This window comes from Salmo trutta, chromosome 27 (genome assembly GCF_901001165.1).
Source record: "Salmo trutta chromosome 27, fSalTru1.1, whole genome shotgun sequence".
NCBI lineage: Eukaryota > Metazoa > Chordata > Actinopteri > Salmoniformes > Salmonidae > Salmo > Salmo trutta.
Genome location: NC_042983.1, coordinates 17,407,655 through 17,478,293, shown reverse-complemented (window position 1 = coordinate 17,478,293; position 70,639 = coordinate 17,407,655). Strand labels below are relative to the sequence as shown.

Below are 70,639 nucleotides of genomic sequence, written 5' to 3'. Positions count from 1 at the left end.
AATTGAGATGAAATGAGTTGGACCAAAGAGTGAAGGAAAAGCAGCCAACAAGTGCTCAGCATATGTAGGAACTCCTTGAAGACTGTTGGAAAAGCATTCCAGGTGAAGCTGGTTGAGAGAATGCCAAGAGTGTGCAAAGCTGTCATCAAGGCAAAGGGTGGCTGCTTTTGAAAAATATAAAATATATTTGTTTAACACTTTTAGTTACTACATGATTCCATATGGGTTTTGATGTCTTCACTATTATATTGTTCTACAATGTAGAAAATAGTAAAAATAAAGAACCTTGAATGAGTAGGTGTCAACCTTTGACTGGTACTTTAAGTATTCCTTTGCTATGAGACTCAATTGAGCTCCGGTGCCTCCTGTTTCGATTGATTGTCCTTGATGTTTCTACAACTTGATTGGAATCCACATGTGGTAAATTCAAATGATTGGACATGATTTGGAAAGGCACACCTGTCTATATAACATCCCCCAATTTACAGTGCATGTCAGAGCTCTGAGACAGGATTGTGTCGAGGCACAGATCTGGGGAAGGTTACCAAAAAATGTCTGCAGCTTTGAAGGTCCCCAAGAACACAGTGGCCTCCATTCTTAAATGGAGAAGTCTGGAACCACCATGAGTCTTCCTAGAGCTGGCCGCCCCACCAAACTGAGCAATCGGGGGAGAAGGGCCTTGGTCAGAGATGTGACAGAGCTCCAGAGTTCCTCTGTGGAGATGGTTGTCCTTCTGGAAGGTTCTCCCATCTCTGCAGCTCTCCACCAATCAGGCCTTTTTGGTAGAGTGGCCAGATGGAAGCCACTCAGTAAAAGACACATGATTGCTCGCTTGGAGTTTGCCAAAAGGCCCCTAAAGGACTCGGACCATGAGAAGCAAGATTCTCCGGTCTAATGAAACCAAGATTGAACTCTAGCCTGAATGCCAAGCGTCACGTCTGGAGGAATGCCACCATCCCTACGGTAAAGCATAGTGGTGGCAACATGCTGTGGGGATGTTTTTCAGCGGCAAGGGCTGGGAGACTAGTCAGGATCGAGGGAAAGATGAATGGAGAAAGTACAGTGATCCTTGTTGAAAACCTGCTCAGGACCTCAGACTGGGGAGAACGTACACCTTGGCCTTCCCTGTAGCTCAGTTGGTAGAGCATGGTGTTTGCAACACCAGGGTTGTGGGTTCGATTCCCACGGGGGGCCAGCACAGAAAAAAAAATGTATGAAATGTATGCATTCACTACTGTAAGTCGCTCTGGATAAGAGCGTCTGCTAAATGACTAAAAATGTAAATGTAAAACAACACTAAGAACACAGCCAAGACAACGCAGGAGTGGCTTCGGGACAAGTATCTGAATGTCCTTGTGGCCCAGATCGAACATCTCTGGCAAGACCTGAAAATAGTTGTGCGGCAACACTCCCCATCCAACCTGACAGAGCTTGAGAGGATCTGCAGAGATGAATGGGAGAAACTCCCCAAATACAGGTGTGCCAAGCTTGTAGTGTCATACCCAAGAAGACTCGAGGCTGTAATCGCTGCCAAAGGTGCTTCAACAAAGTACTGAGTAAAGGGTTTGAATACTTATGTAAATGTGATATTTCAGCTTTTTATTTTTAATACATTTGCAGACATTTCTAAAAACCTGTTTTTGCTTTGTCATTATGGGGTATTGTGTGTAGATAAGGGGGGTGGCACGATATAATATATTTAAAAATAAGGTTGTAACATAATAAAATGTGGAAAAAGTCAAGGGGTCTGAATACTTTCTGAATGCACTGTATATATGTGTAGGATGTCGTGCTTAGGAGAAGAAGCAGCAGGGGTGAGGACAGAATTGTTTCATCAAAGGCTAGTCTAGTTGGGGCTCAGGTTTCTGTCTGTATCATCGCTGTAAGAGACTGAGCCAGCAATTGTTGTGCTGTCTGGGAGACAAAATACAAGGAAGGAGAAATGTAACACAACAGGGAAATGTACATAATGGCCATGAAAGGCTGTTCTATGAAAACAGCTAGTACTGATATGTTGAAATTAAATGATTTTTTTATTTAGCCTTTTGTTTAACTAGGAAAGTCAGTTAAGAACAAATTCTTATTTACAATGACGCTGGGCCAATTGTGCACCGCCCTATGGGATTCCGAATCACGGCCGGTTGTAATACAGCCTGGATTCGAACCAGGGTGTCTGTAGTGACGCCTCTAGCACTGAGATGCAGTGCATTAGACCGCTGCTCCACTCTTCTCAACATTCCCAGTGAATTAGTGCTAGACTAGTTAATGCTCACATAACCAGACAGTCTGTTCGGCCTCATTAGCAGTGTGTTTACACTAGTTTATTAACAGCATTAATAGTGGCAGTCATGCAGTGCTTGGGTCTGTGTCTGACCTTGACAGCCAGAGCCGCAGCAGCAGTCTGTTGAATTAAGCTGATAAGAAATGCAATACCTAGAGTCAATGCAGGGCACCTGACTGCCCAGTGTGGAGTAGACTAGAGGTGTTGCTGCTGTCTCCACTAGCTATAGTCCTCCTGGCAGGGATGTCTAAGCACATAGACACACTGCTGCTTAAAGGCAAGAAGGGAGAAGATGAAAAGGTAAGAAGGGAGTGATCGGGGATGGGAGGGATGAAGCGGAGTGTGTGTGTGGTGAGTTTCTGGTGGTGAATCTTCCGACTGGCCTCAGGGATTAGGCTGGGGTCATCCCTCCCTCTCCCTCATTCCCTCTCACTACTTCTCCCTCTATTGTGGTATTTAGACATGTTTGGGACCAGGTTCAATGTTATGGTGTCAGACTGTCTCTGGTCTACTTAGATCACAGTTGACCAGCTTCTCCTGTTCCCAGCCAGATTAATGTAAACTTTTCTGACCTTATGGCATTGCTGTTGAACGTTTTAATGATGTTTGTTTCTTTGTATGAATGAGTGAGGGAGTGTGCCAGTGGAATGGGGTAGGTCTTTTGTTGGTTTGTGACATTGTCAACCCCCAATTCTAGATTTCAAGCAGTTCTGTATATTGCATTGCTCATTATGCACTGTATGCAGTTTCTGATAAGGTTAGTGTAACAAGGATCTCCCTTCCTCCCCCTTCCCTCTCGTGTCCTTTCTCCCTCACACTCCCTATCTTTTTCACTCGCTCTGTCCCCCTCTACTTCCCTCCCTCCCCCTCTACTTCTCCCTCTCCTCTCTGAGTGACAGTCAGTCTGAATGTATTAGGGAGCCTCCCTGCTGCCGTGCTGCTCCATGGCCATCTGTCAAGGCCTCTGTGCCAGGCACTGTGCCAGAGCGTGGCCCCCATCAACCCAATCTTCTACCCCAGCTGACGGGCCTTCCTCCTCCCACAAACCCCTCATTGTCATGCACCCCTCCAGACCACCACTTGCTCTGGACCCCTATAAGCCAGGGGGCTAGCTAGCACTAGCAGTAGCCTTACAAGCAGGGGTCCACATTAACCAAGACCCCTCTCTCTCTCTTTCCAACTTTCCCCTCACTCGTGAGCAGTTGCCTTAGGCGCACAGTAGCCCCTCTGTGCTTTTGTTTAGTGACTGTATGTTTTGGAGGTTGGTGGGTTGTGGTCTGTGGCCTTTCACTAATTAAATTAGGTCTTTATGCATTTCTGGGATTGCTGGCAAATTTCGCCAGGCCTGCCTTGAATTTCGGGTGCGGAGATTGTGTTCCTCCTTCCCTATGTGTATGATAAGATGTGTGCATTCTAGAGTGAGGGAATGAACTGTGTGACTGTGTATACAGAAAGTGGGTAAAGGAAAAATGTGTCAGTCTGTGCCTGTTTGTGGGATTCTTTTGCGATTGAGTGACTCAGTGGGGCAGAATGTGTGTGTGAGTAGACTTACATTTTCCGCTGCTCGGTGTAACTGACCATTGTCTCTTTTCTGTGGTGGTTTTGGACTGGTGGGTTATTGAGCGCCATGACACCACCAGAGAATCCGCATAAATGAACCTTAACAGCTCATGCATGTCACTCCAAGCTGGATTAGTCAGTTGGTTATGTAATGAATTGAAATTAAATAGAACAGCAGGCTGTGAGTGAACAGGGGATCCAGAGCTCTGAACGTCTTGTCCTTTTCACCTGATGTGTATTCATTCAGGGCCACAGGGAGAGTCGGTGGTGACCTCAGAATGAGTTTCTATTGGCCAATGCTTCTGTATTCTTGTGTGAGGAATGCTTTGTTAGTCCATTGTTTGGTGCTGTTGCTCCTCCCTTCACTCAAGTCTGGAGTCAGAATTTGGACATTGGAATTATGTTTTACCCATATTTCCCTCATTTATTAATTGAAATCGGTAGAGCTTGTCTTCAGTGGGTCCATATGGGTCAGTCAGAAAATAGCTTGTTCTCTGCATGTTCATAACTGTTGAAAATGCATTACAGATCTTATGTTGAGACAAGCTAGACTAAGGGAGACTGGCTGAAAAGACACTGGTATTTGTATCAGAGGTCACAATATGCTTGTCATGTTTGGGATTCAGAGTATTCCCCTTATTTTCTGGTGTTACTAACTAAGCCTTTATCAATGACTGGGCAACCCCATGTACAGTACAAACACGCCAGTGGAGGCTCCTCAGAGGAGGAAGGGGAGGACTTCTTAAAAATTAAGTTGTCCTTTCTAGATAACTATACAAAATATATTTGTCGCCAAATAATTGATTTAAAACAGTTTTGCAATGAAGGTCTACAGTAGCCTCAACAGCACTCTGTAGGGTAGCACCATGGTGGAGCCAGAGGACAGCTAGCTTGACTTCAATACAAAACCTAGGAGGCTCATGGTTTTCACCCCCTTCCATAGACTTACACAGTAATTATGACAACTTCTGGAGGACATCCTCCAACCTATCAGAGCTCATGCAGCCTGAACTGACATGTTGTCCACCCAATCAAAGGATCAGAGAATGAATCTAGTACTGAAAGCATGAGCTACAGCTAGCTAGCATTGTGGTGCATAAAATGTACTGAGTAGTTGAAAACAGTAGTTGACAAAAAAAGACAACAGTTTGAGAGGGGGAGAGGGATTTTTCTTCATTTTTGGTTCACTTACTTAGCTAGCTCCTTTCGCCTACTCGAACAGAGGATGCTATGTTAGCTAGCTGGCTATGACTATCCAACACTGGAACTCTTCCAAGTCAAGGTAAGCTTTTGGTTTTACTAATTTATTGTCACTGGGCCTGCTTGTGAAAAGGGAGATGGGAGGAGAGCACGTAGATGCGAGAAGGAATACAACAAGGTGGTTTGTATGTGGCTATGAAAGTGAACTGTTTGCGTGTGATCAGGGGTGTATTCATTCTGCCAATTCTGTTGAAAAACATTTCTTAAACAGAAGGAAACTGGGATAAACATACCTAAATTTGTCCAATAAAAACTGTTTGCAACTGTTGGACTAATGATTACACCCTAGGTCAGCTAGATGCAGGCAAGAGTGTGCAAGGTTTAATTGAATGTGTCACTGTCTCTCACCTCATCTTTCTCTCAACCTGTGTGCACCTATGTTGAATTCATAGGCTAGGTTGTAGCAACTTCATGATGGGTATATGAAAAATGTTAGTATCATGTAGTAGCCTAAACCTATTGATATTGAACTGGGTGAATGGAATTTGAATGACAGTCATCCAATATGCTGTAATAGAAATAAGGCCATGCTCATTAAAAACAAACTCCTCCCTCAGCTTAAACGGCACCGACCGCCACTGAAACGCATTTAAGGAAAGTGTTGAGACCTAGCTCTGACTATCTGCTTCTCTCACTTCCTCTCTCTATTCACTCAGACTAGTTCTACCTGTTGGCCAAGATGCCTGAGGGGCCAGGATGGAAAATAAAATTACAAAACGAAATAAAAAGTTGGTCACAACATTTTTTGGGTGGACACACCCAAGTATATAGAACAGATATACTAGTGGCTTTTTCAGTCCCCATTACTTACGGTAGCCTAAAAGAACCAGATGATTGAGAGGTTATTAACTTTTATTACAAAATCCTCTGTAATAAGCGTTACCCATGGACTTCGTCGTCATTGCACTATCTACTAGCATGCTAGCAGATAGCTATAAACTTCCAGTCATTGCGCTAAAGCTAGTTAACAGTGGACTTGCGAAACTACCTCTAACTTCCTTCCTTCATACTGGACACAGAAGCATATAAATGGTATCCACGAGTTCACCTGACTCTGGGGAAGTAGATAAATGGCCTCATTGCCAAAATCCTGAAGTATCCCTTTTAAAATATGCTTTGTCACTGAGTGGTAGTTCAGTAGCCATAGTAACTGATGGCCTCAACCTGTCCTTTCTCTCCTCTCTCTTCCAGCTCAACAGCATCAGCAAAGCCATCAGCTCCAACGAGGCGCCTGTGAAAGAGAAACATGCACGCCGTATCCTTCAATATAACCCCAAACTGGGAACAGTAAACCTTTTTTTGCTATTATGTGCTCCAAACTTTGTATGCCTGATAACCCACTGTGCTGAATAACTGGGCTGTTTTTAACCACTGGGGAGTTACACTGTTGAACCCCAACCCTGTTTGATATACTGTACAATGTAATCATGTGTTCTGTAAAGGTAACTGGTTTTTAGAGCTGACATTTGCCATCATGTAGGCTATATATTAATCCAAGGATAAAAATAATGAAGGTTAAAACCAAAATAATTCCATGTGGCGCATTTGAAAATAAACACATTCATTGGACCAGCGCTGTTGCTGATTCTGCATGATTAGCATTGAAAATGTAACCAGCAGCCGGAAAATAAAGTAGCTGTAGATCATTTGAAAAAAGTTTAAATTTATAGAATGACAAACGGTTATCTGAAATTCACTACAATTGCAAACTTTCTGTACTGCTACCACTCACTGTCATTTTTGCTCTGGCGCTGGTTCAGTGAATTTGTTTATTTTCTAACTCTTCTGCATGGAATTATTACGTAAGAAATAATTGAGGGGCTATGCTTTCTATGGAAAATAATAAACAATGTTGAAGGTGTGTGGAGTGGAACTAACCTCCCAAGGAGTTGAATTGTTTTCCAGAGAACGCATAGAGTCCCGAGTATATAGCCATTGAATTCTACCGTGCTGATATACCATGCGTTATAGGGAAGTAATGCATGCTCTAGAATGCCCTTCAAGCCAATCCAAAATGAGTATTCATCAACGCTATGGTATGTTATCTTCACCTTTGTTATCTTCAACCTAGCATTCACCCAGGATATTTTACTGCTTATTATCAAATTAAATCAGTTTATTGGTCATGTGCACACGGTACAGTGGAATAATTACTTGCTAACTCAACTTACAATGTATTTTATGCTTCTGGGATGATTTAGTGTTCAGTATACATTAATCTCTTAAACTGTGTTATGTTATAGGTAATGTAGTTAGAGGGGCTGAAATTGTGTGATTTTATTACTGTCTCCATCGCACATGAGGGAGAGAAAGTAAAAGAATATGTGAGGGACCAAGTGAAGGTATTATTTTGGCTTTGTATTTTGCTGGTTGGCTCTTCCTTGATGGGCCCTACAGGGATAATTCTGGGGACCTACAGGGAGAAGGGGGCCTTTACTTTCTGGTCGTACGCCTTGGGCATCCCCTTGTCCAGCAACTCCATCCTCAGCTGGAAGTTCTGCCACGTGCTTCACAAAGTGCTGCGGGATGGCCACCATAATGTAAAAACCTGCTCTCCGCTCTATACACTCTACTCTGTATTAGGGTTTTTATTTCCACATAATCAAATGCATATGAAAACATGTAGAGAGAAAATGAACCTATGTGCCGGTGTAACAATTCCTGCTTAAAAGTCCTGCCTAATTGGTAGCCTACATTAAAAAAACAATGCCGTATTGCTTTGAGCAGAGCACTCAAACTCATACAGACGGTGTATTAATTAAGCATTCTGTTTTTTTTTATGCTGACCTCCATGGCCTTAATTAGTCCAGTAATATTGGCTTAATGCTGAAATTGTATAATTGCTCAATTGAAAATGAAGTTACAGTACTATTATTGAATTGACATTATCACTCCCCCTTTTGCCCTCCAGAGCCTTCAGGACTGCATGAGACATCACGGTAACATAGTTGAGATGGGGCAACTATGGGTGAGTGGGGATTGTGCTGTGTTTTTGTAAAGGGGTGCTTGAATAGTTGATGACATTTTGGGTGAAGAAATTGTATGTCAAATTACTTAAAATGGGGAAACATCCCTTGCTTTAATTTTTTAATTTAGGTAAAAATGCAGAAGTTTTGAAAACCTCTCTTCAATCATCTTCTTTTTCCCCTCATACAGTAATTGTGCTTCTTGTGCAGCCAGAGTTGATCTCTATTTGCTGCAGTTAGAGATTATCTGGTACTTTTGTATACTTTTTAGCCAGTAGTTCTGAAAGTAGCGCTCATGAGCCAAAAGTGGTCCCCAAAAAGTGCGTACTACGTCAGCGCTCTCTCTCTTGCTTGGCTGTGTGTGATTCTTGCTAGCTGTCACTCAAATGGTGAGGTGTTGGCCCATGTGGGGGGGAATGTAGGGAAAATGGCGTAGCACAGCTTCCAGAAAAGTTGCTTTCAAACTAGGGATTTCATGGCTATTTGAGGCAGTAATTAAGACAGTAATTCTGTTCATAGATTATGCATGTATGAGATACACATTGACACATCCAGCCCAAAGTGGGAGGTTTAATAAATACTTACTAGTCGCCAAAGTACCGGAGCATGTCTTGAAGAGAGGAGTGTGTCGAGAGGAGTGTGTCTTGCCATCTTCAAATAAAGCAAAGCTAAATATTTGTTGCAGCAAAGCTTAATGCTTGTTGCTTGCTCCTATTGTTTCCAGGGCAACCTTCATGACAGATATGGACAGCTGGTGGCTCTGTACTCTAAGCTTCTTTGCACAAAGATGGAGTTTCACATGAAGGTAAGAGCACCCTCTACAGTTTTGGGGGACGGCATGTTTTACCATGGGACATTGGCTAATCTTACCATTGTATGCATTGCATTGCCACAAGTGCTTTCACAAAATGTCACCAAGTTGAACAAACAATTATGTAATTTGAGTTAATGTAATTTAGTTCTAATGTTGGATCACTTTTGCCATCCTTTTGTCTTCCATGCAGCATTCTGAAATCCGACCCAACCTAGAGGTGACAGATGAGGTTCTAGAGCGTGTTGCAGGAACAGACGTCAATAATGTGTGAGTGTGTTCTCTACTCCTCCCTCTCCACACATCCCTGGCACTCTTGACTGTGCACTCCCTTTCCTGTTATTGAGTTATCCCGAATATCATACAGAGACATCACACAAATGCGTATATATTTGATTGGAATAACTCAAGGGAAGTCAATTATTGATATAAGATACGAATGTCATGCTCTCTGATTCAAAGGAAACTTATCATACCATTTAGTTGGAGTACTGTGGGGACTGGGGAGTGAGCCTGCTGCTCTTTCCTTAAGGAAGCCATTAGCCTTGTGTTACTAAGGGCGGTATTGACTTCCCTCCTGTAGGTTCCAGCTCACTGTGAAAGTGTTTGATTACCTGGATGCAGAGTTGAGGCTAGCCGAGACAGGTGAGAATCCCCCGCTTCTCCCCTACTTACCTACCTCCACCTCTCAAATGATGGGTAACCAGAGCTACAGGGCAGTGGCCTGTTTCCATCAACTGTTTATGTTTCGGAAATGGAATAGGGACAGGATAGCAGCCAGCTAAATAAAAACTTGTGAGCACACTTGTGCTGCTGTTGAGGGAGTGACTTAATCGCCCAAAATGACTATACTTTATCAAGGAAGGTTTACCTTGTGTAAATTAAACACATTTCTAAACCACTTGTTTAATATGATTAGGGCCCTCAGATGTAATTTCACCAAAACCATATTAATAAGTTCTAAATGTTTGCAATTGGAGGACATGAATTATGTTTCTTCTGATTGGCTATAATGGCATCATGCCCTGCAGGATGTTGTCACAGTCTGTCATCCTGAACAACCATAAACAAACTCTGCAATTGTAAACAACCCTGCCTGACTTACTAACTTGGACATCTTTTACTCAGGAAACATGGGAGCTCCTAACTGCCTTCCTTCTTCCCACCCTAGATCTGCTGAGAACTATTTTCCACCCACTCAGTGGGTGATTCATGAATATGTGAGCTATTGTCTCCGTGTTGTATTTCTGAACCAGTGACAGAGAAAGGTGTTTCACCCAGGCAAGCCATCGATTCCAAATCCTGCCAATTGAGGCCATGTGTTTGTGTGGATGTGTTATGTTTTTCCTACAATGGTGTGTTTCTGTGATCTGCAGTGATCCGGCAGCTCAACACGTCCATTGCTATCTCTACGACGACGTCAGGCCAGTGTCGCCTGTCCCCCCTCATCCAGGTCATCCAGGACTGCAGTCACCTCTACCACTTCACCGTCAAGCTGCTTTTTAAACTGCATGCCTGTACGTGTGACCTCTTATGTATCTTTTAAAGTGGAACTGACAGCATTTTTGCAACATGAAATCTTATTCAAATCTATTCATATACACCCCCAGGAAGAATAGACACATTTTTTATGAATTTTTTTACATATGGTTATTTTCAGGCATTCGTAAATGTGTACAATGTTTGGGAATGTGCTATAGTAAGGCATTTTTTTAATTTCTATAGCAATATAGAGTGGGAAAGTGGCTGTGCATTTGGACAATAAATAGACACTGCAGTAAATAAAACCAAATAAAAACATCTGTCTTGTCCAGAGACCTGATGGCCAAAGCAAATTGGAGCAACAGTAGACCTATATGCAAATAAGCCATTTGCCACACAAGCCTGCCATCATTCACTTTGAAGTGGACTGTGTGTTTACAGGCAATAGCAACAGTGCAACTTTAGATCATTAGAAAGCATTTGCCAATTTCTGCAAATGGGAGTCCTCTTACAGTTGGGAACTCAATCCTATCGATGAAACAACCATATAGATAAACTCTCAACATTTCAGTTATTTGACTGTCAAAATTGCACTGATAAACTAGGGGAATAGTAGCCTGCTCCTCCTTCTGCAGCTTGCCTGCCATTGCATGCTGTCCCAACCAGGGGTGAAAGTACATTTTAATTGCTTACTGGTACTGGACACCCAAGTGCGCGCACGCATTGTTTTTTTATACTACAAAAATTACAGGGTAGCCTACTCTGCTGACACTGACAAACAGAATAAAAACAATGTTGTCTGATCCACATACTTGGCCCTTGAAAAGGGGAGACACAAATACAATATGACGTCCATATAACCTGGAGGAGGAAATTATTGTCCAAAAACAAACAAAAGTGGCTATGATCAAATGATAGACAGTGAATATGTACACTCACCGGGGAGATAGATGGCAATGTTCTCAGCTGGTGCCAATAAGAAAGGCTACTGTTCGCTCAATTAAGTTAAGAATGTTGATAACTGAAAGACAGACTTGAATCATATCTTTACATTAACAGCCATTTGTTTTCCAAACAGTTTGTCCGCGATTTGTATTTTTAAATATTGCGATATGCCTGGCTGGGTCTCTGCTTTACACTGTCGCAACTCAACAATAATCAGTTTGGTTTTTACAGCGCGTGCCGCCAAATTGCGGACCCTTCCGACTGTAGGCTATCCGCAGTCTTTAATGATCCTCTGGCCTTATCATGCTTTCTGGTGTAGTAGACTATTTTGAATGATTTTATTTATGTATAGACAGGAGTAAGCTAATTAAGCTATATAATTTTGGCAATTAAATGTACTTTAGGGAAAGCTTCGATTCCCCTAGCCTTATCACATTTCTTTCTAACTAAATGACACCTGCAGCATCTATAGCTGTAGCCAACGGGGGGAAAAAAAGATATGAGGGGAAAAAGTTGGTCATTCACCAACTCCTCCAATGACATGAAATCCTCCCAGCAGCTAGCTAGCTAACGTTAGGCTCCATGTCTTTAGCTTGCTAAATAAGTAAACTGAAACGGTGCATCCCGACTGGGTGGCGGCAGCAAACAATGTTCCAGGCCAGCTTTGATTTTACAACTGATATAAATATCTGGTGGGACTACTAATACATGTATTGGTGAATTATATGAATCGTGCATTGAACTGCATCCACCTATTACGACAAATAGTACCTATTTTTAAAATCTCTTTATGAAGTTGGTTTTGAACCATAAACTGGGAATTTGATATTTTTTACTGATATTATGATTGACTGTCTGTTTCATGTCGGCAAAGTAGTTCAAACGCTGTCGGTTCCACTAACTTAACTGCTTGATTCTATTTTTCAACATGTACAGTAACATCAATGAGAGTAACATAACGAGATCAGAAATCAGTATGTTTAGATTTTTTTAATAGTAGTTTATTTCTACTTGCTGAAAACTATGCTGTGGTGACTTGATAACAAAACTTGTTTCAAAGTCTTTTTAGTGACTCTTGCATGTCCCGGATTTCAGGTCTCCCAGCAGACACCTTACAAGGACACCGTGATCGTTTTCATGACCAGTTCCACAGGTAAGTCACCCAGGGCCTCAGGCTGTTATTAAATGAGGGCGTTAGGGAAGAGAGGGAGGGAGCCTCAGTACAATAGGGGAGGGGAGGAGATACCCTGAGCTGATGCAAATATACTCATCCCTTCCACCCAGCTTCCACCCATTTCAATATGACATCACTATCCTATGCACACCTCTGAAAGTGAAAAGGGGTTGAATCTGAGCAGTGTACCAGGTAACATGTTAATGTTATCGACCTGCATAATGATCAGTCCAGAAAGATGGCAGAGAGGAAGCTTGATGTCTTAGTGCCTCTGGATAGTGGGTACCTTGTACCTAAGATAACCATCTAATTTCTCTTCAGATCAATTTATTTATTTTTATTTGACCTTTTATTTAACTAGTGAAGTCAGTTAAGAACAAATTCTTATTTTCACTGATGGCCTAGGAACACTGCCTTGTTCAGGGGCAGAAAGACAGATTTTTACCTTGTCAGCTCGGGGATTCGATCTTGCAACCTTTCGGTAACTAGTCCAACGCTCTAACCACTAGGCTACCTGCCGCTACAACCTGAAGTGTATTCTATTGCATTCTGTCCCATACACATACTGTATATGAAACAACACAGTTTAGAAAATGTTATATCCCTGTTTTGGAGGCAGCATTCGGATCAGTGGTTAAATATTTAGCCTTGCCTTACAGCCTCAAGACCTTCTTCAACAAAGCCAGAGACATGCTGTACTTCAAGAGACTCATCCAGATCCCCAAGCTGCCAGAAGTGAGAGCATAGACAGACATAGTAGGGGAAAGACACTGTATTGGGACTCAACCACACTTCCTAGATAATGTATCCATCTGTGTTTACAGTCCTCGGTCTTATTTATATGTGTCTTCATCCTCAGTCCCCTCCTAACTTCCTGCACGCGGCCTCCCTGGCCAAGCATGCGAGGCCAGTGGTGGTCATCCCAAGTGAGGATGAGCCCGAGCAGCAGGAGGATGATGACGATGATGACCCTGAACCGCTTATCAATGTCAGCGCCGTCACCATGCCCAGCATGATGGTGCCACAGGTAAGACTCATAGGTCACGGTCATGATCTGAGGTTACAGCTATGGCCCCTTGGATATGCATGTCTTATTAATAAAGGTATCACAAATTTTGGCTATAGATTGTGTAAACATTAATGCGTCATCTGACTTTTTCTTTTAGCAGTTCGACAGATTTGATCAGACTTCCGGAGCTGCCAATGACAGGTTAGTCATTGTCATCTTTTAGCATTGGTGTGCTTAAATAAAGGATATGTGAATTGGGGTGCGTTCAACAAGTGAAATAGTTAGCTAACATATTTAATTTGTTTTGTGTTAGCTGCGACCGTTCGCTAACGTTAGCTGAAGTCTGAGAAGGTAGTGTGTGGCCAACGTAAGTGTCTGTTTCGGGTCTTAACTGCCACTACAAATAATAATGTGGACATGTAGAATTTCCATTACATGTAGTAGGAATAGCAAAGTAATTTGCAGTTTGATTATTGCGCTAAATATCTATGGTAGTCCTTACAAATAGTAGCTGTTTGATGTTTCACCGTAACATTTTGGAAAGTTCATTCAAATTGTATAACTGAAATTGTTACTAAGTAACATGTTTGCTGCAAACAGAACCCTTGTTGAACTCACCTGGTGATTTATTTTTTACATTTTTATTGTTTTATTTTTTAACTGACATACAGTACCAGTCAAAAGTTTGGACACATTGTAGAATAATAGTGAAGACATCAAAACTATTAAATAACATATATGGAATCATGTAGTAACCAAAAAAGTGTTTAACAAATCAAAATCTATTTGAGGTTCTTCAAAGTAGCCACCGTTTGCCTGGATGACAGCTTTGCACACTCTTGGCATTCTCTCAACTAGCTTCATGAGGTAGTCACCTGGAATGCATTTCAATGAGCATGTGTGCCTTGTTAAAAGTTAATGCGTTTGAGCCAATCCGTTGTGTTGTGACAAGGTAGTGGTGGTTACAGAAGATAGCCCTATTTGGTAAAAGACCAAGTCCATATGGCAAGAACGGCTCAAATAAGTAAAGAGAAACAACAGTCCATCATTACTTTAAACTCTTACATCTAGACGTTCCGCTAGCGGAACACCGCTCCAATATCCAATGATTGGGCGTGGCGCGAAATACAAACTCCTCGAAAATCCAAAAACTTCAATTTTTCAAACATATGACTATTTTACAGCATTTTAAAGACAAGACTTTCCTTTATCTAACCACACTGTCCGATTTCAAAAAGGCTTTACAACGAAAGCAAAACATTAGATTATGTCAGGAGAGTACCCAGCCAGAAATAATCAGACACCCATTTTTCAAGCTAGCATATAATGTCACATAAACCAAAACCACAGCTAAATGCAGCACTAACCTTTGATCTTCATCAGATGACACTCCTAGGACATTATGTTATACAATACATGCATGTTTTGTTCAATCAAGTTCATATTTATATCAAAAAACAGCTTTTACATTAGCATGTGACGTTCAGAACTAGCATTCCCACCGAACACTTCCGGTGAATTTACTAAATTACTCACGATAAACGTTCACAAAAAACATAATTATTTTAAGAATTATAGATACAGAACTCCTTTATGCAATCGCGGTGTCCGATTTTAAAATGGCTTTTCGGTGAAAGCACATTTTGCAATATTCTGAGTAGATAGCTCGCCATCACAGGCTAGCTAATTTGACACCCACCAAGTTTGGTACTCACCAAACTCAGATTTACTATAAGAAAAATTGGATTACCTTTGCTGTTCTTCGTCAGAATGCACTCCCAGGACTTCTACTTCAATAACAAATGTTGGTTTGGTTCCAAATAATCCATAGTTATATCCAAATAGCGGCGTTTTGTTCGTGCGTTCAAGACACTATCTGAAGGGTGACGCGCGGACGCGTATCGTGACAAATGTAAATATTCCACTACCGTACTTCAAAGCATGTCAAATGCTGTTTAAAATCAATTTCTATGCGATTTTTCTCGTAAAATAGCGATAATATTCCGACCGGGAGTCGTTGTTTTCGTTCAAAGACTGATAATCTAAAATGGACTTTCACGTGGACGCGCAACCCCGTCTCATTGTTCTCAGATCGACCACTTACCAAATGCGCTACTGTTTTTCAGCCATGGGCTGCAAAGTCATCATTCAACGTTCTGGCGCCTTCTGAGAGCCTATGGGAGCCTTAGGAAGTGTCACGTTACAGCAGAGATCCTTTGTTTTGGATAGAGATGACAAAGAAGGCCAAGAAATGGTCAGACAGGGTACTTCCTGTACAGAATCTTCTCAGGTTTTGGCCTGCCAGATGAGTTCTGTTATACTCAGACACCATTCAAACAGTTTTAGAAACTTTGGAGTGTTTTCTATCCAAAGCTACTAATTATATGCATATTGTAGTTTCTGGGCAGGAGTAATAACCAGATTAAATCGGGTACGTTTTTTATCCGGCCGTGAAAATACTGCCCCCTAGCCATAACAGGTTAATACATGAAGGTCAGTCAATCCGGACAATTTCAAGAACTTTGAAAGTTTGTTCAAGTGCAGTCGCAAAAACCATCAAGCACTATGAGGACTCTGGCTCTCATGAGGACCACCACAGGAAAGGAAGACCCATAGTTAACTCTGCTGCAGAGGATAAGTTCATTAGCGTTACCAGCCTCAGAAATTGCAGCCCAAATAAATTATTCAGAGTTCAATAACACACATCTCAACATCACTGTTCAGAGGAGACTGCGTGAATCAGGCCTTCATGGTCGAATTGCTGCAACGAAACCACTACTAAAGGACATCAATAAGAAGAAGAGACTTGCTTGGGCCAAAAAACACGAGCAATGGACATTAGGCCAGTGGAAATCTGTCGTTTGGTATGATGAGTCCAAATTTGAGATTTTTGGTTCCAACCGCAGTGTAGGTGAACGGATGATCTCCTCATGTGTGGTTCCACCGTGAAGCATGCAGGAGGTGTGATGGTGTTCTTTCACACGGTCTATGATTTATTTAGAATTCAAGGTATACTTAACCAGCATGGCTACCACAGCATTCTGCAGCGATACGCCAGTCCCACTAAGCCCAAACCAGATGGGATATCATTTGTGTTTCAAAAGGACCATGGCCCAACACACCTCCAGGCTGTGTATGGGCTATTTGACTAAGAAGGAGAGTGATGGACTGGTGCATCAGATGACCTGGCTTCCACAATCACCCAAACCCAACTCAATTGAGATGGTTTGTGATGAATTGGACAACAGAGTGAAGGAAAAGCAGCCAACAAGTGCTCAGCATATGTGGGAACTCCTTCAAGACTGTTGGAATAGCATTCCAGGTGAAGCTGGTTGAGAGAATTCCAGGAGTGTGCAAAGCTGTCATCAAGGCAAAGGGTGGCTACTTTGAAGAATCTAAAATATTTTGATTAATGCTTTTTTGGTTACTACATGAGTCCATATGTATTATTTCATAGTTTTGATGTCTTCACTATTATTCTACAATGTAGAAAATAGTAAAAATAAAAACCCTTGAATGAGTAGGTGTCAACTTTTTGACTGGTAGTGTATGTTTGAATATTTTCTTGTGTGCCAGTGCTTATGTATGCTAATGGTTAGTGAATGTCTTCTGGTCTACAGGGATTTCCAGATTGAGAACCTCCAGCAGGACTTGGAGCTATTGAGGGCAGATCTGGAAAGGGTCAAAGGAGAGGTAAGTAGACATGTGTTTTAACTCCTTTAGACAGATTTTATAGATTTTATACATTTGTTGATTTAAATGCTTATCATAATTGGTTGCAATAATAAATTACTTGTTGCTCTTTATACCTGATGAAGTTCCATGTTTGATTGAAACATTGTCAATAAAGGTGGTAAATTGGGAGCATATTCAGTCTTTAGCTCAGCACCTATGCATTTTTAAGGATGTGCGTGTGACCACAGATATCTATTGTTCCTCTTTGTAATAATACTACACTGAACAAAAATATAAACGCAACATATAAAGTGGTGTTCCCATGTTTCTTGAGCTGAAATAAAATATCCCAGAAATGTTCCATATGCACCAAAAGGTTAATACTATCAAATGTTGTGCACAAATTTGTTTACGTCCCTGTTAGTATTTCTCCTTTGCCAAGATAATCCATCTACCTGACAGGTGTGGGATATCAAGAAACTGATTAAACAGCATGATCATTACACAGGTGCACCTTGTGCTGGGGACAATAAAAGGCCACTCTAAAATGTTTAGTTTTGACACACAATACCATAGATGTCTCAAGATTTGAGAGAGTGTGAAATTTGGCATGCTGACTGCAGGAATATCCACTAGGGCTGTTGCCAGAGAATTGAATGTTCATTTCGATACCATAGGCCGCGTCCAACGTTGTTTTAGAGAATTTGGCAGTACGTCCAACCGGCCTCACAACCGCAGACCACGTGTAACCATGTCATCTCAGGTCCTCCACATCTGGCTTCTTTACCTGTGGGATCGTCTGAGACCAGCCACCCAGGCAGCTGGTTACACTGTGGGTTTGCACAACCGAAAATGTGCTCTTCGAGGATTAATCCAAATTTCAACTTTACTGGGCAGATGGCAGACAGCGCGTATGGGGTTGTGTGTGTGTGTGTGTGTGTCTGCCTGCGGTTTACTGATGTCAAAGTTGTTAACAAACCCCACCACCACGGTGCGCTATGGTATGAGCAGGCATAAGTTACGGACAACGAACACAATTTGCATTTTTTAGATGGCAATTTGAATGCACAGAGATACTGTGGTGAGATTTTGAGGCCTATTGTCATTCCATTCATCCGCCGCCATCACCTCATGTTTCAGCATGATAATGCACGGCCCCATGTCGCAAGGATCTGTACACAGTTCTTGGAAGCTGAAATTTCCCCATTCTTCCATGGCCTGCATACTCACCAGACATGTCACCCATTGAGCATGTTTGGGATGATCTGGATCAATGTGTACAACGGCGTGTTCCAGTTCTCGCCAATATCCAGCAAATGCGCACAGACATTTAAGAGGAGTGGGACAACATTCCACGGGCCACAATCGACAGCCTAGTCAACTCTATGCGAAGGAGATGTGTCGCGCTGCTTGAGGCAGATGGTGGTCACACCCGATACTGACTGGTTTTCTGATTCATGCCCCTACTTTAAAAAAATAATATTTTTAAGGTATCTGTGACCAACAGATGCATATCTGTATTCCCAGTTATTTGAAATCCATAGATTAGGGCCTCATTTATTTATTTAAATTGACTGATGAACTGTAACTCAGTAAAATCTTAAATTGTTGTATTTTATATTTTTCTTCAGTATATTTATATGTTAATTATGTATAACAAAGTTGTGACTGGTGGACAGTCGTTTGTGTAAATGGGAAAGGAATTTAGGGAATGTGTTGGGTGGAGGCAAAGACTGATCTTGACATGTGGAATGTGGCAACTAGTCTCAGAATGGGAAATGGCGTCTTTCTGTGTTCAGAGAAGACCAGTGCCTTGGGGGGAGAGATGTACTGTTTACCCTGGTGTCTGCAAATGGCTGGCTCCTTATGTGGCCTGTTAAACTACTCAGCATTTGTATATTTTTGTGTTACAGTAGTTAGCTATGATGCTGTCACTATTGAATCAATCCATCCTAACCCAACATTGATACATTTCAGTTTTTTTTTGTTTCACTCAACACTCATGTTTCTCCTGTCTGAGGCTCTCATCCACTAGTGCCATGCCATGGTGGTACTTGATAATCTATCCAAAGGAGGTTTACTATGGTGACTGACTGACTGCCTGCCTGCCTCCTCCCACCTGCAGGCCCAGCGCTACATCACACAGCTCAAGTCCCAGATTAACAGCCTTGAGGCAGAGCTGGAAGAGCAGCGGGTGCATAAACAGCGCGCCCTGGTGGAGAATGAACAGCTGCGCATGGAGCTAGAGGCCACGCGGCGTCGCAACGCTGAACACGAGATCGTGCAGGCCACCTTCGGAGAGGCGGAGAGTAAGAGGCCACTCACTAAGTCTGGCATACATGTTCAGTCACACTTTATTTAGAACACATTCTGACATCTCTCGTCTCTGACCCCTTCTGTACTGTCCAGCGAGAGCCCAGGCCACAGAGCAACGCTACACCAAGCTAAAGGAGAAGCACACTGAGCTGGTGTCCAGCCATGCTGAACTGCTCAGGAAGGTACAGAACCTCATTTACTTCTGTCATTCTGTGGTTTTCTGTTTGGTTCATTGGGTGCAAAAGTGACTACCATCCACCTGTAGACTCACCTGAGCATTATTTTTCTCTTTAATGTTAATAGAATGTTTAACAAAGTGTGCATGTGACATTGTGCTGGCAGAGTGCAGACACAGTGAGGATTCTGTCTGCAACACAGCAGACCCAGGAGGAGGTGGAGAGGACCAAGCAGCAGCTGGCTTTCCAGGTGGATCGCATCAAACTGGACGCTGACATGAAGGTTACTTTATTCTGAGTATTGACAATGGTGACCTAGTACCGTTAATGTTATGTTTCAGTACTGTATTAGCCATTTATTAAAATGACTGAATATTTTTTCTTCTTGTTGCAGCTTGAGGAGCAGAAGTTTGAGATGAAGAAGCTTAAAAGGGATTTTGAGGAAAAGCGGGCAGAGGTAGAACATGTCAAAGGCACTCTGCAGCGCACTGAGAAGGTATGTATGCTGATGATGCAGTAAATATTGAATAAAGAAAGTGGATTCCCTCGCTTATGTAATGGCACGTGACTCATCTGATTCACCCTCATGCAAAATAATTGCTGCACTTTCCTGTCATGAAAATCATAATTGGCTGAAAAGCCCATAGGAAGCTGCACTCTGACAACATATGAGTCTCACAAACATCAGAAAGGCTTGTCCTCACAACAGTTAATGCACCTATTGTTATGCAATCTCCCTCTTTCCATCTCTTCTCTCCCCACTCCCTCTCTCTCTCCTCCCATCACTCCCTCTCTCCCAGGTGGGGGAACAGCTGACCAGCTCTATGTTGGCGCTGCAGGCGGAGAAAGAGCGCCTGATGCGCTCTGCGAGTGAGAAGGAGGCCGAGCTGTCGTCCCTGAGCCAGGCCGCACAGCTGCAGCAGTCTTCTCTGCAGCAGGAGAGAGAGCGGAGCACCAGGGAGCTGGGAGAGCTGCAGGACAAGCTGCAGGAGAAGGTGAGTCAGGACAACACAGCACGGAGCAGTGACTAGTTCAGTCCGCTGCTTTGTCTTGTCTATATAATTTGCTGATGGCAGAAGAGAAAATATACATGTAAAAGCTACACCGCTGGTCAAGTCCCTCATTACTCACTGTGCAGTGCAAAGTGAAAGATTTTCTTGAATCAATGAACTATTTGGCTGTCTGTGCACAATATAAGAAACCATTAGTATGTATGTGCCATCTATTTTTCCCTGTGCCTGTGGGTCTGACTGTGTCTTGTTGCATCTTTGCAGTCAAGACGTGAGGTGCAGTTGCAGCAGAAGCTGCTGGAGGAGCAGTTCTCCCTGCTGCAGGGAACGGTCTCTGAGGCTGAGTGCATCATTCAGGACGCTGTGGCCAAGCTGGACGACCCCCTGCATATCCGCTGCACCAGCTCCCCAGGTTAAAATAAGTGAACATGCTCACAGAGAGGGTGCTTAGGGATCCTTAGCTAGTAGTGGTGTTCATATCACTTAGAATAGAAAGTGAGAGATCCATTAGGTTATCTCAGTTTATGTCTATTCATTCGGTATATCTACTCATCATTCCATTCATTATTTTTGGATCTAGAACAATATTGCATTTCAAACGCTTCCTTTGTCTCTCCACCACCACAGATTACCTGGTCAGTCGGGCAGAGGCCACTTTGGGCTCCATTGACAAAGTGAAAAAGGGTCACTCCGTCTACCTGACGAACATGGGAGGTGAGTTGCTCATTACTTGGTACTTCGTGTTTTTGATATACTGTAATTAGTAGTCTTTGAGCAACCACAGTGATAGTCATAAGTGACAGAGCTGGGCTGTGTTGGAATTGGCAGTGATACCTTCTCTCTCTGTTCGTGTTTCTGTTCTCTAGATGCTGGTGGGCTACTGAGGGCCCTGACCAACTTCTCCCACCTGGCTGCTGACACCATCATCAACGGCAGTGCCACAGCACACTTGGCTCCCACTGACCACTCCGACCGTAAGAACATTCTTCTCTTCAAATAGAATAAATTATTGTTTGAAACAGGCATCTTATTGTATCTTACTGGGATTTTACTGGATGAGATAATCCATTTGGTATGTGATTAGTGTCACAGAGTGTATCTTGCACTTTTGCACTCTGCAGGTCTGACAGAGAATTGCAGGGGCTGTGCCACTCAGAGTCTGCAGTTCCTGAAGGATCTCAAGTCCAAGGCCTCCCTTCAGAGGGCAGACCCGGCCTCCATTCGCATAGTGGTTGAAAAGATCCTGAGGCTGGGGGAGGTGAGGGGCTACTGGGCATTCTTCTCTATTTCTCCCGCTCTTCTTTTCCTACTTCTTAATCTCATCTCCTCTTCCAATGTTTAGGAGCTGCGACCTAAAGGCATGGATGTGCGACAGGATGAGCTGGGAGATCTGGTGGACAAGGAGATGGCAGCCACATCAGCAGCCATTGAGAAGGCAGTGCGCAGAATCGATGTGAGGATCACAACCATATAGACTCTAGAGCACTGTACTGTAGCGAGGAATGCCACATAAAGCTCAAATCTATGTTTTACAACGTGGGTAAGTCATTCTGTATCTAGACATCTCTCATTTGCAGTCTTTCTGTGTCTAAAGGAAATGATGAACCAGGCCCGAATGGACACCTCAGGGGTCAAACTCGAGGTCAATGAGAGGTCAGTACTCTTTGTGTTACTTGCACTGTTCATGCATTCATCCCCTTTCACTCACCATGATATTACTCCTTGTTTTATAGAATCCTCTACAGCTGCACAGACCTGATGAAGGTAAGATTACTTTGTAAGTCAATTGAAACAAAGGTCTGATCGGCATCCTAATAATGCTGCATTTAAAAAATATATATATATATATACAGCTCTGGGGAAAATTAAGAGACCACTGCAAAATGATCAGTTTCTCTAGTTTTACTATTTATAGGCATGTGTTTGGGTAAAATTAAATGTTTTATTCTATAAACTACTGACAGCATTTCTCCTAAATTCCGAATAAAAATATTGTCATTTAGAGCATTTATTTGCAGAAAATGACAACTGGACAAATAACAACATATGCAGTGTTGTCAGACCTCTAATAATGCAAAGAAAATATGTTCATATAAAATTTTAAAACACAATACTGTTTTAACTTACGAAGAGTTCAGACATCAATATTTGGTGAAAATCAGGGTTATTCCAATCACAGCTTTCATGCGTCTTGGCATGCTCTCCACCAGTCTTTCACATTGATGTGGGATGACTTTATGCCACTCCTGCCTGGCGCAAAAATTCAAGCAGCTTGGCTTTGTTTGATGGCTTGTGACCATCCATCTTCTTGATCACATTAGAGGTCTGGAGATTGGGCTGGCCATGACAGGGTCTTGATCTGGTGGTCTTCAATCCACACCTTCATTGACCTGGCTGTGTGGCATGGAGCATTGTCCTGCTGGAAAAAACAATCCTCAGAGTTGGGGAACATTGTCAGAGCAGAAGGAAGCAAATTTTCTTCCAGGACAACCTTGTTCGTGGCTTGATTCATGCGTCCTTCACAAAGATAAATCTGCCCGATTCCAGCCTTGCTGAAGCACCAACAGAACATCACCAATCCTCCACCACATTTCACAGTGGGTGCGAGACCTTGCGAGGCCTACAAGCCACAGTGTTATATACCGTAAATTCCGGACTATAAGCCGCAACTTTTTTCCCAGGCTTTGAACCTCGCGACTTAAACAATGACACGGCTAATATATGGATTTTTCCCGCTTTACTCCAAAAAACACATTCTGTGACGTGCTCAGTTTTTTGGTGGCATGAAGCTTTCATTAGACCAGTGAAATTGCCGAACGGGTTACGGTCAAACAACTTTTTGGTTTACTGTTTAGATTAAATCAAGTGCTCTCAAACTTCCCATCATTCTGATTACTGTAGTCATTTTGTGACCCTCATCATGGCAAAGACACGGAGAAATGCATATGATGCAGCTTTCAAGTTGAAGGCGATTTGATCTGGTTGTTGGAAAAGGAAATAGAGCTGCTGCACGGGAGCTTGGTCTTCATGAGTCGATAAGACGTTGGAAACAGCAGCGTGAGGAATTGACTCAGTGCAAAAAGACAACTAAAGCTTACTGCTAATTTTTTATTTTTTGTTACAAGCCGTGTTTCGTTAAAGCCTGTGTAAAGTTCATTTGTTTCAATGTACTGGTAGGCACCTGCGGCTTATAGACATGTGCGGCTTATTTATGTTCAAAATAATATATATTTTTTTAATTCAGTGGGTGCGGCTTATTCAGGTGCGCTTAATAGTCCGAAAATTACGGTATTTAAAACAATTTTTTAAATTGCATTCCCTCCTTTCCTCTCAGGCCATCCACCTGTTGGTCCTGACATCCACTGACCTACAGAAGGAGATTGTTGAGGGCGGAAGGGTGAGTCTTGACATATAGCATTAAATGTTGAAAATGTAATGTAAAATATCATTAGCTAAAAGATGAACGTCCTGACCACTGCTGGACTTGATGTTCTCGTTCTCTAGGGTGCAGCCACTATTAAGGAATTCTACGCCAGGAACTCCCGTTGGACTGAGGGACTCCTCTCTGCCTCCAAAGCTGTGGGATGGGGAGCCACACAGATGGTGTAAGTGCATTATCATGAGGGTCGTCTCAGCTTGTTATCCTAGTGTGGTTATTGTGTGAGTGATACAGAAATGTCCCATGTTAGAGGATTGGGATTTACATTTACATGTGGTGTTTGCTTGGTTTCTCCCACAGTGAGTCTGCTGATAAGGTGGTGCTGCACACTGGCAAATATGAGGAGCTCATTGTCTGCTCCCACGAGATCGCTGCCAGCACCGCACAGCTGGTCGCATCCTCCAAGGTGAGAAACAAACTCACACAAACGTTGGAACTCAGTGCTCCCCTTCCCCTTAACAATCTCTGTTTATTTTCCTCTATCCCTCATATATTCCCTCAGGGTTCCATTTTAGCTTCTGTGTTAATTTGTTTTAATGACATGGGAAATGGGCTGCAACCAGACAAGTTGCATCCGTATGCAGATGACACGGTCATCTATTCAAAAGATCCTTCTCTGGTTCAGGAGGTTGAAGAGTTCGACTGCCTTTCAGTCACTGCAGATCCCTATATGGTCTTGAATGCACAAAACATTTTATTATGACTTTTACCAGATCTCGCTCTCAGCTAGAAAAGGGTTAGCATTTTCACATCTGGAGGCACATCCATTGAAGAAGTGTCATCCTACAAATACCTAGGTATATGGTTGGATGACAAACTGTCCTTCAGATTTCATATGCATTGCCTTGTGAGGAAGCTGAAACTGAAATTGGGTTTTTAATTTTGTTTAAGGCTTGTTTCCTGTTTTGAAATATCACATGGAATAATGTAGTAACGAAATAAGTGTTAATGTAGTAATCTTCAGTAGCCACCCTTTGCTTTGCACACTCTTGGCATTCTCTCAACCAGCTTAATGAGGTAGTCACCTGGAATGCATTTTAATTAACAGGTGTGCCTTGTTAAAAGTGAATTTGTGAAATTTCTTTCCTTTCTAATGTGTTTGAGCCAATCAGCTGTGTTGTGGCAAGGTGGGGGTGGTATACAGAAGATAGCCCTATTTGGTAAAAGACCAAGTCCATATTATGGCAAGAACAGCTCAAATAAGCAAAGAGAAATGATAGTCCATCATTACTTTAAGACATGAAGGTCAGTCAATCCGGAAAGGTCGAGAACTTTGAAAGTTTCTTCAAGTGCAGTCGCAAAAACCATCAAGCGCTATGATGAAACTGGCTCTCATGAGGACCGCCACAGGAAAGGAAAACTCATAATTACCTCTGCTGCAGAGGATAAGTTCATTAGAGTTAACTGCACCTCATATTGCAGCCCAAATAAATGCTTCCGAGTTCAATAACAGACACATCTCAACATCAACTGTTCAGATGAGACTGCGTGAATCAGGCCTTCATGGTCGAATTGCTGCAAAGAAACCACTACTAAAGGACACCAATAATAATAAGACACTTGGTTGGGCCAAGAAACATAAGCAATGGACATTAGACCAGTGGAAATCTGTCCTTTGGTGTGAGTCCAAATTAGATATTTTTGGTTCCAACCAACGTGTCTTTGTGAGACGCAGAGTATGTGTGGTTCCCACCGTGAAGCATGGAGGAGGTGGTGTGGGGTGCTTTGCTGGTGAACTCAGTGGTTTATTTAGAATTCAAGGCACACTTAACCAACATGGCTACCACAGCATTCTGCAGTGATATGCCAGCCCATCTGGTTTGTGCTTAGTGGGACTATCATTTGTTTTTCAACAGGACAATGACCCAAAACACACCTCCAGGCTGTGTAAGGTTTATTTGACCTGGCCTCCACAATCACCTGACCTCAACCCAATTGAGATGGTTTGGGATGATTTGGACTGCAGAGGGAAGGAAAAGCAGCCAACAAGTGCTTAGCATATGTGGGAACTCCTTCAAGACTGTTGGAAAAGCATTACATGCGAAGCTGGTTGAGAGAATGCCAGGAATGTGCAAAGCTATCAAGGCAAAGGGTGGCTACTTTAAAGAATCTAAATAATAAAATATATATTGTTTTGTTTAACACCTTTTTGGTTACATGATTCCATATGTATTCATAGTTTTGACGTGTTCACTATTATTCTACAATGTAGAAAATAGTAAAAATAAAAACCCTTGAATGAGTTAGAACACACCAACTTTTGACTGATACTGTATATATTCAAATTCTGCCCCTATCACTATTTCTCCCCCTCCCTCTCTCCTCTTGTGTTTAGGTAAAAGCAGACCGCAACAGTACGAAACTGACAGCTCTCCAGCAGGCTTCTCGCCATGTGAACGAGATGGCAGCCAACGTGGTGGCCTCCACAAAGACAGGCCAGGAGCACCTGGAGGACAAGGGTTAGTGTGTGTGTGTGTGTGTGTGTCTGACCAAACAGAAGATGTGAATTCCCTCAGGCCCTTATAAGTCATATGGCTGTGTTTGGTTTGCCTTTCTTTTTCTTCTGCAGATACTATGGACTTCTCTGGAATGTCTCTCATCAAGCTAAAAATGGAGGAAATGGAGTCACAGGTGAGTCCCTGTGTGTGTGTCTGAGCCTGTCTGCATGCATGTGTTTCTGTTTGATTGTAACCCTCTACTGTATGAGTAGGTGAAGGTGTTGGAGCTGGAGAATCAGCTGGGTAATGAGCGTCTGCGCCTGGGAGAGCTCAGGAAGAAGCACTATGATATTGCAGGTGTTCCAACAGCAGACCTCTCAGAGGGCAACGGCCTGGACCCCTCGCCTGCCCCTGTTGCACCCTCCAAGCCTAGTGTCATGAGGAAACCTGACTTGGCTCAGAAACCCAACTTACCGCCTAAAAATATGGTAAGAGAACACAATTGCTGGATTTGTGTTCATGTTTAGGGTAGTACTTAATGAATAAACTTTCACATAATGCCACATTTGAAAAATGCACTTATGCTGCACCATTAATGGTAAATTATTGTTTCAAATGTGTGTTTTCTCTCGTCATTGCAGTTCATGTCGACAGCTACAGGCTAGAGGAGGACATCTTCATAGTGGATGATTGGGTTGATCTGAGACACAGCCATCTTATGACGTGAACACAGGGTCCTTTTGAGCTGCTTCCAACCAGACAATCCTCTGTGCCAAACCCAAACTCTCTGCCTACTTCTTTTGCCAAACTGGAACTTATGCTCCTTCTTCAGCTTGGTTTTATCTCTCGGTGCTTTCTGCCTGTGAAAGAGACGCTCTATCCTTCTTTTATAGATAAACCACAATGTGCCACCATGCGGTATTCTTTGTTTTTGTGGACAATAATGGTATCAAGAACTGAAAGGGAAAATGTTTTATGAAATTATGCAAATCGTTTGTAATGGAACAATGTAATTTTGTGTCTGAGCTTTTTACTTATAGCTACTTTTAAGACTGTTGTGCATATAATTGTATTAGTATGGACAGGATCACTTTAACATCATAAAATTACAGTATTGAATTAGGCCATATCTGGGACAGCCTCTTGGTGCACATTGTTTGGGAGCCTTTTTCTGGAGTGCGTCACTGTATTTTTTTGGTTATTTTTCAATGTTGGTTGCTGTGTGGGGGAAGGAGGGAGACATTGGCACACAGATCATGCGGAAAAGCACATTTTTACACACAGTCCCTATTCGATGCCTCTGCATAAGTTCCAGGGTGTCATTCCCGCTACTTCCCTAGCTTGACCCTATATGTAATTGGGACTGTAGTCTCGTCCTCACCCCTTTCCATATCACTACATGCATGATCATCAGTAAGACCAGGGTGTGAGGATGTTAAGAGAAAGATCTCCCAACGCTGTTTAGGTTACTGCATTTGATTCTAGATTTGACCAAGAACCGCTCGATCAGTAACTATGGACATAAGTACAATTATGTATTTTTATATACAATAGGAAATCCACTCAATAGGGACTTAATCTGCACATCACAAATTATTCTTTGCATCTCTTATGTGCCCCCTAGATGCTGAATGTCTCTCACACTGGGTATGTAAAACTGGCTATGTAGTTACAGGACATTGGTTAAAAATGTTGGCACACAAAGGGAATCTCTGTACTTGACAATGAACAAGTCTCACCTTTTTAAAGGGACTTTTTTGCTACTTTCCCAGGCTGAAAAGGGATGGAACATGATGTGAGAGGGTGACGGCACAAGGGGTCTGTACAGGATATATACAGTATGTTGAACCCTTTTGCTTCTGGGAGCTTAAAATGCTTGCTTTTCTGTTCTTTCCTCTGTATTAAACATGCATTTTATATATTAAAATCTAATATATTTTAGTAAAGATTGCTGTTACTGTGGAAACTCTTTATACATGTCAAATAAACAAATGTTAGTGTGTATGTTTGCCTCTATATTTTGGACACAATATTTTTTTTATCCTTTACACTTGTGGGAATTGACCTGTGGATCGGGATACATTTGAAATGTTTCTTACAGGCGAAATATTAAAAGTTTGTCACTTTACCCCTAGCTACATGTACATATTACCTCCACTAACCTGTCTCTTGCACATTGACTCGGTACTGGTACCCCCTGTACATAGCCTTGTTACTGTTACTTTTTTAAAACATTTTAGTTTATTTAGTTAATATTTTCTTGACTGCATTGTTGGTTAAGGGCTTGTAAGGTCTACACCTTTTGTATTTGGCTAATGTGACAAATAACATTTTTATTTGGTAGCAATTGAAAGGCAACAATTTGGAGAATATAGGAACATTTATTAGACCAAAGGTGAGGCCACAACAGTTCACCTGACACAAGACTGAATCCAAACATCACACTGTTGATTTTGTGCATTTTACATGTACTGTACTCTTTGCTGCATTTGATAACAAAATTGGAAAATACTCTGGATACATTCAGTAACATGATACTATCTTAATGTGGGGTAGTGCAACATGAGACACAAAATTACAAGGGTTTGAGTGAGTGGACTAACTGGTGTTTCCAAGTGGCTATTCACCTCCGACGTGCACAGTTCCTAAGTAATCTCAATGCAGTTTTATGATTTATAGAGTCTTCAATATTAGCTAGATTTCCATCCAATTTGTGACAGATTTTCGTGCAAATATTCTAAAACCTGCATAAAATAATTTGCGCATTTTCCCACCAGAGATGTTTCAACCATAGGGGCCTTTTGTGGATACGCATTGCATGTTTAGCAGCCCAGTCGTGACTTTTTTCATGCCTCAGGTAATTCATCCTCATGAAATGGTTGGAAACCTGGTATATAAGGTGCTTTTTGAGCTCTCCTAGATGTGCCTTTGTGGAACTGGAGCAAGCACACTTGTTTGGTACACAACCCTGCATCCCCGCCATCGCACAATTACTGATGTAATTCATTTGTAAGCCCGTTGCCAACATGACTAGCTAAATTATAAAATACGATATTAAGGTGTAAGGCTTTCACAATGCAATTCAGGGAAAGGAGTCATGAGTGCATTCAAGTGCGTGTGCCGTGGCAAGTTTTTTTCACAATAGACAAGCATAGGCTCATTCTGTTCAGAACAACCCGCTACATCAAACATAGTTAACAATATATATTAGTTTTATGATATGGAAATTTGGACTCACAGGTGTTTGGCTTGCTTGTATGACATCAAAGCGGTATTTATTATAATCCGGTTCAGAACCGTAGGATAAATAAAGGGGGCACAAAGCAGGCAATGAATGATTATATTTCTCTAAAACAGGCTTTAGCCTACATGTGCTTCACCAAGTCAGAACAGTAGGCTACATAATGAGGGGAAAAAGGGACCAAATTATTAGATTGAGGCACATGGGCTACTAACAGCTTACTACACAACATACACTTAGTATTACTTTCTTAGCTGCCGTATACATATCTCCCTGGCATATTACATCATTTATGCAATAGCATACAATACATTTTTGGACTCAACTTGTGCTGTGATCATTTGAACAGGAAGGTGGCGTGGAGGTCCTTCATGGGCAAATGTTGTCATCAAAGCCTGGCTTTCTCTGGATTTATGGTGCTTTCAAGACAACTGGGAACTCAAGGTCAAATCATGACGACGTCAGTGATCTTCAGGTCGGCGCTCTAGAAAGAGGCTCGAGTTCCCGACTTGCAATTCCAAGTTGGATGACCATTCAAAACGTATTTTCCCAGTCGGAGTTAGTTTTTTTCCATGTTCCCAGTTGTCTTCAACTCACTGAAGTCTGAGATTTCCCAGTTCTGAGTTTCCAGTTGTTTTGAGCGCGGCAGAAATCATGCTGGATTGACAGCATGGCCAATGTTGAATGTTTATCCTTTTAAGGTTGGAAAAGAGACCCTTAAACCCAGGCTTGGATCACACACCCACTCCACTGAATAGCAGGCTAGCGATTTCTATGCAATGCTTGCAGTTAGCCACTGATTCCTTCCAAACCCCTCATTGTTGAATTTGCGATTTCCAACTTGTGTAATGTTTATGTTCAATGGCTGATGAGCACTGATACGTTTTATCTATAATTTCTCTTCATATGACATGGATTGAAACGGATTTGCCAGTACATTGTTGACTTGATTCATGATGATGACTGCTAGCTTGCTAGCTAAGATTTTGAAAGTATGATGTTGACATGATCAGTCCAATCAAAGCTACTGTAGATTTAACATGATTAGATGTCATTTTATCTGTGGCCAATGACCTTGAGCCTTCTTGGATGGGCACTTCTAATGTAACTCTATGGCAGCACCCAAGGGGCTGGATTTGTTTTGCTCTCCCCATGAGTGACAGAACACTGAGCCAATCACAGCGCAACTAGAGAACATTATCAACCCCAACGCTCCGTATTTGCCGCTGGCTGCCCCACCACCACAGAAAGCACTGAGCTAGGCTGAAACACCTGCATTTTGGAGCTGCCTTACTCAAGAAAGCAAAAAAGACACCATGTTTGTATGCAGCTTTATTAACTAAATTATTGTTATATTTTTTACATTGTTTGCAAACTGATATATGGCATGTATTAATACCAAAATAACATGGAAAACAGGCCAAAATTATATATCTTTTAGCTAAACGAGTGGGGCTCAAAACAGGTGGCGCGCTGCCCTGAATGACAGGTCGCCAATGCCCCAACGTCTACACATACATAGAGTCCTCTTACTTTGCAGAATTTCCCTCACTCAGACAACCAACAATCTTAAAAAGTTGCCTAATTAGCGGAAGGGATGGGGTCAAAATAAAGATGGCGCCGAAGAACATGGCTGACGTTTTATTCTCCCAACCAATTGTGCAATTTGGTTATATTTTTTGCATTTTGTGTAACTTATTTCTTTACTTATTGTGTACATAATGTTGCTGCTACCATCTCTTATGACCGAAAAAAACTTCTGGACATCAGAAAAGTGATTACTCACCGCGGACTGGAAGAACTTTTTCCTTTAACAAGTCCGACGAGAAGGATATCCTGCTTTCACTGGAACAGGCACAGATCCAAGCCTTTTGCGTGAAGATAATACGCCAGAAAAGGGGATGCAGATCGGGGATCCTTCTGAGAAGCTGGAGGCGAGCGAGTAAACTCCCAATGCCTTCCATTCTCCTTGCTAACGTGCAATCGTTAGAAAATAAAATTGATGACCTACTATTAAGATTATCCTACCAACGGGACATTAAAAACTGTTTCACCGAGCCGTGGCTGAACGAAGAAACTGACAATATAGAGCTGGTGGGATTTTCCATGCACCGGCAGAACAGAGACGCTATCTCTGGTAAGATGAGGGGTGGGGGTGTGTGTCTTTTTGTCAATAACAGCTGGTGCACAATGTCTAATATTAAAGAAGTCTCAAGGTATTGCTCGCCTGAGGTAGAGTACCTTATGATAAGCTGTCGACCACACTATCTACCAAGAGAGTTCTCACCTGTATTATTCGTAGCCGTCTATTTACCACCACAAAGCGAAGCTGGCACTAAGACCGCTCTCAACCAAGTCTATAAGGCCATAAGCAAAGAAGAAAATGCTCACCCAGAAGCGGCGCTCCTAGTGGCCGGGGACTTTAATGCAGGCAAACTTAAATCAGTTTTACCAAATTCTTTACCAGCATGTCACATGTGCAACCAGGGGAGAAAAAAATCCTAGACCACCTTTTCTCCACACACAGAGATGCATACAAAGCTCTCCCCCGCCCTCCATTTGGCAAATCTGACCACAATTCTATCCTGATTCCTGCTTACAAGCAAAAACTAAAGCAGGAAGTACCAGTGACTCGCTCAATACGGAAGTGGTCAGATGACGCGGATGCTACACTACAGGACTGTTTTGCTAGCACAGACTGGAATATGTTCCGGGATTCATCCAATGCCATTGAGGAATACACCACCTCAGTCATTGGCTTCATCAATAACTGCATCGATGACGTCATCCCCACAGTGACTGTACGTACATATCCCAACCAGAAGCCATGGATTACAGGCAACATCCGCATTGAGCTAAAGGCTAGAGCTGTCACTTTCAAGGAGCGGGAGACTAATCTGGACACTTATAAGAAATCCCGCTATGCTCTCAGACGAACCATCAAACAAGCAAAGCGTCAATACAGGATTAACATTGAATCCTACTACACCGGCTCTGACACTCGTCAGATGTGGCAGGGCTTAAAAACTATTACGGACTACAAAGGGAAACCCAGATGCGAGCTGCCCAGTGACGCAAGCCTACCAGATGAGCTAAAAGCCTTTTATGTTCGCTTCGAGGCAAGCAACACTGAAGCATGCACGAGAGCACCAGCTGTTCTGGATGTCTGTGTGATAACGCTCTCGGTAGCCGATGCGAACAAAACCTTTAAACAGGTCAACATTCACAAAGCCGCTGGGCCAGACAGATTAACTAGATGTGTACTCAAAGCATGCGCGGACCAACTATCAAGTGTCTTCACTGACATTTTCAACCTCTCCCTTACCGCATCTGTAATACAAACATGTTTCAAGCAGACCACCATAGTCCCTGTGCCCAAGGAAGCGAAGGTAACCTGCCCAAAATGTTTACCACCCCGTGGCACTCACGTCAGTAGCCATGAAGTGCTTTGAAAGGCTGGTCATGGCTCACTTAAACAGCATCCACCCGGACACCCTAGACCCATTCCAATTCGCATACCGCCCCAACAGATACACAGATGACGCAATCTCAATCGCACTCCACACCGCACCTTCTCACCTGGACAAAAGGAACACCTATGTGAGAATGCTGTTCATCGACTACAGCTCAACATTCAACACCATAGTGCCCTCAAAGCTCATCACTAAGTTAAGGACTCTGGGACTAAACACCTCCCTCTGCAACTGGATACGGAACTTCCTGACGGCCCGCCCCCAGGTGGTAAGAGTAGGCAAGAACACGCCTGCCACGCTTATCATTAACACTGGGGCCCCTCAGGGGTGTGTACTTAGTCCCCTCTGTATTCCCTGTTCACCCATGACTGCATGGCCAAACACGACTCCAACACCATCATTAAGTTTGCTGATGACACAGCAGTGGTAGGCCTGATCACCGACAACGATGAGACGGCCTATAGGGAGATGGTCAGAGAACTGTCAGTGTGGTGCCAGGACAACAACCTCTCCCTCAATGTGACAAGACAAAGGAGGTGATCGTGGACTACAGGAAAAGGTGGGCCGAACAGGCCCCCATTAACATCAACGGGGCTGTAGTGGAGCGGGTCGAGAGTTTCAAGTTCCTTGGTGTCCACATCACTAACGAACTATCATGGTCCAAACATACCAAGACAGTTGTGAAGAGGGCAGGACAAAACCTTTTTTTAGACTGAAAAGATTTGGCATGGGCCCCCAGATCCTCAAAAGGTTCTACAGCTGCACCATCGAGAGCATCCTGACCGGTTGCATTACTGTCTGGTATGGGAACTGCTCGACATCTGACCATAAGGACGCTACAGAGGGTAGTGTGAACGGCCCAATACATCACTGGGGCCAAGCTTCCTGCCATCCAGGACCTATATAATAGGCGGTGTCAGAGGAAAGCCCATAAAATTGTCAGAGACTCCAGTCACCCAAGTTATTGACTGTTTTCTCTGCTACCGCACAGCAAGCGTTATCGGAGCGCCAAGTCTAGGACCAAAAGGCTCCTCAACAGCTTCTACCTCCAAGCCATTAGACTGCTGAACAATTCATGAAAATTGCCACCGGACAATTTACATTGACACTTGTTGTATTCGGCGCATGTGGCAAATAAAGTTTGATTTGATTTGAACTCCTTGTCGCGCTAGGTGCTCAAGTTCAGAATGGCTGTCAGTTAAAACCATACAGTGCTGCAAAGCGCAGAGCCCTAACGTTATGTATAGAATATTATACAAGGGGTGGGTCTAATCCTGAATGCTGGTTAAAAGCGTATTCCAGCCGGTGTCTATTCCACAAGTTACCACAGGCTAAATCTATGACGTTAAAATGTCTATTTACTCTGTTCCATCTGATTGTGCAATCCACTGTCTCATTGGCCCAGCCAGGCAAGTTATAAACTTGATCTCCACTATAAAAAGTATCAAGACATTATCTCACATTTCTTTTAGACTGTCTCTCCGACGTTTGCCCATAGTATTGAATATGTCGGTCTGGACAAGACAGACAGGCAGCTTTTCTCAGCCAGTCGAAATCATGAATCAACCGCCATCATTTTTATGGATATATGCAAAGAAATGTCAACTGAAAAAAGGTCAAATGAAACGAAGTGCAGCTAGTTTGCAGTCTTTCCAGCTTCAGTTTTTGACATCATCCTGTTAGTAGAGGATGCCTGGTTGTTCTTTAAAAGTAATTTCCTCACCATCTTAAATAAGCATGCCCCTTTCAAAAAATGTAGAACTAAGAACAGATATAGCCCTTGGTTCACTCCAGACCTGACTGCCCTCGACCAGCACAAAAACATCCTGTGGCGTACTGCACTAGCATCGAATAGTCCCCGCGATATGCAACTTTTCAGGGAAGTCAGGAACCAATACACACAGTCAGTTAGGAAAGCAAAGGCTAGCTTTTCAAACAGAAATTTGCATCATGTAGCTCTAACTCCAAAATGTTTTGGGACACTGTAAAGTCCATGGAGAATAAGAGCACCTCCTCCCAGCTGCCCACTGGACTGAGACTAGGAAACATTGTCACCACCGATAAATCCACGATAATCGAGAATTACAATAAGCATTTCTCTATGGCTGGCCATGCTTTCCTCCTGGCTACCCCAACCCCGGCCAACAGCTCCGCACCCACCGCAGCTACTTGCCCAAGCCTCCCCAGCTTCTCCTTCACCCAAATCTAGATATCAGATGTTCAGAAAGAGCTGCAAAACCTGGAACCGTACAAATCAGCTGGGCTAGACAATCTGGAAACTCTCTTTCTAAAATGATCTGCCGCCATTGTTGCAACACATATTACTAGTCTGTTCAACCTCTTTCGTATCGTCCGAGATTCCGAAAGATTGGAAAGCTGGCGCGGTCATCCCCTTTGACACTCTAGACCCAAACTGTTACAGATCTATACCCATCCTGCCCTGCCTTTCTAAAGTCTTTGAAAGCCAAGTTAACAAACAGATCACTGACCATTTCCAATCCCACCGTTCCCCACTCCGCTGTGCAATCCGGTTTCCGAGCTGGTCACGGGTGCACCTCAGCCACACTCAAGGTCCTAAACGATATCATAACCGCCAACGATAAAAGACAGTACTGTGCAGCCGTCTTCATTGACCTGGCTAAGCTTTCGACTCTGTCAATCACCGTATTGTTATCGGCAGACTCAACAGCCTTGGTTTCTCAAATGACTGCCTCGCCTGGTTCACCAACTACTTTTCAGATAGAGTTCAGTGTGTCAAATTGGAGGGCCTGTTGTCCGGACCTATGGGGGTACCATAGGGTTCAAGCCTCGGGCCGACACTTTTCTCTGTATATATCAATGATGTTGCTCTTGCTGAGGGTGATTCCTTGATCCACCTCTACGCAGATGACACCATTCTGTATACATCTGGCCCTTCTTTGAACACTATGTTAACAAACCTCCAAACGAGCTTCAATGCCATACAACACTCCTTCCGTGGCCTCCAACTGCTCTTAAACGCTAGTAAAACTAAATGAATGCTCTTCAACCGATCGCTGCCCGCACCCGCCCGCCCGACTAGCATCACTACTCTGGACGGTTCTGACTTAGAATATGTGAACAACTACAAATACCTAGGTGTCTGGCTAGACTGTAAACTCTCCTTCCAGACTCATATTAAGCATCTCCAATCCAAAATTAAATCTAGAATCGGCTTCCTATTTCGCAGCAAAGCCTCCTTCACCCACGCTGCCAAACATACCCTCGTAAAACTGACTATCCTACCGATCCTCGACTTGGGCGATGTCGTTTACAAAATAGCCTCCAACACTCTACTCAGCAAACTGAATGCAGTCTATCACAATGCCATCCGTTTTGTCACCAAAGCCCCATATACCACCTACCACTGTGACCTGTATGCTCTCGTCAGCTGGCCTCTCGCTACATATTCGTCACCAGACCCACTGGCTCCAGGTCATCTATAAGTCTTTGATAGGTAAAGCTCTGCCTTATCTCAGCTCACTGGTCACCATAACAACATCCACCCGTAGCACGCATTCCAGCAGGTATATCTCACTGGTCATCCACCTTTCCTTCCAGTTCTCTGCTGCCACTGACTGGAACGAATTGCAAAAATCACTGAAGTTGGAGACTTATATCTCCCTCACTAACTTTAAGCATCAGCTATCTGAGCAGCTTAGCGATCGCTGCAGTTGTACACAGCCCATCTGTAAATAGCCCAGCCAACTACCTACCTCATCCCCATATTGTTTTTATTTACTTTTTTTCTCTTTTGCACACCAGTATTTCTACTTCCACATCATCATCTGCACATCTATCACTCCAGTGCTCATTTTCTAAATTGTAATTACTTCGCTACTACGGCTTATTTATTGCCTTACTCCATTTGTACACATTGTATATAGATTTTTCTATTGTGTTATTGACTGTACTTTTGTTTATCCCACGTGTAACTCTGTGTTGTTGTTTATTGTCACACTGCTTTGCTTTATCTTGGCCAGGTCGCAGTTGTAAATGAGAACTTGATCTCAACTGGCCTACCTGATCAAATAAAAGGTGGAAAAAATAATAATAATTTAAGTGATTGTGTTAGCTGTGTTGTTGTTGGCTAGCTCCTCTGAACAACAGTGCCCTGACGAGAGAGCACATTTTCGATGCCAGGCGAAATTGCACCTCATTAGCTCATTGTTAATGGATGCATCCAAATAAATGTCACTAGAAAACTGCTTAAACAAATGCAAATACAGCTGCTGTTTGACATGACTTTAAGTTAGCCATAGTTGGCTAGCTAGCAAGCAAGGGATAAAAACGTTACCAGCCAGTAAGACAATGTTTAGAATGAACGACTGGGAAGCATCCATAGATACAGAATAAAAATCCTGAACGACTGGGTCACGTCCGTAGATACAGAACAAAAAGACTGAGCGTCTGGGTCGTATCTCTGGCAACCGAACCGATAGAACTAACCAGACGGCTTGGGTAGCAACCCTAGATTTGTGTCGGGACTATATCTTGTGGAAGGATGAAATAGTATGAATAAATTCATCATAATAACGTTTTAATTGAGAATATGTAAATCATTATTTGAATATGTTGGTAACCCATTGTATAAAAGTTACAATTCCCTTGAAGCCGGTGTTTGGAGGATATATTGGCACAGTTTGCTGGCCCGCCATAACACCCCTGCCAATATATCCTCCAAACACCGGCTTCCCGGGCATTAGGGTAATATGGGGCGAGACGCCCCCCCATTTTTCAACAGTTCCTCTGGCTGCTACTAGACTTGATCAACTACAAATTTTCTCGGTTTCATCAATATTTTTTAAAACATTCCATCAAAACAATTTAGTGGTAAATGTATCACATTTTTTGTCATTTAGAAAAAGTTTTAGATATAATCAAATGAAGTTAGATCAATTGTTTTTATATATACATGTAGGGTTGCCTTAAGATAAATCATTCACTTGTTTAGAGAGAAAATTGTAGTTTTTGAGTAAAGTAGTAATATGTTATCTAGTATGTTGGGGGCAAGATGCCCCCCCTCCAATGGCATCTCGCCCCTTTATGGTTGATCATTTGTTTCTAGCTGTAATTTAGGCACTGGCTAGCCCAGTTAGCTAACTAGTAACCTCACTAGCAGAAAGTATGAAGTTAAATAAATGCTAGCCAGCTAGTTAGCATTAGCTAATGTCTGCTAGCATAGTTTACTAGCCCCCAGTTAGCAGGATTAGTATTAGGATTAGGGGTCAGAGTTAGAATGGGGGGCAGGTTTAGGATTAGAATACGGGTTAGGGTTAGAATAGCGGTTAGGATTAGAGTAGGGTTAGGGTCAGAAGGGTGTAGGGTTAGGTTAGGGTCAGAATATGTGTTAGGGTTAGATTAGGGGTCAATTATCCACCAATTCTCCACCATTGGCCATCAGACTGTTAAACAGCCATCACTAACATTGACTGGCTGCTGCCAACATACTGACTCAAATCTCTAGCCACTTTAATAATTAAAAACTGGATAGAAAAAATGTATCACTAGTCACTTTAAACAATGTCACTTTATATAATGTTTACATACCCTACATTACTCATCTCATATGTATATACTGTACTCTATACCATCTACTGCATCTTGCCTATGCCGTTCAGCCATCGCTCATCCATATATTTATATGTACATATACTTATTCATTCCTTACACTTGTGTGTATAAGGTAGTTGTTGTGAAATTGTTAGATTACTTGTTAGATATTACTGCATGGTCGGAACTAGAAGCACAAGCATTTCGCTACACTCACATTAATCTGCTAACCATGTGTATATGACCAATAAAATGTGACTTGATTACTAAAATACATTTCATTTTTTATTTTCAGATGAGAGTTTACAAGAAATTATATGATTCTGGTGGCTATTTTTATTTTATTTAATTTAACCTTTATTTTATTTAACTAGGCAAGTCAGTTAAGAACAAATTCTTATTTACAATGAAGGCCTACCAAAAGGCAAAAGGCCTCCTGCGGGTACAGGGGCTGGGATTAATAATAAACAAATAAAATATAAATATAGGACAAAACACACATCATGACAAGAGAGACAACACAACTCTACATAAAGAGAGACCTAAAACAACATAGCAAGGCAGCATCACATGGCAACACAGCATAGTAGCAACACAACATGGTAGCAGCACAAAACATGGTACATGGCTATGGTGAAGATGCGCTTCGTTATACCCTGAATGCTATTGAAAATGGGCAAGGCCTTAAGGCAGCTGCCCGTGCTTTTAATGTGCCACCGGAACAAGCAGGCCAAAACCCCAGGTCACAGCCATTTGGGTGGGTTACCAGTCTTCACTGGCTCTTTCGATTGTAACCTGGTGAGCCATATCCAAAAAATGGAAAGAGCCCTTTTCGGACTTACATCATGGGATGTCCACACCCAACAATGGTGTTTCCATCAAACTGATTTTCTTGCCGATAAAAAATCAGTGCGTGACGTAGTGCACACAACATGTATTTATTTTTACTTACATTTTCATGTACCGAATACAAATCAAAAGTTCAATGTGTTTATATCGCATTTTCAACTCTACCAATAGTTTTGTCACAAAAATTGTTGTGTTAAATAGCACATGTCTACTCTGGTCTTGGCACATGAGCTCTAGCCAACAGTTTGCAGATACAGTGCGGGTAGGCTAGTCTACATGATGAGATTATTATGGATAATATTTGTATTTTCCAAACGGCAGTCGTGCAACAATCATGTCACCAGAATAAGACCCTCGATATTTATTGGAAAAGTGCATCAAGCTCAACACCATGCACTTTCACCACCCTGTCAAATTAATCATAATCTATTTAATCTGTAATTTAAGAGGAGGACCATATGCCATATCATCGCGTGACTCCAAATTGACTTCGATATGATGGTTATTATATCAATATTTGTGCATAAAATGCGTTTCTACCACCATTTCTTGCAATCTTTAATTTTACCAACACAAAAAAATCCTACTATGTCAAACGAACACATTATGTGTGTGCATTTATAAAATTGTACCGAAACATCCTGTTTCCATCACAGCTGTCGTTGTATTTTATTGTTATACTGTATGACTACTCGCATAAAAACTGTGGATGGAAACGTGGTTACTGACCAGTAAAACAAACTTCGTTTCCACAATGCTTGTTTGGGGTGAACCTGTAACAGGACGAAGGGATGACGTTTCAGCACCCTTCTGTAACATGACATTTTTCAACTATCATTATCATTTCATGAAGGTAAATAAAAACTTATTGTAAAGTTCATGAAGGGGAGACAAATTACCTCACTCCACAAACAAATTGCTATGGATGATAATGATTATTTGAGTAGCTTACTTCGTCTTGGACTGGCTCGCCTACCTGAGTGCTGTAAAGAAGTCACATTACACCACAACTCTCAATAGTAATTTCACTTATGTCTCCGTCTGTGCTTCTTTGGACAGGATATTCACTGCGGTAATGCCGATGGTAGCAGCAGGGTTGATTGCAGACGATCCAACGTTACTGCCAATCAGAATATTATGTCCTTTGTATGAACTTTAAATGTATTTTCTCTCATTTTTTGATGTCATTGTTCTTGAGCCAAGCACCTCCACTGTACCAAAGCACAGTACCTCATGTAATCTCAAATGCAACACTTTCTTGTGATCATGTTTGCATGATGTGTGGTGGGAGTATTCTTATTGGCTGATAATGTGTAGCTCTTAATTCAGATCTTTAATCAGCTCATCATAATAAATGCCATGATAATTAATACTTTCACCTCCTTTGCCAATATACTAATCAAGCAACTCACTATTACTACCTCCATCTTCCATTCATTTTAGAAGGCCACATGTGCCACAAGCCACAAATCCACATGCATGATGGCCTCCCTGGAGAACTCATTGTTCTCACTTCATAAACAATCTTAAGTGTAACCAAAGTATTGCTATTGATCTCAGTAGTAGTATTGGCATGGCTAGGACATTTATTGGCAGGGTGTAACCTGAGTTTTTAATTTCTCTCATTGCACCTCTCCAGGTTTAGCATCTTCTCCAGAGACATGAGGCGACCAGAGGTGCCAGATATGTGGAAGAGAGAAGATTATTTGCACACAAAGCAGGCTCAGGAGGCACTGAAGCATCCATTAGCTGGGACCTATAACGTCCCGTGCTGGTAGTCTCCAAGTACAAACAGTACAGCAATGGGCTTGTGGTCCGTGCACCGACAATTGTCATGGGAATGTCCAACAGCCAGTTACCACCAGAGGGTGTAGAGGAGTGCCAGAGGGTGAATTATTGGAGTACTGGTTGAATACAGTACCAAAAATATGTGCTCAGGCTGGGATAGTCAGATGACTCATATTCAGGGCGTAGTTTGACAGGAGATCTTGGTGTTTTGAGGCCTAAAGTGAGTAAGATGAACCTATGAAGAAAGTCATAAAGAGCATTATGCCAAGTGGGATTGTCAGGACAAAGTTGTCCTGATGGGACAATGAGAGATTCATTCTGGAGAGAAGAATGTGCTATCTGAGAGATATCCTGTGCCTTTTCAATAAATGTTTTGTTGTACAGATATGGTGCTTTATACTAGCAGTAAGTAGACTGTATTACAAGCTGGCATATTGTTGACTACCTGTGATGTGAATATGATCAGAAGCTATTTTTTTAATAGATATGGTTTTCAACACAGTTTTCAATGTTTGCTCAATTTTCGACACTCAAACATATAAAATTGCACAGTGTTTTTAATGTGATGTGACTATGATCACAGGCTATTATTTCCAATAGATATTGTTTTCAACCTGTTCTCAGTGTTTGCTCAATTGTTGGACACTCAAACATAAAATTGCACAATGTTTTAATGCCTGTCAGTTCTAGCATATTTGTTTGCTTTGTTAATTCTGATGGTTTTATCGATGCTTTTTCAGGGATCCCTGCAAGCTTCCTGATGCCCAAAAGGCCCCATGGTTGACGGAATGTCAATCTAACTTCGTACAAAATTGAAAATAACGGGGAAACATCACGTGCTATTTACCCGATTATGCGCATGGCTTCACGGTCGCCATGGAAACGTTGCTCTCTTGTTACAAGCGGCAGAACAGGCTATCGCTATTGGCTTATTTGTATGTCACTATACTCTGGTCAACCATTGAACATGATCAAAGAGGATGGTCCATTCAGTTACTAACTTGAAGTGGCTACTGTAGCTCGCATGGAACTACATTTATTACAGTTCAAACGTTTATTCTATGTTAAATGTCATAACGGTCGATTTGAGAAATCGGTCCCACCGGTTGAGAAAACAAACTCGTGTTTCTTTCAATTCAATTCGGTGCGTTTTTGGAACACGAGAAATGGAAGAGTTGAACGAGTCCACGTCCTCACCCGCTTCTGCGTTCGAGAAGGACGCATTTGAGCTGACAGTCGAAGATGTTTATGACATTTCATACGTTATTGGCAGAGATTTGTTGAAAATAATGAATACAGGCGAGGAAGTCTCAGATTTGCAATTCAAAATTGTGCGTGTTTTGGAGATGTTTGAAACGTTAGTGAATAAGCACAATCTATCGCTGGAGGAGTTGAAAATGGAACGAGACAACTTGAAAAGTGAACTGGATAGAATCGTGAGGGAAAGTTCTGTCGGTAAGGAAGAGGTGAGTTTGATGTTTTCAGACCAGGAATCTTTAACAGTTGTGGACAGAATCGATACATTTAATTTCCCATAACGTGGTCAAGTCTAACTGGACTAGGTTCTGTCAGGGTATGTAACGGTTGTTTTACTTTTCACTGGGTTGCTATACACTCTACTTTGCAACACAGTTGTGTGGACTCCTTTTTGTTATGAGTTTATCCCTTTAATCAATATCTTCCCTCAGCAAACACTAGGACCAAACAAACTGGTGGTAGACATGAAAGATCCCAACAGACCACGCTTCACAATGCAGGAGCTGAAGGAGGTGCTTCAGGAGAGGAACCAGCTCAAGGCACAGCTACTGGTGGCCCAAGAAGAGTTGCAGCTCTACAAGAGGTAGAATACAGAGCCAGACCTGACCAGTCCCCCCAACTAATATTTACACATATTTAAAGGGGAACTGTGTCTAAGAAGTGCCTAAACCTCTGACTTAAGTGTTGGACTGTCTGTCAAAGTGCGTAGTAGAGCTACATCAAAGTTAGATATAACTTTGTGGAATACAGCAAATCTATAGGGGAAAAAATAAACGTTCTGTTACAGCGAACATACCAAAGCCCAATCAATTGTGAGATACGACATATACATTTTGTGGGATAGATTTTTTTCAAAATACATCACCCAACAAAACAAGCCTTTTACTATAGGCATAATTGTCAGAAGCCATTTCTTCCTTTCAGGGCCTTTCTCTGTAGCCTAAACCAAGCAGAAAATGCCGGAGTCCCGTGCGTGACAACACACAACTTTAGTGCTCGGGAAATGTATACTGAAGCAAACATTTCACCCACCTTTTTATATAAGAATGTCTAATAATTCCACAGCTTTTGTCTTCATAAACTTTCACTCACATAGCCTACTATGGGATAATCTGGCCCAGTTTCTAGACAGAGATACAGTTTCCAAAATAAAGGAAACACTTGAGTAAATGAGGGATACAAAGTATATAGATTTGGTGACTGAGACGGCCATGGCATATGGCTTACATAATTAGAACTTAAATAAAACCATTCAGTGACAACTTTGCCCTGTGGATGGGGTCATTGTTCTCTTCCAAGATGACACTCACATCAGGGTAGAAATATTTCACCATAGGTTGGTGATCACTCAGAATGGCTGTGTATTTATTGTCTTTTACCTTGCTCTCTAAGGGGTTTATTGGACCTAAGCCATTTCAGGGAAATGCACCACACAGCCATAACAGAATCGTCAGAACCCCTCACCTGCTTCCAATTTACTTTGTATGTCCGTCTGGAACAGGGATGGGCAACTGGCAGCTTCTGTAGGCCCGCGGATCAATTTAACAAGACAAACAAATTTACTCAGTCGGGATCTCAATTTACTGTTGAGTTAGAATAGTAGAATACGGTGCAATAAGGTGCGATTTAGAAATTTGGTTGTGCATCAGCAGTTTTCCTGCTGACTCTCACTCAATTAGCCCATGCTAACATTTTTTAGATTGATAAGTTAGTCTAGCAGCCAGCTATCTAAACTTGTAGTACTCATAGTCAAATTACTGACTGGGGGGCCCCCATTGACTTTGTTAAGTCACTCACTCAGATATCATTAAAAACTGCAAACATTTCTCTCCACCCTATGGCAAAATTAACAAGCTCTCACAGTCTCACTGTAGAAATAGATGTTTATCCACGTTTCTCCAAACGTCAGATTTGAGTGTTTTTGACACCCTGGGTTGCTCCTGCTGCTCTGCGTCGTTCCATTTCTCCAAACATCAGATTTCGAAGCTGCTGCTCTGTATCGTTCCATTTCTCCAAAGGTCAACTTTTGAAGTTAAGTTTATGCACTCATTCCCAAATGGTTAAGGTAAGGGTTGGGATAGGGCTAAAAAAAATAAGTGTCCATAACTGGGATCTAACACACAACCTTCTGATCCAGAGTCATGGGATTACACCCATCTGCCATCCCCGTAACAAAACCCAAGCATACTTGATGGTAATAGCACACAGTTGCCCCCAGTGGCCGGTTTTGATGGAATTTCCCGACATCCTCAGGACATCCAATTTCGAAGTCAATCTTGAATGATCTCCCTGAGCAAAATGTATAGAATTGCATGGAATGAGTTATAAAACTGCTAAATAGATTTGCAGGAAATTAACTCTAAAACACCGTAGAGAGGGGAGCCGCTAAACTGTTTTGCTCGCAAGGTGGAGGGGAGACCCCAAAACTAAATTTCACTTAAGGCCCCCAAAAGGCTAGGGTTGGTTCTGACCGCACGTGTGGGTGTGGATGTGGGTACTCAGACCTATGAGCCACTGCGGCCCACTATGATACATTCCGATTTTTTGAGGCCCCCACCACCATCAGTCGCTCATCCCTGGTCTAAAAACTGGACTAGATTTGCTACCCCATAATAGGCTACCTGAGTGAACGTTTATGAAGACAAGCAGATGGTTGACATGAAAGGTATGCAGATATATTCTTATCTAAAAAGGTGGGTGAAATGTTTGCTTCAGTATACATTTCTCAAGTGAAAGTTGTGTGTAGTTTCACGCAGGACTTGCTCATTTTCTGCTTGGTTTAGGCTACAGTGAAAGGCATTGAAAGAAAGAAATGGCTTCTGACAATACGCCTATATTAAAAGGCTTGTTGGGTGATGTGGTAAAGTCTGATCTATTTTGAAAACTGCCGGTGACAGTGTTGTTTTAAGAGTTCCCTCATTCGTGTGTTGTTGTATGTGTAGCCCCACTGCCACCATGGGGCAGTCTGTTCACAACGTAGACATCAGCAAACCACTCGCCCACATGACACCATACATGCTGCCTGCCACCTGCCGGTACAGTTGAAACCGGGATTCATCTGTAAAGAGTACACTTCTCCAGCATGCCAGTGGCCATCGAAGGTGAGCATTTGCCCACTGAAGTCGGTTACGACGGTGAACTGCAGTCAGGTCAAGACGCTGGTGAGAACGACGAGCACGCAGATGAGCATCCTTGAGACGATTTGACAGTTTGTGCAGAAATTCTTTGGTTGTACAAACCCAGTTGTCAGCTATCCGGGTGGCTACTCTCAGACAATCCTGCAGGTGAAGAAGCCGGATGTGGAGGTCCTGGGCTGGCGTGGTTACATTTGGGCTGTGGTTGTGAGGCCGGTTGGACGCACTGACAAATTCTCTTAAAGAACATTGGAGACGGCTTATGGTAGCGAAATTAACATTCAATTCTCTGGCAACAGCTCTGGTGGACATTCCTGCAATCAGCATGCCATTTGCATGCTCCCTCAACTTGAGACACTTGTGGCACTGTGTTGTGCACATTTTAGAGTGGCCTTTTGTTCCCAGTACAAGGTTCACCTGTGTAATGATCATGCTGTCTAATCAGCTTCTTGATATGCCACACTTGGCAGGTGGATGGATTATCTTGGCCAAGGAGAAACGCTCACTAATAGGGATTTTAACAAATTGAGAGAAATAAGCTTTTAGTGCGTGTGGAACATTTCTGGGATCTTTTATTTCAGCACTTTACATGGTGCATTTATATTTTTGTTCAGTGTATGTTCGCTGACGGAATGTAATTACTGTCAGTAGATTTGCTGTATTCCTCAGGGGAGGGGCACTTTGAGATAGTCCAACACTAATTCAGAGAAGTTTAGGCAGTTAGACAAATTCCCTAAATTTGCTGCTGTTCCCTTTTTAATGAAGTGCTCTGTACTTGCAGTGGGGTGCACTCACAGGGCAAGCAAGCCATGGTAAAGGCTGACCTGGAATTTCCATCCCCTTCGGTTCCTGACACAACAGATGAGACTAAAGAAGAGGAACCAAAAGAGGAAAGTACCATCAGAAAGCTGTAAGCAATGAGCTTTTTTCATAAATTAACTTTGCATAACTATTTAACATCCATAGTGAAGTGTGTGAAAAGCATGTAGTTTGAAGAGGTTGATTTACACTCTGAAAAAACATTAAGTATTTCAGAGACATTCATCATGGTATCACAGGGTGGACAACCAGGGGTAGTTTATTCTCACAATCCGTCTCTGCCTTATAACCTGCTTGTGACCGGCTGGGTGTTTGTGCTGATGCTGTGTGATTGAAAGAATGTGAATGAGCTAGAGAAAGCAGATGTAACTGTTGCTGACCACTTCAAGGCCAGCTTGGCTGTTGTGGTCAGCATTGTTATGGTCTGAACTCCCCCTTCTAGAAAAAAACGCACACCTATAAAGGCGAGGTGCTGGCTAGCGGAGCAGAACACTAGAAAATAAAGGAAAGCCGCACACTCAGAGCTCAGATGCAAAAATTGAATAACCAACGTTTCGAAAGCGAAGCTGTCTTCATCAGGGTATCAGCACAAACACTGCGAGATGAGTCATTTATATAGTGTCAAGAGACACACAGGTGTTTAATCATGGCCAAGTATGTCCTAATATCATTGGTTAACTCAAATATTTAAAAAAAATGGTATACAAAGAACATACAAATGGATAACATACGATCATAGCATTTGTAGTCTAAAATGTATCTAAAACAATTACAATGGCAAAATCACAATAATGGCTTCAGATCAAAGTCTATGTTGAGACCGAAGGGAGCAAGGGTCTCGGTCTCAACAGACTTTGATCTGAAGCCATTCTTGTGATTGTGATTTTGCCATTGTAATTGTTTGTTAGATACATTTTAGACTACAAATGCTATGATCGTATGTATGTTCTTTGTATACCATTTTTTTAAATATTTGAGTTAACCAATGATATTAGGCCATACTTGGCCATGATTAAACACCTGTGTGTCTCTTGACACTATATAAATGACTCATCTCGCAGTGTTTGTGCTGATACCCTGATGAAGACAGCTTCGCTGTCGAAACGTTGGTTATTAAATTTTTGCATCTGAGCTCTTAGAGTGTGCGGCTTTCCTTTATTTTCTACTGAACTCCCCCTTCACCTCCTTTGGAAAGACCATTAACTTCTAGGGACCTAAATTGTGTTGGCAAAAACAAATTGCAGACTTTCTCAAATGCATTCTGAACTAATGTCTTTATTTGTAGGTTTTCATTCAGGCGGAAATGAGGACAACCGGTGTGAGGACCTAAAGCATTAATACTACCGATAAACCAAACATTTTTATGCACACTTTTTTCCCTATGCTTTCTTTGTATTAGGATAATTTAACATTTTTGAATGAATGGCATTTTTAAACTCTAGAATAATTAAGCCTTTTAAAAGTATCTCCGCGTTGTGTTTTTATAGATTATAGTCATGTCATTAATAGTTACGGGAAAATTCCTATGTCTGCACTTTTTAGGTAGAATAACATGGTAGATGCACACCAAACTCATGTTTCCTTGAACGTTGTACGAAACTGAGCTGTAACAGAGGATTCCTTTTTGGTTGAACATTCATTACTATTTGGCTCAAACTCTGGATGAACAGATGGAACCTTGCAAAGACCAACATTCAAGACGGGGGTTACAACAGTAGCCCCAGTAGAGACAGGACCTCCAAGACTACATGAACACCCTACTGCCATTAGAATGTTTTAGCAAATATGTGTTTATTTTTATGTACACTGAGTATACAAAACATGAACACCTGCTCTTACCATGTGACTGACTAGGTGAAAGCTATGATCCCTTACAGGTGTCACTTGTTAAATCCACTTAATCAGTGTAGATTAAGGGGAGGAGAGGTTAAAGGATTTGTAAGCCTTGAGACATGGATTGTGTACCATTCAGTGACTGGGCAAGACCAGTACCAGTTGAACGGTGTATGGTATTAGGTGCCAAGCTCACTGGTTTGTGTCAAAGAATTGCAACGCTAGGTTTTTTCCACACTCAGTTTCTCATGCATATAAAGCCAACTTGACAACTGTGGGAAGCATTGGAGTCAACATGTGGCAGCATCTCTGGAATGCTTTCGACACCATGTAGAGTTTATGACCTGACGAAATGAGGCTGTTCTGAGGGCAGGTGGGCACTACACAGGTATTAGAGTCTATATAAAAAGTGACAATTGTTGACCCTGAACTTTTTAATGCAAGTTCTGGACATTTTCTTTGCTCTTTACTGAGTGACTGAACATACCTTTTATACTAGCGCAAAGGACTTTTGAACTCTCAAACAATAGAGCAGCTGTAAAGAAAGCCATTTAAAAATATTACTGTTATAAAATCACACCAAATATATTTAATCTGTTGCACATTGTGAAATACTCATACAAGGATGCTGGACTGTTGCATGTCTGAATATTAATAAGCTTGCCTTTCTATGCTTTGCAAAATGAGCTTCCACACTAGCCAGACTTATGAACAGATGTCTATGTACACAGTTCATTTACTCTCACAAAGAGCAATTTACATTGTATTCAAAATTCATTAGGATGTTTCACCCATTGCAACAAAAGCTACATTTTCAAATCTAGTATAAGCTGTTCTCCCCGAAGCCAAGAGAGCATTGACGCTCATATGAAAATTGTCACGTCAACTAGAACCATACCTAGCATGATAAATGAATCACTTATAAAAGCAACCTAAAAACAATAGCTAGTATGTTAAAATATTTCACACATCATGGACACACTGGCCTAAATATGTATAAAACTTCATCCAAATCCAGCAATAAATTGATGGGTTAAATTTGTTTTTAAAACTATGTGCCATCTTAAAAAGTTGTCCTCCACCTTGTTCATACTGCCACCGTTTTGCCCAAAAGTAAAGCTTGAAAAAGCAGAAGACAGAAAAACATCAGGCATACTTAATTTCTCACCGGAAAGCACCTTTGGGCCAATGGAATGGATTTAAAACAAAAAGAGAACAGGTTCTCTTTTTGAAGAAATTAATGCACCTAGTCATTCTCTTGAAATAATACTCTGGTGGCACATCAGTATTTGAGCCATGGGTGAGCACATATTGATTCCTTGCTACGGTCACCGTAGTCATAAACCAGCTCTTCCCCTGCCTTAATGTCCCTGGAAGCCACCAGTATGAGATGAGGTATTCCATCCATGTCATGGAGCTTGGTCTGGCAGTTGCCATTTTTACTGTGGTTTAGCAGCCTTCCCAGGCGAGTTGATTCTTTTGTAGCATCAACACTGTATAGGAAATGAAAGATTTGAAAACATCCATGAGCTAGCTGACAACATTGTGGCAATACATACACGGAGTATACAAAAACATTAACACCTGCTCTTTCCATGACACCAGGTGAAAGCCATGGTCCCTTATTGATGTCACTTGTTAAATCCACCTCAAAAATCATTATTTTGTAAAAAAATTAAATAACCCTCTGTGTAGACGGGGAGGAGACCGGTTGAAGAAGGATTTTTAAGCCAAGAGACATAATTGTGTACGAGTGCCATTTGGAGGGTGAATGGGCAAGACAAGATTTAAGGGCCTTTGAATGGGGTAGGGTAGGTGCCAGGCACACCGTGTGTGTGTGTGTGGGAGTGCAACTCAATATTAGGAAGGTGTTTAATGTTTGGTATACTCCATGCATGTCAGGGTTACTTAATATAAACTGAAAATTAAGTTTGTGTAGAACCTTACCAGTAGGGTTCACTGAGATAGTGAAAATAGTACATGTAGCAGCCAGTCCCAGGTTCTTGGGCATACAGAGCCTCTTTCTTCTTCGCATCAGTCAGATGCAACAAGTCGCCATGATACTCAATTACAAACTGACCCTTCTTGAAACATCTGACAGCAAACACTCCTCTTCCCTTCCCCTCTATATTTTTTACCTATTGGGGTTTAAGTAGGTAAAAATCAAATTCCAGGTTCAGATGATCTGGATCAGTAAAATATGACGCATTTCAAAACCAACCTGCAGTCCTTCTTCAACTCCATGTTTTATCAGGTCATCAAGCTGTCGGTGTTCTTCGTTCTGTTGGCAGAGCGGTTTTTAATGAGTAATTATAGTGACTAAATAAATATTAAGGTTGTCAAACAAAACAGATAATTAAATTCATGATTCTGTAAGACCCTAAAGAAAGATTTGTCCATTTAAAAAGCAGTGCATTGTGTTGCTCCCGAGTGGCGCAGCGGTTCAAGACACTATCTCAGTGCAAGGGGCGTCACTACAGTCCCTGGTTCGAATCTAGGCTGTATCGCATCCGGCCGTGATTGGGAGTCCCATAGAGCGGCACACAATGGCCCAGCATCGTCCAGGTTTAGCCAGTGATTGTAAATAAGAATTTGTTCATAACTGACTTGCCTAGTTAAATAAAGGTTACATTTACAGGCATACTATGCTTTGATTGTAAAGGAAGGATCAATGTTGCGTGAACACACAAGTACTCTAAGCTTCAGGCGTTCTAAACGACGCTCTCCCAATTTTGAATTGGAGGGTTTACGATAAGAAAAAACATTTAAACCTGTCCAACAATTATGAATTCCACAGAAGACAATCCCTGATCAGCCAGGTCTGAGTTTATGTAATACAGCTATTAGATGTAGCCTAGGCTACTTATTCATGACCAGGTTCTTCAACATTAACTAGTTCAAGCTGCTACTACTAGAATTGAGAGCATTTGCTTAAATCTTGACCTGAGAATTACAACAAAAAATTACTAAAAACCACCACACTAGATGAATGCATGTCCTGTTCTGATCTGATTAAAATCATTGTAGGAAGTTCAGCGTTCAAGAGGCATCCATCCACTACACATTATTCAATTCTGAGCAATAATTTTTTTGGTAGTATGGTTGATCCTGAAGCACAACTCACTTCGGCATTATATACTGACCTTCAATTCAGCTTTGCTTTTTCTGGAACTCCGTCTAATCGGATAATAATCTGTGACCTTCCTGTTTTGGGCAGTGCTGCCTTGTGCTCTGGATGAAAAGAGAATACATTATTCCATTCTGAAACAAGCGTATGCGCCAATGGTCAGATGATCTGGTCATGAAGTGCTGGCCTGACCAACAAATGCTGTGCTCCATTTAAACATTTTATTGACGTGTCAGCATTACTTACTTTCTCACTTTTCGACTAGCCCCCCCATTAGATTTGGGCACGGGGACATGTGGCACAAGCCCTGGGTTGGGGTGCGATTTAGGATCCTCCTCGACCTTCAAGGTAGTCGTTTCTCTGGGTCGAGGAGCCAGGCAGGTCCTCACTTTATTCTCCTCTTGCCGAGACATGCCAGCTTGAGAGTTAACTTGATTCTCTCTCACTGAATAGAATAGTGGGGAATGAAGCACAATGTACATCAGACCTGGTTGCATAAGCAAAACATACATGGACGCTACTATTCACACACAGGAAATTCTGAAGGTCACTTAACTCCAATCTCCTGCCTATCAAAGAATTTAGGGGTAAACAAAACATATGGAGCGCAAGCATTGCATGGCTCGGGGTCCTGGATATGAACTCTGCCCTGTGCAACTGGGTCCTGGATTTCCTGATGGGCTGCCCCTCAGGTGGTGAAGGTAGGCAACAGCACCACTACGCTGATCCTCAACACAGGGGCCCCACAAGGGTGCGTACTCCACCCCCTCCTGTACACCCATGACTGCGTGGCCACGCACGTCATCAAGTTTGCAGACAACACAATGGTAGGCCTTATTACCAACAACGACTGTGAAGGCCCTGGCAGAGTGGTGCCATGAAAATAACCTCTCCCTCAACAAAACACCGTCTGCAACCACAGGGTGGTGCGGTCTGCCCAACGCGCCACCAGGGGCACACTGCCTGCCCTCCAGGACATCTACAGCACCCGCTGTCACAGGAAGGCCAAGAAGATCAAGGACCTCACCCACCCGAGCCACAACCTGTTCACCCTGCTACAATCCAGAAGGCGAGATCAGTATACATGCAGCAAAGCTGGAACCGAGACACTGAAAAACAGCTTCTCTCTCTCTCAAGGCCATTAGACTGTTAAAGTCCCCACTAGTTGGCCCCTGCCCTGAACTTCTGTCACTAGACGGCTACCACCCGGTTACACTACCATGCACCGTAAAAGCTGCTGCCCTATGTACATAGTCATGGAACACTGGTCAAACTAAATAATGTTTACATACTGTTTTACCTACTTCATATGTATATATTGTATTCTAGTCAAGGCCTATTCTATAACTACTGCTGTACATATACTACATATTCTAGCCCTATAGTCTATTCATTCCATCGCATGACCAAAAGTGTGTGGACACCTGCTTGAACATCTCATTCCAAAATCATGGGCATTCAAAAAAATATATATTTCACCTTTATTTAACCAGGTAGGCCAGTTGAGAACAAGTTCTCATTTACAACTGCAACCTGGCCAAGATAAAGCAAAGCAGTGCAACAAACAGAGTTAAAACGTACAATAGTCAATAACACAATAGAAAAAAAATCTATGTACAGTGTGTGCAAATGTATTAGAGTAGGGAGGTACGGCAATAAATAGGCCAGAGGCAAAATAATTACAATTTAGCATTAACACTGGAGTGAGATACTGGGGTGCAAAAGAGCAAGAAAATAAATCACAATGTGGGGATGAGGTAGTTGGGTGTGCTATTTACAGATTGGCGGTGTACATGTACAGTGACCGGTAAGCTGCTCTGACAGCTGATGCTTAAAGTTAGAGGGAGATATGTCTCCAGCTTCAGTGATTTTTGCAATTCGTTCCAGTCATTGGCAGCAGAGAACTGGAAGGAAAGGCGGCCAAAGTAAGTGTTAATATGGAGTTGGTCCCCCTTTGCTGCTATAACAGCCTCCACTCTTCTGGGAAGGCTTTCCACTAGATGTTGGAACATTGCTGTGGGGACTTAGTGAGGTCGGGCACTGATGTTGGGTGGTTAGGCCTGGCTCGCAGTCGGCATTCCAATTCAGCCCAAAGTTGTTGAATGGGGTTGAGGTCAGGGCTCTGTGCAGGCCAGTCAAGTTCTTCCACACCGATCTCAACAAACCATTTCTGTACAGATCTCGCTTTTTGCACGGGCCCCTGTGCAAAAACTAGCTTGAACCTTGAAAAACAGCCCCAGACCATTATTCCTCCTCCACCAAACTTTAGTTGGCACAATGCATTGGGGCAGGTGGTGTTCTCCTGGCATCCTCCAAACCCAGATTTGTCCGTTGGACTGCGAGATGGTGAAGCATGATTCATCACTCCAGAGAATGCGTTTCCACTATTCCAGAGTTCAATGGCGGCGAGCTTTACACCACTCCAACCGACACTTGGCATTGCGCATGGTGATCTTAGGTTGTGTACGGCTGTTTGGCCACGGAAGTCATTTTATGAAGCTTCCGACAAGCAGTTATTGTGCAGATGTTGCATCCAGAGGCAGTTTGGAACTCAGTAGTGAATATTGCAACCGAGGACAGATGATTATTTTACACGCTTCAGCACTAGGCGGTCCCACTCTTGAGCTTGTGTGGCCTACCACTATGCGGCTGAGCAGTTGTTGCTCCTAGACGTTTCCACTTTACAATAACAGCACTTACAGTTGACCGGACTGACTTGTTGGAAAGGTGGAATCCTATGATGGTGCCACATTGAAAGTCACTGAGCAAGTCAGTAAGGCATTCCACTGCAAATATTTTCTATGGAGATTGCATGGCTCAATTTTAAACACCTGTCAGCAACAGGTGTAGCTGAAATGGCCAAATCCACTAATTTGAAGTCATGTTCACATACTTTTGTATATAGTGTAACAGAAAGGGGGGGCAATTCCATTTAAGGCCCATGATTTTTTAATGAGATGTTCAATGACAAACAAATGCATAACCAGAAGCCGACTAACCAAACCACCACCACGCACTGTGCCCACAATAACAACTAACATGGACTTCCTGTTATTTAAAAATCTAGCTACTGCGTCCCTGATTGGTTAAACACTACTCTAGTAGCATGTGATTGGCGTGGGGCGAAACACACTTTAGAAGCCACATACTTTTGGTCATGTAGTGTACACACACACTGCTTGTTCTAATATTTATATTTCTTAAATCCATGCTTTTACTTTTTAGATGTGTGTATTGTTAAGATATTACTGCACTGTTCGAGCTAGGAACACAAAATAAGTATTTTGCTATACCCGCAATAACATCTGCTAAATACATATGTGACCAAGACAATTTTATTTTACATCTGGTGGGGTTTTAAGATCTTATTCAGACAATAACCAATATTGTATGGCTTAGAAAACGAGATGGTAGAAATCCATTGTCATTATTGGTGGTTGATGGGAAAAACAAATGGTGGGTTACCTTTCCCTTGCTTTGATTTCTCAGTTTGTAGAGTCAATTTCTCAGGCACATTTTCCTCCTGGCTGAGAGAACTTGAGTTGTTGCACAGAGGAGATTTGGGTTTGCTGGGACTCAAAAAACTTGGTAAAGTGGTCTGACCATTACCTGCATCCTGCAATAACACATTAATGTTTTCATAATGGGTTCATGTATGCAACATACACTGGTGTAACTTTGCTAGCTAACATCTGAAAAGTACTGATGACCAATACCAGCCTATATTAGTGTTATATTTCCAACACAATAACAAGTTACCCCATTCAATTCTGGTTTATTTTCCTTTGACTCCTTTTCGACTTGTTTGGGCTTAAGGGTTCCCTCGGGTCCCTTGTAGGTGGTCAGCATTTTTTTCTTCCCTTTGAAGGCAAACATGTCAGGAGGTTAGCTAGGTTGACCTTGATATTGCCTACCATATCCAAGGTTTATTTTATTATTTTAGCTAGCTAGTTGATAGCTAGTCCCAAACAAGTCAGGCAAGAGAACATAAATACAAAAACCACCATACAGAAAAATATTAATAAAATGAGGACAGATCCCATTTCATCATACATCAAAGATTATTTGTACTGTACAATACACTGTTACTAGCTATGTAATATGAGGCAATTTTGTAAAAACTACAAATTAATCGTAACTTGACTGAAGGCTTGAAATCTGGGCATCTTTGAAAATGCACATTTATCAATATATACATAAAATTTAGCTTGTGTATTTCTTCAAAATAAAAAATAAACATTTAACGTCTCCCTCTATCTTACTTTAGTCAAATTAGAGACGCAACGTGCTACGACTGTACTAAGTAACGTTGGATGGATAACTAACTAAAGTTAACTTCCTCAAAACAGCCCTGTTTCGCTACTTACCTTTCGCCATTTCAACTCTCCAACAACTAGACAGTATATGCACGAATTTGCGTTATAAGTTTTGCAATGTTCGCGTGTTCCTCGTTACGTTAACGCTAGCGAACAAACAAACGCATAACCAGAAGCCGACTAACCAAGCCACCACCACGCACTGTGCCCACAATAACAACTAACATGGACTTCCTGTTATTTAAAAATCTAGCTACTGCGTCCCTGATTGGTTAAACACAACTCTAGTAGCATGTGATTGGCGTGGCGCGAAACACACGTCAGAAGCCAAAATGTATCTAGTTTCTAGTGTCTTTGAGTTGTCTGCCCTTGACGTGATAAAAATAATAATAATAACGAATTCGTGCATTGCAAATCTATTCAAAATCTCAGTAAGCAAGTAGGCTAGATCACGTTTCGGTTTTCCCAATATGGGTCAATTGATATATATTTTCATCTGATAACGATAAATGTTACCTTCAAATATGATTTGTTCTCACCTTGTTTCTATTTTAGGACTTGCTTTCCCAGTTATACATCCCCCCACCACTACACAGCCTCAAGCAAAGTAGTTCAATGCTGGTTATTAATCACATTTTATAAACTGGGTAGTTCGAGCCCTGAATTCTGATTGGATGAAAGCCGCGGTATAAGACCATATACTACGGGTATGACAAAATATGTATTTTTTACTGTTCTAAATATGTTTCTAACCAGTTTATAGCAATAAGGCCAATATACCACACCTCGTAACTAATTGCTTAAGTATGTCATGATTATGTAGCGTAAATGACGTAAGAGTAGGCCTACGCCTATGATATATTTGTTTCATTATTAAACATTATACTGAAACAACAATATGTGTAGGATAATACTTATTTAATTGTTATAATATCCTTATTACATTGCATAGCAATATTTTTTGAGTTACGTTATCCTTATTACTAGCACAGGCTACAGTAGCTGTATGGTCAGTCATCAAAAAAAAAAATATTCAGTCATCTGAGTTTGACATTAACTTTTTAAATATTTTGTCTTAAAACTATAACCCAATACACTATAACAAAAGGCTTAAAGAAAAATAATTTAATAAAACGTGTTTTTTTAATGAATTTTGTAATAGTTATCGTAAGAAAGTAGTTTTGGGGGTCAAATAAGCATGTGTTTGCTATTGTGAGGATATATTGCATTGTGGGTGTCAATATAAAGTGACGGCCATATTTGCCGGTGCTGCTCTGCTGTAAACAAAAAGTGTCTGAGGGAGACAGAGACGCTTCATTGGATTTTAGGACGATTTTTATTTCTTTAATTTATAATGTCTCTAGGAATGTCTTACAAGCCCAACCTCCATCAGCATGTTCTCGGAACTTCCGTGAACCAAGGTGAGGAGGAAATTTCAGTTAATGTTTAGTCTTGACTCTGTTTTGTCGGTTGTAAAATTCGATGTTGTAATGAATACCTGGGGGAAGCCCGTGACTGTAGTTTTTGTCCAGTTATATGTATAGGGTCAGATCCTGAGAGCTGATTCATATCCGCCATTATCACTAATCATAAAACCCTTTCCCTCTCGTGCATCCGTAAAGTTTATAATTCGGTTGTTCACTCGTCTGCCTAAACATAACATGCGTACTCTATTGTCGGATTTTCTGTCAGGGTGGATGCTGTAACAGTGTATATTAAATGTATCACTTTGGCTTCTTAATTCTACCCGTACGGCTTCCTCCATGATTGTTTCACCAAGGCTAATGATTGATCTGGATGTGGACCGTTCTTTGACCCTTTGGTGACACCCAGTGTTCTCTGAGCCTCATTGCATCTCCATCTCACCCCCCCATACAGTCTCCATGTATGTCAAGTTAAAATGGACAAAAGTAATGCAACACACTCATTGAAACAATGCCGTAAATAATAAATAAAACTAGTCTAACGTTTCAGACACTTATTCCTGGTCAATTTCAAATGATTCATTTCAAATCAATTTAATAATGCATGCATGTATTGCATGTGGCATATAGTATACTGTATATCTTTTTCTTTTTTCACTCCTTCAACAGTTGCTGTTGTTCACTCTACTTCAACAAGCATATCAACACTGCAATCTTACAGGCCAGTAGTGAATGACTATGGACCACCATCTTTCAGCTTTTCACAGGTAAAGACTGAAATTGTAAAACATGTTTTGGATGATAGCAATGCATCATCTAATGTGATAGATTATACCACACATTTTAAATGTTGCCAAATGTTTTTTTGTAGCACAAAGCATGAATTTCCATATAGAATATTTCTGGTACCATTTACAGTCAGTGGCCAGTTTATTATATACACCCATCTAGTACTGGGTTGGACCTCCCTTTGGCTCCAGAACAGCCTGAATTCTTCTGGGCATGGAATTGTTGCTCAATTGGTATCAAGGGACCTAACGTGTGCCAGGAAAACATTCCCCACACCATTACGCCACCAGCCTGTACCGTTGACACCAGGCAGGATGGGGACATGGACTCATGCTGCTTACGCCAAATCCTGACTCTGCCATCAGCATGACTCAACAGGAACCTGGGATTCATCGGGCCAGGCGACGTTTGTCTACTCCTCAATATTGTCCAGTGTTGGTGATTGTGTGCCCACTGGAGCAGCTTCTTTTTTTTTTAGCTGATAGGGGTGGAAACCGGTTTGGTCGTCTGCTGCAATAGCCCATCCGTGACCAGGGCCGACGAGTTTTGCATTCCGAGATGCCGTTCTGCACACCACTGTTGAACTGCACCTGTTTGTGGCCCGCATGTTAGCTTGCACGATTCTTGCCATTCTCCTTCGACCTCTCATCAACGAGCTGTTTTTGCCCACAGGGCTGCCACTGACTGGATGTTTTTTTGGTTTGTTGCACCATTCTCGGTAAACCCTAGACACTGTCGTGCCTGAATAGCCCGGGAGGCCGGCCGTTTCTGAGATAATGGAACTGGCGTGCCCGGCACGATAAATAAAGGTTACATTTAAAAAAAATACTACACTTCGTCTCTGAGGTCACTCGTTTTGCCCATTCTAACGTTCAATTGAACAGTAACTGGATGCCTGGCTGCCTGCTTTATATAGCAATCCACGACCACGTGACTCACTGTCTGTAGGAGCGAACCATTTTCAGGAATGGGGTTGTGAACCTAATAAACTGGCCTCTGAGTGTATGTTGGTGACTAACGTAATTGACATAAGTCACACTGTTTCATTTTCAAACCATTTTTTCATTGTATCACAGAGTTCAAGTGGAAGTCAAGTGCCTCAGAGTAAATATGCAGAATTGCTATCCATTATTGAAGAGCTTGGGAAGGAGATAAGACCAACTTATGCTGGGAGCAAAAGTGCCATGGAGAGACTAAAGCGAGGTATGTGCTAGAGGTCGACCGATTATGATTTTTCAACGCCGATACCGATTATTGGAGGGCCAAAAAAGCCGATACCGATTAATCAGACAATTTTTTTATTTGTAACAATGACAATTACAACAATACTGAATGAACACTTTTTTATTTTAACTTAATATAATACATCAATAAAATCAATTTAGCCTCAAATAAATAATGAAACATGTTCAATTTGGTTTAAATAATGCAAAAACAAAGTGTTGGAGAAGAAAGTAAAAGTGCAATATGTGCCATGTAAAAAAGCTAATGTTTAAGTTCCTTGCTCAGAACATGAGAACATATGAAAGCTGGTGGTTCCTTTTAACATGAGTCTTCAATATTCACAGGTAAGAAGTTTTAGGTTGTAGTTATTATAGGAATTATAGGACTATTTCTTTCTATACCATTTCTATTTGATATACCTTTGACTATTGGATGTTCTTATAGGCACTTTAGTATTGCCAATGTAACAGTATAGTTTCCGTCCCTCTCCTCCTCCCACCTGGGCTCGAACCAGGAACACATCGACAACAGCCACCCTTCGAAGCATCGTTACCCATCGCTCCACAAAAGCCGCAGCACTTGCAGAGCAAGGGGAACAACTACTTCAAGGTCTCAGAGCGAGTGACATCACCGATTGAAGCGCTATTAGCGCACACCCCGCTAACTAGCTAACCATTTCACATCGGTTACACCAGCCTAATCTCGGGAGTTGATAGGCTTGAAGTCATAAACAGCTCAATGCTTGAAGCACAGCGAAGAGCTGCTGGCAAACGCATGAAAGTGCTGTTTGAATGAATGCTTACGAGCCTGCTGCTGCCTACCACCGCTCAGTCAGACTGCTCTATCAAATATCAAATCATAGACTTAATTATAACATAATAACACACAGAAATACGATCCTTAGGTCATTAATATGGTCAAATCCGGAAACTATCATTTAGAAAACAAAACGTTTATTCTTTCAGTGTAATACGGAACCGTTCCGTATTTTATCTAACGGGTGGCATCCATAAGTCTAAATGTTCCTGTTACATTGCACAACCTTCAATGTTATGTCATAATTATGGAAAATTATGGAAAATTAGTTCGCAACAAGCCAGGCGGCCCAAACTGTTGCATATACCCTGACTCTGCGTGCAATGAACGCAAGAGAAGTGACACAATTTCCCTAGTTTAATATTGCCTGCTAACCTGGATTTCTTTTAACTAAATATGCAGGTTTAAAAGAATATTCTTGTGTATTGATTTTAAGAAAAGCGTTGATGACTATGGAAAGGTACACATTGGTGCAACAACAGTGCTTTTTTCGCGAATGCGCTTGTTAAGTCACCCGTTTGGCGAAGTAGGCTAGCTATAGTTTTTTTCCCTCTGACATCATTGCACACATGGTGGAACAGTAGAGTATGTACTACGATTATTATATATATATTTTTTACCACAATGCAGAATGCACCTCTGCCCCGTTTTCAAAAATAATAACAAATGCGACTGGGGTGACCAGTGGCGATGTTTCAACAAATACAGATCTCAGCTTTAAACGCCAAAGAGCTTATGATTTGCACAACTATTTAAGTCAATAAGTCATCGTTTTAGTCAAAAGTATGATATATTTGGGCTTGAAGTAGGACTGGGACGATACCAGTATTGCGATACTCTTTAGTGTCGTGGCAAGGAAACAAAGCACGAAGCGGATTAAACTTCTTTAGGAAAACGCCAAATGTTGGAAACGAACATCATTATGTTGTCATCCAGAGTCACATTTATTTATTTTCCAATATATTACATACAGCAGGTTTTTAAAGGATCAAATAGGTTGGTCTGCTTCATGTTGCAATTTTTGCCATAGAAAAAATATTGCAATACTGGTATCATCACCGCTCTAGTTTGAAGTCACAAATCCGAACTGCCCACTTCGTGCAGATCCGTGTGAATGTGGTGTCTTTTCCCATGATATGTAATACAAATTATTTCCAATCTACATTTAGTTTCAGGGCTGGGTTTTATTTGAATGTTACCACCCACCAGCATGGCATTGTTTATTAATCAGAAACCACTGCAAAGTTATTCCTCTTTGCGACTGAGCCAAACAGTGTCCACATGGAATGAGTAGGTGTGTCCAAACTTTTGACTGGAACTGTATATGACCATTTTATAAATGGTATAATTGCGTGATATGATAGCAATATGATTGCAAAATTGCTCCCCCCGTCACCCCAAGATGAATGGTTTTGACCACTAAAGTTTTGCTTCACTACACGCTCCACTGCATTGATTGGTGTAAAGTTAGCTAGAAACCACAAGTGTCTATCCAGATAATGAAGTCACCCGTGAAATAAAATTCTAGGAATTATAGTTACATGTAATTTGTGGCATGCATGATCATGAGCAAAGTCATTGTAGCCTGTCATTTCACTTCCCCTTTGAGAACCATGAGCACGTGCTGACTTGGCATTGCTGTGCCGCGGCTGAAGCCTGCCAGCAGCCTACCTACCAAAGTTTGGACTATTACAATGTAGAAAAATGCATATGAGATCTTTCAATAGTTATCCATATTACCGGAGCTTCATCTTCTAATTATTTCTATTGCGGAGTCGCAGCCACAATTTATGGAAGATGCCAAAACTTTGGAGATAGGCCAGTGCTTTTCATCTGTGGCAAAGTTTTCCCCAAATCAATGCTTAAGACAAATCCAGGTCCTTAAAGGTAACCGGTAGAGGTACACTTAGTGTTAGCTCATTTACTACATATTCCCACTTTTTGGTGTAACACAACTTCAAGCCTTTTTTTGGTCCCTCCTGAGTTTTCATTAGCTTATGAAGTGTCGCACAAAATGTGCAACACAAAACACCTGTGGGAATCGGTTTTAAAAAGGAGTACAATAAGTGTATTTTTGGTATTTTCTCTTTTTTTCTGTGATGTGAAAGTTCCAAAGGCGTCCATAACCATGTCGCAAGCAGGGGTTATTAACATTTCTAAACGAGAGAGCTAGTGCTTACTGTGGAACAACTTTTACAATGCACCATTGGGTTCTGTAAAGTTATAATTTGATGTTTCATGGACTCAAAGCAGTTAATTGTGTTTTTACCTTTTACTATTGTTTTTTATTTGAAGGTATCATTCATGCCAGGGGGCTTGTACGTGAATGCTTGGCAGAAACAGAGAGAAATGCAAGATCCTAACAGGCAAAGTGCAATGTTATTGAATTTAATTGGACCAACTCTCCAGATTGAAGATCTACAAGACTCAAAAGACGAAGCTCTTAGTCAATACGTTTCCTGTATTTTTTTTTTTTTACTGCGATGGCACGTTGGGCTTTGACCAAAAAAGTGACCTATGAGCTGTACTTGACATGCATTTCCTTGTTTTATTTGTGTTCCCCTTGGAAATGCCTAATTTCAATATTACTTGTATGAATAAAAATTATGAAAACAAACAAAATGCATGTTATGTAGCAATGCCCCTATCATTTAATGAAACGTGCATGGATTTTATAGTGTAAGAGTGTAGGGCATTTTGACAATGGATGAGTTCTACCTATAGCTAATATACTTAGTAGCTACTAACTATATTACTATAGTAAATATAACATATACAATAATAGTTACAGTATCTTTTTACTATAGTAGCTATAGCATCTTTTAAACGTACTAAAGCATGAGTGACAGCAAAAGGGATAGGTGCTTTTAGCATCGCGGGTGTATTTACATACACTAGTGTTGCTTTCAATTGTATTTGGTTGCACAAAAACAGTCCGTGGGAAGCCAGAAGTGATCCATTTCATCTTACTGTGCCAGTGGGCAGGACTGTTGGTAATTATGGCGGGGGTATTTTGAGACAAAATATCTAATGGATCATATTATTCAATACACTTTCTGCTTACCTCATGTCAAAATAAAAGTCCTGCACGTGTGTCATATGTGGACAAAAAATAAATAACTTGTGGGGGACTTTTTTTTAACATGAGGTAAGCACAACAGTCCCACGTTTGGAAAGTCTGTTTAATAATACGGTTCTTTAGATATTTTGTTTAAAATCCCCCCCCCCCGCCATGATGACCAACAGTCCTGTCCACCGGCACAGTAAGTCTGGCTTCCCACGGACGAATGTTGTGCAACCCAATACAATAGCGTTGCTTTCAAGTGTATGTACAAAAGGAATAGTGCCAAACACACTGTTAAACACACCACATTATGGATAAACTATTGTACTAAAGTCATTGTTTGCATCTTTGTATTTATTGCCCAGTGTAATACAACTTATTTCCATTAAAATGATTGAAAATACTGACATCATTCCTCTCTTAGACAGATTGATAACAATATAATTGATTTCAATAGGTCCTGTTTATTTACAACACAGATCACAATGAGGTAGGACACATTTGTTGATCAGTCTGAATTTTAAGTTCATCAGTCTAAATTTTAAGTTCATGCATCCTTTCACCTGGTAAAATAAAAAAGCCTTTCATCCCTTGGTTTGGAATCTGCCAATAGTGCCTCTTTGAACAGTCTTCTCCAACTTCTCTTTTGCCTTTTTCCTTGTCTTGTTTCCTTTGTATTGACTCCGTATTCTTCAGAAAGTCGCGCTCTTCTCCCTTGTAGGTGACCTCAAGATTCTCGCTCATTATGTCGAGCTCTTTTCCGGTTTGTGTCCACAGATCTGGTTTGATGACACTAAATTAGGAAAGGTATGAGAAATAAAAAAATTGACAGATTATGGTACCTCCTAAATGGTACACCTTACAACTTATGGGGGACATAAAATAACCCCATACATCAGATGCCCATGACTCAGGAAGGATCCTGCTAGGTTTCTCCTTGTTTTCCATATGTAAGATTGGTTGTGTTATGGTCATCATGAACTAATACTGTACTTGCTGTATACTTCGGAAGTATTGGAATTAGGTCAAGACTGTAGGCCTATATCTAAAAGAAATATCAATGCCGAACTTGATCAAATGTCTTTGGAGGTGTCGGCAGATCTGACGGTTTCTGAAACACAAAAAGAATTGCTAACTGTTGTCGACATGTAAACAGATTGTTTGAATTCAATAATGTTTTGCATTTACTTCCTCCCTGACCTAAAACTGCCTGCGAATTCTGAAATATTGTCTACTCAAAAAAATACAGTAGGCCTACTTACAGTGTTAGCCTATACACTTCAACGCAAAATACTACTATATGTTATAAACGGCACTCCCTTTCAGATACATTGAGAGAAAAAAATATACAAATAATCGAATAGGCCCAATTAAATGAAGGATGCGCTTGGTAATTTGTTGGTTGTATGGTTCTTTGGGAGTATTAACTCATCATGGCCAGAAAAGTTGCAATGGTTATATGTATTATGTTTACAAATGAAATGTCTAGGCTACTCGAGATTTGACATTACAGTATTCGTAGCCTTCAAACGTAAATGGAAAAAGTACGTCTGTTCTACCGTTAAATTGCGCATCAGATCGGATCACATAGAGCAAAATACTTTAAATACCCATATCTTTTTACTATTATACAATGGGGAGGGGGAGAATCTGGACTATATCTTGTGGAAGGATGAAATAGTATGACTATACTCATCAATAACATTTAATGAAAATATGTCAATCATTATTTGAATATGTTGGTAACCCTTTGTATAAAAGCATTTCCGCCCGTGTCTATTCCACAAGTTATTACCGGCTAAATCTATGACGTTAAAATGCCTATTTTCCATCTGACTGCACAATCCACTGTCTCATCAGCCCAGCCAGCCAATTTATAAACTTGATCTCCTCCATAAAAAGCATCTAGACATCTCACATTTCTGCTGATTCATGATTTCGACTGGCTGAGAAACACTGCCTGTCTGTCACTTCCTGACACTTTCATTACTATGGGACAGCTGGAGATCAAATTTGAATATTGAAACAGTGTTGCAAATGTCAGAGACAGACATCAAAGTTTATACAAATCTCTGCTGTTGAAAATTAAATGTTAGTCTAAAATAAATGTGAGATAATGTCTTGGTGTTTTATTGATTATGCTGAGCCGCAAGTCATCGGTCTATGGCCCATGAAGTGTCCGTCATTTTGTCAACAAGGCAGCATGGTGCATCGTCCAAAAACATGCATATCTTTTCTATAATATTTTTGAATTTTCAAACTAGTTTTCATTGGGACGGCAGATAAAGCGTTATCAAAAGTAATCACTTTTCCATGTGAACACAGAATCTTACTCATTACTCCACCTGTTTAATTGTATCACTTGTTTCTACATTACATATTGTATCACATGACATTCTGTTGATTGTTTCTATTTGAAGGTTTATTTTCTATCAAAAGGATTGCCTTTTCTCATATAGTTAAACATTTTTTTAAGGAAAATGAAACGTTTTCACATTTAATGACCGCAGATATTTGTATTCAAACACTTCCATTTTAAACTACATTTTAGTCATTTAAATAAACATTGATTATGTTGTCCATCGTGTGGTGGCAGAACTTGGGTGAGCTGTTCTGTAGCCTATTCTGTGTTGGACTGTGATATGCCTTTCATAGACCCATGATATGTCTGCACCCTAACACAAGGCCATTGTGTTCTGGAACTGTTGCTTGTATAAATAACTTGTGTAACAATAGGATTGTATTATTACTTCTCACTATTTACTCTTCAAGTTCTTCCCTGTGAAATCAGAGATCTCCCCTGCAGCTGCTTGATTAAATATTTTTCTATTATACAATTAAATAATCCACCTGAATCTTTGGATCAAATTTTCCACAACATTAGTAAACAATCAAAATCAGCCAATTGGTCTCATTTTGCTGCGACCACATTTCATAACAATGCAGCAATTTAGAATTACTGCACTAGACAGTTATTCCTTGAGACAGTATCAAGCAGAGGTATAAGGATAACTCATAAGTAGCAACACAGTTCAAACATGGAGGGCCTTATAGACCACGTTTCCATTCACAGTTTTTAGGCAAGTACCGTATAAAAAATTATGACAGCTGTGATGGAAACAGGAAGTTTCGGTACAATTTGATAAATGCCGACAGATCATTTGTTAGTTGGACATGGTGCGACCTTCTTACTGGTAAAATGCATTGTGCGAGAAATGGTGGTGGAAATGCCTTTTATGCGCAAATATTGACATAACCATCATATCGAAGTAAACTTGGAGTCACGCGATGATACAGTATGTTGTGTGGTCCTCCCACTATGACTCCCACTTTGAACAGTTATGGCGGGATGTGTGGATGGCCGTGTCAAACATATTTTACAATGTCCTACACAGTTTGGAAGAAGAGGGCTCCCTTGACCCGTCAAATAGCCTTCACCTATTCTGTGCGCACTATGTACTCCTCCCGCGCCGCCAAGCAGAGCTAGACACCTTTACCAATTGATGGGATAAACATTCTCTGCAAACCGAGCAAAATCTGACCCCCAACCAACTATGGGATATGGGACAAGCACAGAATCCTGTCACCTTCCCTGGCAATGTAAAGGTATAGATTTAAAGGAGCTACTATGAAAATGTAATTAAGTCTTATCAAAAGAAAAAGTGGTTGTTTGTAAATTAACATGATTTTCCATGTTTAGGATTTAAACAACTTGGACGGGAACAATGCCTGCCTCCCGGAGGAGCATGGCCAGGGAATTGTGGTCCCAACAGTGGAGTGCCCGCTGACAGAGCAGGATATGACACTGCTCAGAACAGCCATCGAGACAATGGACAATATATTTATGCATCTGTTTTCAATAAGGCACTCCTTTGCAAAGCATTTAAATACCAGTTATGCATGAAACAGCACAGCTTGTCTTCTCTACTCAGTGTAGGGATTAGAATTTAGGCAGGTGACCTACACCTAACTATACTCTAGAAAGTATAGTACCGGTGAGTATGCCACCAAATATTACAAAGCCATATCTGTTGAAAGACCGTTTTGTATACTTGCCAAATCAGCAATCTTGCAGTAAAATACAACAGAGGCAGCATTGTATGGGCTATGAGTTATGACTAAATGTGTACCCCTGAGCTGAAGGGGGTCTTAGCTTACTTGATCAACTTGTGGTTGGTGTCCACATGTATGAGGGAAAGACAAACAGAGTATGTTCTTCTGACAACCCATCCAAGTTGTGCCATTCTTTCCTGTATTCCTGCATTATCTACACAATGCACTGAGTCCCACACTCGGGTCCACTGGACCCGATGACCCAGTGCTTTCAGACGTTAACTCACCATCCTAATTGTGGTGAACTTGTCTTGATTGTGTCCACCAGATTGTCCAGCTCATCGTCTATCATTTGGCTGTATGTTCCCCTCACCACGATACCGTATTCCTGTATTCTGCGTTAGTCAGTTTGTGTTGAGATGCCAAGCAGTTGCAAGGTACAGGCAGATCCATTTCAATCAGCTGTCAAAGGTGCTGTTCTGACACAATCTGTTTAGGACGTCCCATTTCGCCATCCAACTCAACAACAATTGATGGGGAACATCTTTCTTCCATTTCAGCATTGACTAGACTATACTGGTTGGAGAGACCCTGCACTACCTTTTGAGGCAAGTCTACTTGATTTGCTAGTGATCTGATAATTATAATCTCAATGGCGCTGGCAAACTATGTAATCAAGAACCTGAGGAAGGCGTTGCATTGCCTGCTGCAATCTGTTGAGGAGCTTCTCCATAACGACTGTGAGGACATAAGACACATGCATGTTTCTCTCTCTAACACACACACATTTCACTGCGTCTGGCAGTGGCTAGCTATAACGTTCAGACATGCAGTCTTGCGATTCATTCCATTTGACTACCTGGTCTGGCACCAAAGTCAGCCAACTAAGCTAACGTACTTCAAAAATTGTCAGTCACCGGTCAATCATGTACGGATATTAGATGCGTATCTATGTAATACATTTAATGACAAACCATGTAACTACTTAGGTAGTAAACATATTAATTACCTGTTGCCCAAAGTTCGGCGCAGGTGTTGATAACTGATTCATCGTGTTTAGAACATGCGGGTACATGGGGCAAAGATTTGGCGGATAGTAGTGACGTCAGGCCGTCTGGTTAAATAGCCAATAGAAAAAATCCTGTATATCATGTTCATTGATTGGGTTAAGTTGAACCGTCACTCCAGAACTAGTGGACCAATAGAGACTCATTGTGTACGCCTCCCTCTAAACCCCGCCCTTCACGGAAAAATAATGACACAACTCGGTATCGAAAACACTGGGAGTGAAAGCATTAAACAGACATCGAAAGCAAAGATATGAGTAACGTAACCAAAATGCAGTAAATGCAGGCAAGAGCGTAGACAAAATTCATTCAATATGATTGGTTGTTGGGAAAGTTAAACTGAAAACGATTTTTGCATTCATTTTCAAATATTTGTTTTAATCATTTGTCATAAAGTTTTGCTCTCGCTTTAAAATGATTTGCCTGCAAGTTTTTGGGTTTTGCTTTTTATGTCATTATTTTTGTTTACAACTCTATACATTTTGCTTTTAATTGTTTGGTTTTTGATTTCAACATCCATTATTTCACCCTTCCTCGAAAATATCCTGTTTGCATTTTCAACTTGATTTTTCATGTTTACGATTTATTTCATTTTAAATTCAATACATATGGCGTGAAATTGGCCCCATGCTGTTGCGCACTATCGCCACCACCTGGAGTCAGACGGACCAACACCTCAGTCAAAGATTTGTATAACTAACCCAAGATAGACCAGAGCCTGTCGTTTCCAACGGGAGCAAATGTATCATAGTGGGCCGAACAAGCAAGGAGGTTGGCAGAACCAAACACGAGCTAGTGAGAGCCTATTGGCGCGTGCTGACATTTATTTGCATATTTCCCTTAGGGGAACGGCTACTCTGTGAGGTGCACGTGTGCAATAACTAAATTCGCGCTTGCACTCCTTCTAAACACTTTTTGAAACTTTGGCAAAGGGTAAAGTCTACAAAACGCAGTCCAATCGGTGTGTTACAGATTCTAGTTTTGGAAACAGAAAACTATTCCATCGATGAGAAAAGGTGCAGAATGTTGGCCAAAATCCATCTCGCCCCATTTTTTTTCCACTAGCGGCCACTGGGCTTCCTCTCATCACCATATTTGGTAGTGAGTGGAAACGCCACCCGGATGCTTCACATTTACACATCTGGTGAAATATCTGGCTCATTGTTCCATCTGTGCTTCAGTGAACGCTATCATGGCTGACAAGATTTCCCTTTGCCCCTTAAAAATCTATTATAGAGCATAATCAAATGGTAAACATGATCTGTTTGGGAAAACTGTAAGACAGCACCCTCCATATGCTAGAATTTGTTGACCTATTCACAATCAAACTTTGGTCTGTGAGGGAAGTAGATGTATCTAGCGTTTTTGTGAATGTGTGATGAACGTATAGATAGTAGTAATAGGCATTATCTCTCACAAAATGGACAACAGAGCAGCCTGGGCCTGATGAAGACTATAATGCACATTCCAGATGTTGACCAGCATATATTTTAGATTCTTCAAAGTAGCCACCCTTTGCCTTGATGACAGCTTTGCACACACTTGGCATTCTCTCAACCAGCTTCACCTGGAATGCTTTCCACACATGCGGAGATCATCCGTTCACCTACTCTGCGTCTCACAAAGACACGGCGGTTGGAACCAAAAATCTCAAATTTGGACTCATCAGACCAAAGGGACAGATTTCCACTGGTCTAATGTCCATTGCTTGTGTTTCTTGGCCCAAGTAAGTCTCTTATTATTATTGGTGTCCTTTAGTAATGGTTTCTTTGCAACAATTCGACCATGAAACCCTGAGTCAAGCAGTCTCCTCTGAACAGTTGATGTTGAGATGTGTCTGTTGAACTCTGTGAAGCAATTATTTGAGCTGCAGTTTGTGAGGCTGGTAACTCTAATGAACATATCTTCTGCAGCAGCGGTAACTCTGGGTCTTCTTTTCATGTGGCGGTCCTCATGAGAGCCAGTTTGAACATAGAGCTTGATGATTTTTGAGACTGCACTTGAAGAAACAAAGTTCTTGATATTTTCCGGATTGACTGACCTTCATGTCTTAAAGTAATGATGAACTGTCATTTCTCTTTGCTTATTTGAGGTGTTCTTGCCATAATATGGACTTGATCTTATACAAAATAGGGCTATCTTCTCTATACCACCCCTACCTTGTCACAACACAACTGATTGGCTCAAACGCATTAAGAATGAAAGAAATTCCACAAATTAACTTTTAATAAGGCACACCGGTTAATTGAAAT

At 41.6% G+C, this 70,639-nt stretch overlaps 4 protein-coding genes and 1 long non-coding RNA gene across 8 annotated transcripts in view; 3 read left to right on the top strand and 2 right to left on the bottom strand.

Moving 5' to 3' along the window:
- The window catches only part of LOC115164475 (huntingtin-interacting protein 1-related protein), a 34,943-nt gene extending 6,273 nt beyond the window's left edge, over positions 1-28,670 (top strand). Inside the window, exons 1-32 of one of the 3 annotated variants that reach the window (XM_029717006.1) lie at positions 2,334-2,581; positions 6,293-6,356; positions 7,499-7,641; positions 8,013-8,069; positions 8,792-8,872; positions 9,072-9,148; positions 9,462-9,523; positions 10,255-10,395; positions 12,401-12,458; positions 13,139-13,214; positions 13,339-13,506; positions 13,646-13,689; positions 17,109-17,181; positions 19,289-19,472; positions 19,573-19,661; positions 19,822-19,938; positions 20,050-20,151; positions 20,456-20,650; positions 20,930-21,077; positions 21,293-21,379; positions 21,532-21,639; positions 21,787-21,923; positions 22,008-22,118; positions 22,260-22,318; positions 22,399-22,429; positions 24,000-24,062; positions 24,170-24,270; positions 24,405-24,510; positions 26,440-26,563; positions 26,674-26,735; positions 26,815-27,030; positions 27,184-28,670. In XM_029717006.1, coding sequence (XP_029572866.1) covers positions 2,525-2,581; positions 6,293-6,356; positions 7,499-7,641; positions 8,013-8,069; positions 8,792-8,872; positions 9,072-9,148; positions 9,462-9,523; positions 10,255-10,395; positions 12,401-12,458; positions 13,139-13,214; positions 13,339-13,506; positions 13,646-13,689; positions 17,109-17,181; positions 19,289-19,472; positions 19,573-19,661; positions 19,822-19,938; positions 20,050-20,151; positions 20,456-20,650; positions 20,930-21,077; positions 21,293-21,379; positions 21,532-21,639; positions 21,787-21,923; positions 22,008-22,118; positions 22,260-22,318; positions 22,399-22,429; positions 24,000-24,062; positions 24,170-24,270; positions 24,405-24,510; positions 26,440-26,563; positions 26,674-26,735; positions 26,815-27,030; positions 27,184-27,207 — 3,165 coding nt within the window. In that variant the 5' untranslated portion in view covers positions 2,334-2,524 and the 3' untranslated portion in view covers positions 27,208-28,670. Of the gene's footprint in view, positions 1-2,333; positions 2,582-6,292; positions 6,357-7,498; positions 7,642-8,012; positions 8,070-8,791; positions 8,873-9,071; positions 9,149-9,461; positions 9,524-10,254; positions 10,396-12,400; positions 12,459-13,138; positions 13,215-13,338; positions 13,507-13,645; positions 13,690-17,108; positions 17,182-19,288; positions 19,473-19,572; positions 19,662-19,821; positions 19,939-20,049; positions 20,152-20,455; positions 20,651-20,929; positions 21,078-21,292; positions 21,380-21,531; positions 21,640-21,786; positions 21,924-22,007; positions 22,119-22,259; positions 22,319-22,398; positions 22,430-23,999; positions 24,063-24,169; positions 24,271-24,404; positions 24,511-26,439; positions 26,564-26,673; positions 26,736-26,814; positions 27,031-27,183 lie in introns of those variants that run through there. The other 2 variants (XM_029717005.1, XM_029717004.1) reach the window with 2 other exon arrangements.
- Positions 28,671-42,392: 13,722 nt separating this feature from the next.
- Positions 42,393-48,780, top strand: LOC115164479 (RILP-like protein 2). The gene is made up of 4 exons (XM_029717010.1): positions 42,393-42,930; positions 43,153-43,304; positions 46,637-46,765; positions 47,960-48,780. Exons 1-4 carry the CDS (start codon positions 42,526-42,528, stop codon positions 47,979-47,981), a joined length of 708 nt encoding a protein of 235 aa, XP_029572870.1. The 5' UTR covers positions 42,393-42,525; the 3' UTR covers positions 47,982-48,780.
- A 146-nt stretch (positions 48,781-48,926) lies between these two features.
- On the bottom strand, positions 48,927-56,193 carry kmt5ab (lysine methyltransferase 5Ab). The gene is made up of 8 exons (XM_029717009.1): positions 56,002-56,193; positions 55,394-55,494; positions 55,100-55,250; positions 51,881-52,079; positions 51,651-51,738; positions 50,729-50,788; positions 50,455-50,645; positions 48,927-50,000 (listed from the first exon to the last, which is right to left on the bottom strand). Exons 1-8 carry the CDS (start codon positions 56,009-56,011, stop codon positions 49,790-49,792), a joined length of 1,011 nt encoding a protein of 336 aa, XP_029572869.1. The 5' UTR covers positions 56,012-56,193; the 3' UTR covers positions 48,927-49,789.
- A 1,020-nt stretch (positions 56,194-57,213) lies between these two features.
- On the top strand, positions 57,214-63,599 carry LOC115164481 (cyclin-dependent kinase 2-associated protein 1). 2 transcript variants are annotated; one of them, XM_029717012.1, is made up of 5 exons: positions 57,220-57,371; positions 57,731-57,860; positions 58,044-58,141; positions 59,240-59,366; positions 62,499-63,599. In XM_029717012.1, the coding sequence occupies exons 2-5, from the start codon at positions 57,851-57,853 to the stop codon at positions 62,564-62,566; spliced, it is 303 nt and encodes a 100-aa protein (XP_029572872.1). In that variant the 5' UTR covers positions 57,220-57,371; positions 57,731-57,850; the 3' UTR covers positions 62,567-63,599. The 2 variants fall into 2 exon arrangements, with proteins under 2 accessions (XP_029572871.1, XP_029572872.1); XM_029717011.1 differs by lacking the exon at positions 57,731-57,860 and having other exon boundaries at positions 57,214-57,371.
- A 112-nt stretch (positions 63,600-63,711) lies between these two features.
- LOC115164482 (uncharacterized) lies at positions 63,712-68,496 on the bottom strand. Its single transcript, XR_003869930.1, has 2 exons — positions 68,330-68,496; positions 63,712-64,060 (listed from the first exon to the last, which is right to left on the bottom strand). It is a non-coding gene; the product is annotated as an uncharacterized LOC115164482 (long non-coding RNA).
- Positions 68,497-70,639: the final 2,143 nt, after the last annotated feature.

What these genes read in the sequence shown, in the direction of transcription:
- LOC115164481 (XM_029717011.1), top strand. Translation starts at nt 57,305, where the DNA reads ATGTCTCTAGGAATGTCTTACAAGCCCAACCTCCATCAGCATGTTCTC. An exon ending in CATCTTTCAGCTTTTCACAG is followed by an intron (nt 58,142 to 59,239) that starts GTAAAGACTGAA and finishes ATTGTATCACAG; the next exon opens with AGTTCAAGTGGAAGTCAAGT. An exon ending in CATGGAGAGACTAAAGCGAG is followed by an intron (nt 59,367 to 62,498) that starts GTATGTGCTAGA and finishes TTTTATTTGAAG; the next exon opens with GTATCATTCATGCCAGGGGG.
- LOC115164479 (XM_029717010.1), top strand. Translation starts at nt 42,526, where the DNA reads ATGTTAAATGTCATAACGGTCGATTTGAGAAATCGGTCCCACCGGTTG. An exon ending in GAGTTGCAGCTCTACAAGAG is followed by an intron (nt 43,305 to 46,636) that starts GTAGAATACAGA and finishes CTGTACTTGCAG; the next exon opens with TGGGGTGCACTCACAGGGCA. An exon ending in GAAAGTACCATCAGAAAGCT is followed by an intron (nt 46,766 to 47,959) that starts GTAAGCAATGAG and finishes CTTTATTTGTAG; the next exon opens with GTTTTCATTCAGGCGGAAAT.
- kmt5ab (XM_029717009.1), bottom strand. An exon ending in ATAAACCAGAATTGAATGGG is followed by an intron (nt 55,251 to 55,393) that starts GTAACTTGTTAT and finishes GTGTTATTGCAG; the next exon opens with GATGCAGGTAATGGTCAGAC. An exon ending in GCTAGTCGAAAAGTGAGAAA is followed by an intron (nt 51,739 to 51,880) that starts GTAAGTAATGCT and finishes CTTTTCATCCAG; the next exon opens with AGCACAAGGCAGCACTGCCC.